Source organism: Coturnix japonica, chromosome 25 (genome assembly GCF_054131305.1).
Source record: "Coturnix japonica strain WE chromosome 25, WE-NBRP24, whole genome shotgun sequence".
Lineage (NCBI taxonomy): Eukaryota > Metazoa > Chordata > Aves > Galliformes > Phasianidae > Coturnix > Coturnix japonica.
In genome coordinates, this window is record NC_140687.1 from 7,908,860 (window position 1) to 7,979,116 (window position 70,257).

The following is a 70,257-nucleotide window of genomic DNA, read 5'->3' on the forward strand; positions in this document are numbered from 1 at the left end:
TTTGCAGAGCTGTGGTCCTCAGCGTGTGCCTCTGTCCCTCAGTCTCATGTACTGCTCTGTGTTCCCAGATGACAGTTTGAATGCTGGAATAAAAACACTTGGATCAGAAGGACCTTCAGGAGCTCCTGCTCATCGGCTCAAATCTCAGATTGTTCGTGTGCCTAAGAAGGAGAATGTGCGGACACTGGTCAGCACTGTGATGCTGCCTGCAAAGCAGGGTAATGATGAGTACCTTTGCTTCCATTTGGTGGCTCCTAAGTGGAATGGAGAAATTACAATTGGGACTTACCCTGAGTGCATTACAGTTGCAATATTATTTTCTGTCAGGGCTGTCAAAGTGGTGTCTTTTGGTTGTATTTGTTTTGGGTGGGAAATGGGCTCACAAGACAGTAATTCTGTTGGTTTCTGTCAAATAAGCACTTTGTTTTTCTTTGTTTTAGGGGAGGTGCCTGTGAGTCAACTGAATACTGCTGATAAACCTGGAAAACGGAAATCCTCTGTAGGTAAGGGCTGCTTGTGAGCTGCTGTTTGGCTGCCTCCACGTAAATGGGAGGGCACTGCTGAAGCAGGAGGGAGGAAAGTGTGTCGTGGGTCTGTGATGACTCCAAGTGGCACACAAGTGTAGCAGCTGAAAGGTGAATTTGAGAACATACACTTGGAGAAACCAAAGTTTGTGGTTGACTTGTAAAAATCTTTCTCCAAAGGAATTATCTTAGGAATGTTGTTGTTTTCTCTCTGTAGCTGATGTCAGTGGCCTTCCGCTGAAGCGCAGCCTCGTAGAAAGGCTGGGGAAGAAGATCGAGGTTGACAGAGCACCAAGGAGAGGTAAATGGTCATCGGTGTTTGCTGCACAGATTCTCTAGGCTTTCTGCTTATTCTTTCTCAGGAGCGTTGTTGTTGGGAACACGTATATTCTGTAATATTATGACAAATCTGGAAACTAGAGCTCTCGTTGTAATTTCTTGTAATCCTTATGCTTCTCCTTTCTTGATGATGACAGAGAAGGGTGCCAAGCCAGCAGGGGAGATCTGGAAGAAGAGACAACTGGAAGAAGAGAAGCAAAAAGGAGAAGAGGTTCTTACTGAGAAGAGATCTAAGGATAAGCGCAAGAAGAAGAGAATTTTCCCTCCACCTGAGCCTGGTAACGTGAAACTGGAAGAGCCACCGCGTAAAATCAAGCGATTGGAAGAAATGCATATTAAAAGCTTGGAAGAAATCAAGCAGGAGAAAGCCCTGCGGATGCAGCAGATCGCAAAGCCAGCAGGTAACGAGGTGTTTCACTGTCTGCTCTGCTGAAGTGCTTCCCCTGTCAAGCAAATGGAGTTTGCTTAGAATTGCCTGGGCTGTTTCTTACCAAATGCAAAGGCAGGAAGTGCCAGGATGTCCATCCATGTGTTTTTCCATTGAATCCGTGGTGTCTGCCTGCTTCATTCTGGAAAATTCATTCACTGTGAGGTTTTGTAATTCAGTTTCTCCTGTACTTTCTTTCTGCCGTGTTTTTGGTGTGGCATGTTCTGTGTGTTGACGCCAAGGTTATCTTCATCTTTGGCGTGTTGCTTGTTTTAATATGTAAATGTGTTTGTAAAGCATGGATTGAGTCCTTAACATGGGGGCCAACCTCTGTCACAAAGGTCAGGGGGGTGAGTTATTCATTGGGGAGGTGAGAGAGGCTTCGTGAAGAGACAGCATGTGAAGGAGGGAAGAGCTTGGATACTGTATGGACTGCGAGATGTCGCCTCTCTCGTGTTCTTTGTTATTGAATGTGAGGAAATAAGCACATGGAGGAAACACTGGCACTCAGGTTTCTTTCTATGCTTGCTGTTGACCAAGTGATTTTCTTTTTCCTTGTTTTAAAGCACCTGGAAGAGAAGAGGAAAAGACTGTGGAATGGAGCAGGGCTGCTCCCAAAGCTGTCTCTGCACCCGCAGAGGTGAGTCCCTTCTGTAGATGGACACAGTGACACAATTTCTTCACATGTTCTCATGTCTCACTGCTCACCATGTGCCACCATTATGTGTGCATTCCTACCTTCCTGCCTTTGGTGAAGAGCTGCAGCCATGTTTCACAATCCTGATACTTACAATGGCTTTCCCAGACAGCTTTGCACTCCTCAAACTCAGAATTGATCTGATTGTATCTGGCAGTGAGGCAGTAACCCTGCTGGCACCAGGTACAACATGTGAGGTTAAGGTGGGAGCGCTGGCTACAAAAAGGTCACGATGGCTTCGTGTTCAATGAAATCAGACTGTGGGTGGATGTTGTGTAGGGGAACAGGAATGACTTTCTGTTGCTCAAATAGAATGTGGTGTGTAAGAGCTCTAGCACTGTACTGATTTAAACGAGCACTGAAGAAGAGGAGCCTCCAGCTAAAAAAGCAGCTTTGGTAAGGAGGGGAAGAAGTGTCAGTGCTGTCCTGGTCAGGCTGATACTGAGATACAACTGCTGCAGAAAGTGTGGAGAACTGAAATGTTCTGCAGGTTTCCTTTCAAAGCAGTCGCTTTGTGCAGGATGCTGGATGAATGGCAGTGTGCGCACAATGCTCTGCAGCCCTGTGATTCCTTTGTGGTATGAAGGAATTTGTCCATTAATGCTGCATTGTTAAAAAGACCTGAGGTGCTCTGCAGCCTTCACGTGGTTGTTAACATCCTTCAGGAGCCCCTTAGCCCCCGTGTTGGGTTCAGGATCAGCAGTGCTGAAGGAGAAGCACTGCAGAGGAAGGATCTCCTGAGCAATCTTTGTCTTTCTTTGACTTTGTCTTCCTTTCTTTGACTTTGTCTTCCTTCTTCCCAGACTGCTGCTCCAGCCCTGCCGGAGGTCAGCCTGCTCACCAAGGCTGTAGAAGATGACACTGAAAAGTTCATCTCGGAAATCTCAGGAGGGGAAATGGAAGCAGAAATTGACTTGGACCTGGAGAAGGATGAGGATGATTTCCTTCGTGAACTTTCTGAGATGACTGACTGTTGAACTGCGTAGTAGTTATTATAGTATGTTAAAAAAAAAAACAAAAAACACAAACAAACAAACAAAAAACCAAAAAAACAACAAAACAACAACAACAACAATAAAACCTTTAATTTAATAAAAACCTTTTCTTTTTGGTTGGATACCGCAGGGTGATACTTTACTAAAGGAGGCTTCACAATAATGAGTCTTAAAGCACAGCTGAACTGGTAAAAGATTGGCAGACTGCATTCCATTGTCCTGAGTTTTCCTGCTGGTCAGAGTTGAGGCCCTGTGCATCCATTCCCTGATCCTGGTTGGCTCCTTTCAGCAGCAAGAGGACAAAGCAGTTCTGTGACAGCCCAGAAGGACGTCCATCTGTGTGCTGCAGTGCCTGGCAATTGATCTCCTGATTCAGTGACGCTCTGAAGGCTTCAACCTCAAGCTCCTTCCTTCCTCCTCCCTTGGCCATACTCAGCGTTGGGTGCAGCTGGAAGCTTCTTCGGTGCTCCCATTTCTCGGGCAGTCCCCATGTCTAGCCTGGAGTTCTGCCAGCTCTTGAGTATTTTTGGTGTATGCTTTTGTCTATGACTTGAATCCTTTAAGGCAACTTAATGACAATGTGGGGGTGGGAGGGAGCAGAATTATTCTTTTGTTTTGGACCAAATGTGCCACCAAGGCGGGGGGTGCTCCCTGCTTTCCAGTTATCAGCAGTGATGCAGCAGCAGTGTGAGAAGCGGGAGCTGCATGCCACTGCTGCGTTATTCCCTCCTTTCCCTTTTGCTGGATTTCCAGTGCTGTTTGCTGGCAGAGCTTGATGCTGTGCTGATGATTTCTGGAAGCCAACACGTGTGCGCTTCGCTTGTCTCAGTTCAGAGTGCAGCCATCCCAGCCCTGCTGTGGGCACAGTGCAGCCCTGGCCCTGCTGGAGGACGCCGTGGTGACTCTGTGCTTCAGCAGGGTATTGAGTGGTTTTCTGCTGATTCTGGGTGGGACTGTGCTCATGTCGTGTCTGCCACTGTTACTGTAAATATTTTATCTTTTCCTTTTGTATTTGCCTTCTATTTAAGATATTGTATGAATGTAGTCAGGCTCCTCTGTTTATGCCGGCGGCTCTCAGCTGTGTTTTTAAATAAACCTGGCACAGGACAGCAGTGCTGTACGTCTGCGTGCAGCTTTTGGAGGGAGCAGGAGGGGGGCCAGGAGTGCTGCTCCAACAACATCCTGGTGCTGCTGCCACCAGGGTTACTGCTGTGCTGCTGTTATGAGCTCCATGGAAGAGATGAGCTCCAGCACGGCCTCCTCACACTTATTTGGTTCTGAAGCCTTCAGTTGCTATTGGCCGTGGCACATTCCATGCAGTGTGAATCTCTCTAACAGACATAACTGTATCAGTGGAATTGTGGGGGCTGGGAGGGAGGACACAGTGCTGCTGAGAGCAGGGCCAGGCAGCCCAGCATGCTCAGCACCACAGCCAGGTGAGGCTGGCAGTTCAGTTACAGGTGTGTGTGCAGCTGGTCACCACTCAGCCTCCCCCATTGCAGCTCCCCGTGTCCCACAGTTCCCCCATCCCCGTTCTCCCGCTGTCCCATTGTCACCCTGCCACACCACTGCTGTGTGCACTAAACCTTTATTGCCCCCCGAAGAGGTCCTCATTGTACACCACCTGCGCCCGCTTGACGCGGTGTGAGCCCTTGGCACTGTTCTTTACGGCTGTTGGGGCACAGGATGGGGGCAGGGACTCAGCACTGCTGGCACCCCCACACCGTCCCTGTGCCCCCCCAGTGCCCCCCAGCTCACCCAGGGATCCCCAGAGCCTGGTCAGCTGATTCCATCTTCTTGTAGGTGACAAAGGCACAGCTGTGGGGGGGTGAGGTCAGCACAGCTTCCACCCCATTCAGCACCACCCCACAACAGATGCACCCATACATCACTGACTCACCCACAGCTTTGCCCACGCCCCCTGCCCCTCTGCCCATCCTGCTCTCGCCTCCCCCGCTCCTCAGGCTCCGGCTCCTGCTCCCAGTCCAAGCGGCTGTCGAGCTCTCCCCTCTCAGGGGGGTCCCCACGTCCCCCACCAGCTTCAGGGTCCCGCAGGTGCTTGCTGGTGCAGACGAAGCTGGTTTGAAAAAATTGCGGGGGTGGAGGGGGGGTGAGCAAAATAAACACAGAGTGAGGGCACAAATATGGGGGAGAGAACAAAATAAAGGGATAGGAACCACAAATAATGAGGTGGGGGCAATAAAGAACAGGGGGGGGGGGGGATGGCACTCACCTCTCATCGGGGTACCATCCCGTTCTCTGCCATCCACGATGTTGTGGGAAGCTGTGGAGGAACTGCTCGAATGTATTCTCTCTAAGACAGGGGAGCAGGTATCTCCTAAATGCATATCCGAGCTGGTAAAATGGGCTCATATGAATGGACACCTTCAGGAGGTGGCACTGATGTTCACTGTAGCCGAATGTCGAGAAATAGTCGACCATATGTAGGACTTTGTTATCTCCAAAAATAAGGAATACAAAATAAATACACTGAAGAATATGCAAGCCGAGCGGCAGATTGCTGCTGCTGTGGTACAAGCTCTATCCAGACCTAGTGCTCAGTCAAGGTCAGAGCTTGACTCCCTGTTACCAGGAGGTTCGTACTCCGTTTGCTCATCAGCCTCACAATTCAGGGCTGCCGCAGAAGCCCCGAATAATCCCCCGTCCTCGACCTCTTCAACGTCTCTGGCAGATCCGGTTTTGGCTGGTGAGGAAGGTGCGGTGGGGGGGGGGGCTGAGGGGTGTGCAGAGCAGCAAGAAGCTCCTGAGAGTGAAAGCGACTCGGATAATGGTGGGAATGAGAAAGCGTTGGAGGAACATAATAAAACATTAACTGAGGAGCTGCAGGACTTAGAACTGCGTACGAAGGAGGCATCAGTCTCTTCGAGCGTTTCACCGATGTCTTTACAGCCCCTGTCTATGCGATTCCCCCCCACACGTAGCGATCCTCCACCTTTGCGTTGGTCTGGAGTCATTAGAGACATGATATTGGAGGGACCGTGTCAAGCTGTGTTTCAGCTCGCTTGCCCGCTGATAGACGATCAGCAGGAAGCTGCTCGGTGGGAAGTGCATCATTGGAAATTGTTACAGCAGGCTGGTAAGACTGTGACTGACTATGGGAAACGATCTGAAGCTTCTAAGCAAATCATTCAATGGATTTTCACTGAGGATACTCATATGACACTAGACACTTCTAATCTTGTGCGGTTGTTACTAACACCACCGGAATACGTTGTTGGTCTCATCTCAAGGCAGAAAATAGCATCCAGCCTTTATAGTAACTGTGTTTGTGTGTTTCTTTCCTAGTGGAATTGCTTTGTAACTTGCGGTGTTATAAATAATATTAGTAATGGTTTGACATAGTGTGTGATTTTCTGTGTTACCAATGCAGTCTCAAGAATTAGAATTTTAGGCATTATCCATAGATCAAATGTGTGTTAAAGAAAGGATTTGATGTAATCAGTGCTGTAATCTATGGGAATAGCTCTTTTAGTATGTTAGTACTGCTCACTCATGATGTTATTAGCCTATTAAATAGCTTTTCTTAATTTGCAAAGACAAAACCTGGAAAGGAATCTCAGGCAAAGGGATGACCCTGTATTGTAGAATGGATACGTCTCTTACACCCAACTAATTGGGATTTTAAAAATATGACCATGCATCACTTGAGACAAAAGTGCATACTAATAGAACTAAATTTGATAGTTTATTCTGTTTTCCAGGCAGCTGTTCCACCTGGGCTCTGTATCACGCACTGGCCATGCGGATATGGTGTACAACTGGAAGAAATCCTTCAGACCCTGAATGCAGGAGAGAATCTGTGATGGGTGAGAGAGGAAAGGTGCACTTTGAAGCAGGGAAGGCCCTGCTGGCACCGCCTGTCGCAGCCACCACCAACACGGTTTGCTGTTTCTCAAGGGTCAATAAGTAATAATGCCCCTAGTGATACTCCAGCACATTTGTCCTCTAAAACTGGTTCTATCTGACATGCAACTTCATAAAGTTCAATTATCAATTATTAGCTCAAAGGCATGGTTATGAGCATCCTAAAAGCATTTGTTGCACAATAGTTAGTGGCCATTAAAAATCAATATATCAGAGTATATGAAAGTTGAAGACTTTTCCTAACTAGTGACATGTGAACACAATGGGACCCTCATGGATTTATTTCCAGGTTGCAGAAACTTAGGTTGCAGAGCAAACGAGTTTGTTCTTTTTAGTAGGTTTAACAGTAATGTTGTTATGCTGTGTTTGACTTGTCTCTTTTTTCACTTCTAGAGGATTGTCAATCGAGGTCTTGATTGAGTTATAATGGTTATGTTATTAATATAAGTAGTGTTGTTATTCTATAGGCAGTAGCTTGCTAATTAATAAAAAAGGGGGGGTTGCCGCGCTCCGACCCCGCAGAGCTCCACTCCATGCGGTACTTGGAAATAGGGATGACGGAATCCGGCCCTGAGCAGCCCTGGTTCTTTGAAGTGGGGTACGTGGATGGCGAAATCTTCGTGCACTACAACAGCTCCGGTCGGAGGTACGTGCCCCGCACGGGGACAAGTACCAGTGCTGCGTGGAGCACGCCAGCCTGCCCCAGCCCAGCCTCTACTCATGAGGTGAGTGAGGGGATGTGGGGCTGGGGGGCTCTGGGCTGCCCCTTCCCCTGCTGACAGCCCTGCCTTCCCCCAGAGCAGTCACAGTCCAGCGTGGTGCCCAACGTGGTGGGGGTGGTTGTCGCCGTTGTGGCCATTGCCATCATGGCTGGCGTTGGATTCATCATCTACAGACGCCATGCAGGTAAAAGTGGAGGGGTGTAGGAGGACAGTGGGGGCTGTGGGGGGATTTGAGGCTCCCTCAGGAGCCCTCAGCCTGGCTGTGATGTGAACCTGTGCTGATGCATCTCTCTGTCTGCAGGGAAGAAGGAGAAAGCCTACAACACGGCGCCCAGTGAGTGATGAGGGCAGCGCTGTCCCCCACCTCTGCCCAGTGCCAGGGCAGCATTGGGGTCCCCGATTTCTCCCAGGGTTCCCCTTCCTGGTGCTCAAAGCTGCTCCATGCCCCACAGCAAGAACAGGGCTGGGGGTCATGGCTGCGAGAGTCCTTCCTTGTTTTCTGGCTCCAAGCTTGCTTCCTGAGGTGTTTCTTGTGAGAAGACTCTCAATGATTTATTGAAGTGGCAAGTAATGGGTGCTACCGTGTGACAATCAATATCACTTTTTGGGTATTTGAATATTTGAAAGCACCTTCCTTCAGAGCTGTTTGCCTCCAGAAGAGTGCTCAGGACTGTTTATGAGCGGAAGATCTGGCCCGGGACTAAATAGCTCCAGCTTGGTGTGGGAAATCTGGGTAATGAAGCCATCGTGCCCTGTGAAAAACAGGATGCGGATGGGTATTCCTGCTCCCTCTTATCTGCTGGCAAGGCTCAGAAGATGGGAACAAAGGAATTTCTGCTAAGATCCGAGAGCCAGAAGCTTCCATTCCAAGGAGTGCTGACTGAACTACTTTGGATTCGAGCTGTCACTCCAAAGTGAGCTGACTTGACCACTTTGGACATATAAATAAGTTGGTGCTACCATTGGAAATTGTCATCGTGGTCACCATTAACAGAACAACGCCTGACGACCCACCACGACTGAAGACCAATGACTGAACTACAAACCTCGATGGATCCATGGTGGTGAATATCTCCCTCTTGCTTCCTACAGAGACTCCTTGCTTCTATTTCATATTTTTACTGCATTCCCTTCCCCATCACCCTACACCATAATAGCGTCCGTCCTCCCCTTCCCCATCTCCCTGATAAAGTCTTGTAATAAACTGGTCGGACCAATGTTTGAACCGTTGTTTCTTAATCCCGCACCAGGTATACGTATATCAAAGAACCTTGCCTCCCTCCTACAAACTGGGCTGAGACAATGGCTCTTCTTACCTTACAGGCCAGGAAGGTGGAACCAGCAACTCAAGCACAGCTGCGGTGTGGGGCTGGGGGTTGGAAGGGGTCCCTGTGCTCCTTGTGCTCCTTGTGGTGCTGCACCAGGGCTGGGCTGGGACTCTGCAGGGAGCTGAGGGTTGGGATGTGAACGTGGCCCTATGGGACACCATCTCTTCTTCTTCACACAGGAAGTAACCAAACCGTCTGAGTGCTGTGCTCCAGCCTGCAAGGGGCCAACTGGCCACACGAGCATTTGGGGTCGGTGATGAACACAGCCCCATCCCCTCTACCTCTCACATCTCCCTCTGCTTCCTATGCTGTTATGCTTTTCCTGTGCTGCTTCTTGTGAAATAAAGTGTTGGGCTGTTCTGTGCTCAGCCTGCCTGCATTCTGCTCTGTGCCGTGCTCAGGGTTGGGGTGGATGAGGGGACCTCTCCTCATCCCTCCTCCCCCCACCCCACACTCTTTGCCCATTGCTCCATTTCACACTGCTGCTCTCCTCCTCCCCTTTGCACTCCCTGTGCTATCTGCAACGCTTTGGCATGAAGACGTGACTGGAAAGTTCATCCAGTATTGGGCTGAGCTGTGCTTCCCCCCCATAACCCACAGTGCTGCCACAGCCACATTCTGAGGGCAGACACCCAGCTTCCATAACCAACCATGCACTGAGGCTGAGCTGCCCACACCCCACATCCCAACCTGCTCCTCTACAAAACATCTCTGCTTTATTCCATACAAATCCCAGAGCATCCCACTCTTCCCATCCTGCAGCGGGGAGCGGAGACAGCCACAGCTCCCCATGTCCCATCGCATCCCACTCCAGCTGCACTGTGGTCCTCAGTGCTGCAGCAGCCGGCTGTAGGATCCACAGCGGGTCCTCAGTTCGGTGGGTGTCCCCATCTCAGCCATGGTGTAATGCTCCGGCACCACAACATGGTCTGCCTTCTCCAGCATCTGGGATTGATGGCTGATGAGCAGCATTGACTGGTCCCCCCTGTTGGGCATTGGGTAAGTTTGTGGCGTGGCATTAAACTGGTACATTCGGTGTTACACACTGTGTGTGAGTCCCGTCTGATCCCATGTGCGGAGGCACGGTACTTTCACACAGCAGCCTTGATTTGTCGCCGGATCGGGAGGCGACAGCCTTCATGTCAGAAATGTGGACAAATGCTTCTGTTGTCTGAACCGTCTCTTGGCCCTCAGCACAATGATGCGCTGCCTTTCCAACCCTTCACAGCACTGCTAGGTACCAAGTGTTGTGCTTTAAGTCTGTTGTACGATGAGTGGCAGCAGAGACTTTCCAAGTGAAATGCTTCATGCTGTAGATAAACAACAACAACAAATACAGCTGGGTTAATGTGGTCGTCTTCCTGTGGCATATTAGTTGAACCAAAAAAGAAAATCCCCATCCCTTCTTGCTGGTGCTCTTGGCCACCCCCAGGAAGGGCTGAAAAGCTCTTCCAGGTCCTTTCCTTTGAGCCTTTGCTGCAGAGGGTCCCCACAGATTCCATTCCAAGATCTCCCTAAGCCTCCCTGTTTCCTACAGCTGTAGGCACTGATCCTAAAACAGCTGGGCTCTGTTTCCAGCCTGTGGGACCCCAGGAGTTCCTCACACCATCTTCTGCAAAGCCAGAGCTGCCCACAGTCCCCCACAGCCACTCTTCCCACTACATACGTCAGGGTGCGGATGCAGCGCGCTGGGTCCCGGATGTTTCACACTTTGATGTACGACGTGGACACGGTGAACACCAACCCCGTGTGGCTGCAGTACTTGATGGAAACAACATTATTTGGGTGACCCTTGAGGGAAGCAATTTCCTGACCCGTCACCAAGTTCCACATCTTACAGCTCCGGTCTGTAGGAAGAAGAATGTGACTGAGAGAGTTGGGCTGGGGAGTTCCTCCGTGGCGTGGAGGCACCGACTCCTTCCCAAGCGCTGCCTCCCACCAACCACAGCTCCTCTCCAGGGCAATGGAGCCAGCCTGCTCCAGCACCTGGACATCAAAACGCAGGGACAGGGGAGCAGCCCAGAAGGAGCCATCCCTGCCATGCACCCCAATTTCCCACGCCAGCCTGGGGAGATCTATGAGAATAGCACATAAAAAGCCAACAGCCCCCACACCTGTTCTGTCCAACATATACCTTTTTAGGCAGTGAAAAGCAGTTCATCAGTGGCAGCCAGGCAGAGCACAGGCTTGGTGTGTCCTTCTGCCACAGAGACACAATGCAGTGGGGCTGTCCGGGCATTCTTGGTGCCACCCACTGGATTAATGATGACCCCTGCATGGGAAAGAAAGAAGGTGGGGTAGGTATGTGGAAAGGCACAGCACTGTAAGGTCCTACAGGCATGGGAAAGCATGAGCTGACTCTCCCCCAAGCATCTTCCACTTCCTGGTAGGGCAATGGGCCCCTCCATCTGAACTCAGGCATATCTGAGCAATCATCTTCATGGAAAACCTTGGCATCTCCCCACTAGCAGCCCCTGCCTAACGGCTCTGCCCAGGTGACACAGACTGTGAGACGTGATGCTCACGGCCTCTGCTCTGAGCCACGAAACTCAGCTCATTGGACCTCAGCTCAGTTGAGGACAAACTGCACTTTCTCCATCCTGAAGCTCTGCCAGGAACGCTTCATTAGACCAATTTCATGGCAGTTCCTTCAAGCTGCCAGCCAGCCCGTGGTTGGCAAAGTTTGGAAACGGAGCTGTACTCCTTTTAAAACCAAAAGGATGACAGAGGGCAGCACTGGCATTTGCACCCAGCACCCTGTCCCCGATGCTGGCTCAGAGGATCCATCCTCACCAAACATTCTTCCAAAGGACGCCCTGCAGGCACCTCATCCCTCCGGCCACAGCATCTGCCAATCACTTCCACATCAGAGTGTTCAGAACACTGAGGTCCAGCAGCCCCACTGCTGCAGTCCTGAGCTATGTGGACACCAGCAGCTCTTTCCTGCTGGCATTCCAAGCGCCGCCTGGGGCTCTGAGCTATGCTAAATCTTTTCCTATGAGTAGGCAAAACAAGGCAGGAGGCTGGAGAAGGGCAGGCCCAGGGCTGCATGAGGTCTGCATTAGTCAGGAGGGTGAAGGTAAGCTCATTAATTCGGGTTTCGAAGTCACACGCGTGCGATCTCCTTCTCAATTAGCAGCTTTGCTCACACATTCAGCAGCTCTCCTCTGACCCCTAGTGTTGCTACTGGTCTCGAAGTGACACCGAGACCAAAGGGAAATCCCGGCTCCCCAGGGTGAGATGCGATCAGAGCAAACAGCTCAAGGCGACAAAGCACACACACGCCTGGAGCCGTGTATCCAGTGGTTGCTGAGAGCAGAGCACCCATCAGCACCAGAGGTGCTCCTAAAGGGCAATGAGAAGGTTGTCCTTGCACTGGGACAAACTCAGGAGCACATTCACCCCGAGGCTGAGCTCTGCACAGCAGTGACTTGGCTTCTGGGGCAGAGAACTCTGCTCACACAGGACCCAGCACTGCAGAGATATAGCCAAGAGTGGGGAACGCCTGCACGTATTTCCCTGGAAGATGCTTGCAAGAAAAACACACTGACAGTGCCCAGTGTTGCTCACCCCAGCATTACAGTCCTGCTGGAGAGCCAGGGATGGGACAGGACATGCTGACAAGAAATGACACAGAGTGTGTGATGAGGACCTCAATCTGCTTATTATGTGGATAATGCGGAGAGGTCTGGCTGACGGAGCTTCTCACTGTGTGAGTAGGTCAGCATTAGAGAAAGCCAGCATGGAGTTCTGTGAGCTTTTGCAGGGGACGAAGAGGCGCAGAAGCTGCTACCCACCTTTGGTGCTCTTAGAAAGTTAACTGAGAGAATTGGAAGGGAGACCATCAGCTGACCAAATGGACACCAATAGGTCAGGTCCTGATCAGACCCGATGGAGGGCCATGGCTCCCAGACCCTATGCCACTCCTTGTCAAGGGCAGGAAACACGTCTGTGTCGGGACCCCAAGTGGGCCCTGCTGGCTGCCGGCACGTTGGGTTAAGCCGGCACCAAACGACGAGCCATCCTGTGCACCGTGAGGATCTGAACATCTCAGCACCAGTTTTGGTCAACAACTCCTTGGTTAATGTCTCCAGTGCAGCCAGTGATTTGACGTCAGCACTGGGCAGCGGCTGCTGGTAACGGCACATGAGACAGCGTTGCTCCCAATGTGCCTGAAGGTCCGAACTGGGAATCCAGCCTTCATGCCGGACTGATAGTTCGTGAGCGGGGGAGACCTTGTTCCTGGATAGTCCCCCAGTGGTGGACATTCAGAACGATTCTGCACAGCCAATATGTTTTTGTCTTCTTATTTGGTTATGGAGTGTGACATTATAATGCACACTGGACAGAACTGGATTGCCACGAAGATTCTGTACAATAGTGTTACATTGAACTTGGAGAAGTTGTAACTCCATTGTGTACTGTGCTGTTATCTTGAACTTGAATGCACCGTTCTCTACAAGTTGACTAAGTGTTGCCATACAGCATTTCACAATTTTTAGGCAGATTGCTGTTGTGTGCTTTCAGGTTTGTAGTCACTGCAGCTGCATCTCTTTGGTATGTTATTATGACAGTTTCATTGTTTTTCGCATATGTTTAATGATTGATTCATTTGCGGAATAGCCTTCAATGCGCAAATCACCTTTGGGGTAACGGGGAGTATGCAGGGGAACCTTTACAGGGGCTGCAGATAATAAAGAGGGGGGAGATGTTGGGTATTGGGCAGGTGGTGCCTGCATGCACCAGCAGTGGAGTCATGGAGGTCATGGGTATCTGATAGGGGTGGTCACCTGTACCACTATATAGGGTTTGTGGCGCGGCATTAAACTGGTACTGTCAGCGTTACACACTGTGTGTTCTGGTTAGCATTTGGGCTGCTGTGCTAACAGATGTGTCTGGGCTTATCTTGTTTTAAAATGGATGGGCTCGTAAGGAGCAGAGGGATGTGAGGTATTTCTAGTCCGCTTCATGCTCCCGATTCCAGAACCCTTCCAATTGTGAGGAAACAGAAGTGCTGAGCTGTGTGCGTGTTCCATGGTGCAGAGTCCAGTGACAGTTGGTGCCCGGCGTCTGTGCAGGGCAGCACCGAGGTTGTTAGAAGCATAGGAATCTGCCAGAGAGGAATCTGATGTGAAGGTACTAAAGGTAAAAGGCAGCATTTCTATCAGTACTGGAGGAGGGTAGGAAACTTTGTCCTTAAGTGCTGTTTTTGTTCCCTTTGTCATGCAGTCAATCCAGCAACTAACTTGAGAACCCGACTTCTCCTCTCTTTAGTTTAGATTTGGGGAAATTCCCTGGGAAAAAAAAAAAAAAAAAAAAAAAAAATTCCTCGAAAATTCACTAGTGTCTGTGTGAGTAAAAGGTTCCAACCTTTATTGACTATCGGAAATGCTTAGCTCAGAAATGTGCAGCACTTTAATGAAAGAGTTCTGAATCACTTGAATTTGATCTTCTGTCTGGCCTGGTTGCAGGTTTTACTGCATTTGGTACCTTAAAAAATACAACAACAAAACAAATCTAAAATATCAAAATATTTGATTTTTACATCAGAAAAGAAAAAAAAAATGAACCAACCCAAACCCTTGTTGTGGCTGAGCAGATCGTGCTGCAGCTCCATGCAGTGCTGAGTTACAGTATACAGGCACATGTGTGTGGATTTGTGTATTGATACGCACTGTCATGCTTTTGCTGTACAGGTAATAAAGACGGAGGATGGTTTTTGTGGATTCTTCAAAGGTGAAGAATCCTTGAAGACCAGAAATTCCAACTTACAGAATTTGACATAGGCAAAGTGAGTGGGAAAATTCTTCCTAACCTGTTATAATTAATTAATTCACGGATTCAGTGTTGGTTCGGTCTACAGGAGAAGTGAACTGCAAAGCTTTGAAGATCACTGTATTTGCTGAGGTTGTCCAGGTGGTTGAGCTTGAAGACATGCAGCGGTCAGACAAATGTGTTGGGGTTACTCACTGCTGTCACTCGTGGTGTTGAAGGAGGGGCTCCATTGGAGGGCTTGCAGCCGTGCAGCCCAGGGACTCCGTGCTGAGTCAGGGTGATGTTACTAGAGTTTGACCAGTGTTGAGGAGGGCAATGTTTTGAAACAGCTGCTCCTGAGAGACTGATTGAATGAAGAGAACAAAGCTGGGAAGACGGGTGGGCATTCCTCATTCTTTTCTGCTTTTTGGTGTTTTGCTTAGGGTTCCTTTTCAAAAGAAGATTTCACTGATCAAGACTGTAGAAGACTTTCAGTCCAAGGAAGCACGAGCCAGCTCTTTGAGAAGCACAGGAAGAGCTGCACAGAGATCCCCGAGACCAGAACTGCTTCTGTGCGCTCGTCCAGCATGTCGATTAAAGGAAATGATTGCTATTTCTACTTCTATTCCACTTGTAAAAAGGTCTGCTTGGGTTTTTTCCTTCATTTTTTCTTTCTTTCAGTTCTGAAGTTAAGAGGAATGGGTAGAATAAGTAGAAGTATTACTGGTCTTCAGCAAACTTCATAACTAATTGCATTGTACAATAGAGCAACTCGCTAAAAATGAGCTCAAAGCATGGCCAGTTCTCAGGCTGTACTATTTCATTTTCCTCTCTTGGTTTCCATTGGGTTACAGGGAGACAACTGTCCCTTCAGGCACTGTGAAGCCGCTTTGGGCAATGAAACCATCTGCACGCTGTGGAAGGAGGGCCGCTGCTTCAGGAATGTCTGCAGGTTCAGGCACATGGAGATCAGTGTGAGTGTTGGCTCCTCAGAGTTTATCACCAAACCCACTTCTCATTTCTATAAGTGGGCTGAATGTGCTTTTGCAGATTAGGTTCATTTGCTTTGAAATGATGATGGTTCCTACGGTTAAGAATAGGGGAGGAAGCAGAGGGAAGAGAGCTCAATGGCATTGGTATATCATAGCAGAATATTCTTGTAGTTGATACCAACAGTGTTCTATCAACAGATACTAAAGAACCACATCATTCAGACAAGCATTCTGCAAGGTGTGTTAGTTTAACCCCTTCTAAACTGGTGTCCTCACCCACAGAATGCTAGGAAAGCTCAGTGAGCCTGGTGCTTCCAGCCTGCGCACTCTTCAGAGTGGTGTTTGAGTGCTGCTTTGTGGCAGTCTGCTCACTGGCACCATCTGGAGCTCAGTCTCCCTTTGCAGATCTTAGGTCCACGTTATCATCAGCTCTTCTTCCTTTCTGTCTTCAGAAAAAACGCAGCATGATTTCCTGCCACTGGGAGAACCAGCCAGCAGGCTGCCAGAAATCCAACTGTGCCTTCCATCACACCAAGGGACGTTACCTCAATGGGGTTTTCTTTCCACCAAGCCAAAGTGAGTTTGTCTTTTTTAGGTACGAAAGATTAACTCTATTACTCACAGGTGGGTATAGTGTCATAAAGAACGCCAGGTAACGTTCACTTGTGAGCTGATAGATAGGTTCAGAGCTGAACTTTGTGCGCTTCTGATACCTCAGTTTTATCTTGCATGCTCAGCTTCTCTCTGCTCCTGTGGCCTTTGCCTTGCAGGTTGTTCTCCTGCATTTAAGCTTTTACTGGGTGTCAGGGAGATGAATGTTGTGTAGGGGGGGATTTCTTTGTTCACAGAGAAGCCATTTGGATGGGCAAGTGGAGACTCAGCATTTATCTGTGTGGGTTTTCAGCCTTGCCTGCCATCTTTGTGCAGTGGATAATCTGATTGAATTCCTACCGCATAACTGAAGAGACTGATTTTTTCTTTGCTTGTACAGACCAGCTTTCTAAGGAGGGAGAAGAAACAAAAACACCTGTCCAGCAACCAGCTGAAGAAAACCATCATGGATTGCAGATAATTTCCACTACAAAATCTGATGCTGATACAAAACAAGGTATTCCAGGATTAATCAGAAGCACTTGCCAATTAACTCCAAAGCAATTCATTGTACAAACACAACAGAACATAGGGTTGCTGAATGGAATCAGCTATTTCCATGATCTTGTTCCTACCTTGTAACTTCATGTGCCTTTCAGATTAGGAAGGTAAACTCCTTTGTTTACATCATTAGAGCAAGACGAGGCCACAGCATGGAGTTTAAGTGCCTGTATGTGCATCTTTTCAACCAGTGGTGAAAGCCACATTTGCTGATAGAGGAATCTAATGTCATATGGATGGGATAAAGTAAGGGATAAAGCCTACTTTTAATATCCAGAAGGATGAAAGGAGGGCAGCAGACAGACATCAGGTCCATGGTGCTCTTAGCTGTGGGGAGAGCTGACAGGGTTTGTTCTGCATGCTTCTGAGCAGGAGGCAGTTTGCAGAGCTGTGGTCCTCAGCGTGTGCCTCTGTCCCTTGCAGCGACTCGGCACGGACTCAGATGTGAACGATCCAAATCGTTTATTACAAGTTCTCACATCCCTTATATACCTTCACAAGTTGTTATTTTCTAACTTTCCCATCCGCCCTTACAACTTTCCCAAACATCTTACATGTCAACAAAGCATTCTACAAAACACTTTTCAACTGTCCATGCAGGCACATAACCAATCAGAGCTGTGAGACTCTTCTTCTCCTTGCAGAGGTGTCCTTGGTTCTCATGCTGTTTATCTTGCTCCACAGCTGCTGCTCTGAACAGCTTTTCTTGTATTCCCACAGTCCCTCAGTCTCATTTACTGCTCTGTGTTCCCAGATGACAGTTTGAATGCTGGAATAAAATCACTTGGATCAGAAGGACCTTCAGGAGCTCCTGCTCATCGGCTCAAATCTCAGATTGTTCGTGTGCCTAAGAAGGAGAATATGCGGACACTGGTCAGCACTGTGATGCTGCCTGCAAAGCAGGGTAATGATGAGAACCTTTGCTTCCATTTGGTGGCTCCTAAGTGGAATGGAGAAATTACAATTGGGACTTACCCTGAGTGCATTACAGTTGCAATATTATTTTGTGTCAGGGCTGTCAAAGTGGTGTCTTATGGTTGTATTTGTTTTGGGTGGGAAATGGGATGACAAGACAGTAATTCTGTTGGTTTCTGTCAAATAAGCACTTTGTTTTTCTTTGTTTTAGGGGAGGTGCCTGTGAGTCAACCGAATACTGCTGATAAACCTGGAAAACGGAAATCCTCTGTAGGTAAGGGCTGCTTGTGAGCTGCTGTTTGGCTGCCTCCACGTAAATGGGAGGGCACTGCTGAAGCAGGAGGGAGGAAAGTGTGTCGTGGGTCTGTGATGACTCCAAGTGGCACACAAGTGTAGCAGCTGAAAGGTGAATTTGAGAACATACACTTGGAGAAACCAAAGTTTGTGGTTGACTTGTAAAAATCTTTCTCCAAAGGAATTATCTTAGGAATGTTGTTGTTTTCTCTCTGTAGCTGATGTCAGTGGCCTTCCGCTGAAGCGCAGCCTCGTAGAAAGGCTGGGGAAGAAGATCGAGGTTGACAGAGCACCAAGGAGAGGTAAATGGTCATTGGTGTTTGCTGCACAGATTCTCTAGGCTTTCTGCTTATTCTTTCTCAGGAGCGTTGTTGTTGGGAACACGTATATTCTGTAATATTATGACAAATCTGGAAACTAGAGCTCTCGTTGTAATTTCTTGTAATCCTTATGCTTCTCCTTTCTTGATGATGACAGAGAAGGGTGCCAAGCCAGCAGGGGAGATCTGGAAGAAGAGACAACTGGAAGAAGAGAAGCAAAAAGGAGAAGAGGTTCTTACTGAGAAGAGATCTAAGGATAAGCGCAAGAAGAAGAGAATTTTCCCTCCACCTGAGCCTGGTAACGTGAAACTGGAAGAGCCACCGCGTAAAATCAAGCGATTGGAAGAAATGCATATTAAAAGCTTGGAAGAAATCAAGCAGGAGAAAGCCCTGCGGATGCAGCAGATCGCAAAGCCAGCAGGTAACGAGGTGTTTCACTGTCTGCTCTGCTGAAGTGCTTCCCCTGTCAAGCAAATGGAGTTTGCTTAGAATTGCCTGGGCTGTTTCTTACCAAATGCAAAGGCAGGAAGTGCCAGGATGTCCATCCATGTGTTTTTCCATTGAATCCGTGGTGTCTGCCTGCTTCATTCTGGAAAATTCATTCACTGTGAGGTTTTGTAATTCAGTTTCTCCTGTACTTTCTTTCTGCCGTGTTTTTGGTGTGGCATGTTCTGTGTGTTGACGCCAAGGTTATCTTCATCTTTGGCGTGTTGCTTGTTTTAATATGTAAATGTGTTTGTAAAGCATGGATTGAGTTTTTAACATGGGGGCCAACATCTGTCAGAAAGGTCAGGGGGGTGAGTTATTCATTGGGCAGGTGAGAGAGGCTTTGTGAAGAGACAGCATGTGAAGGAGGGAAGAGCTTGGATACTGTATGGACTGCGAGATGTCGCCTCTCTCGTGTTCTTTGTTATTGAATGTGAGGAAATAAGCACATGGAGGAAACACTGGCACTCAGGTTTCTTTCTATGCTTGCTGTTGACCAAGTGATTTTCTTTTTCCTTGTTTTAAAGCACCTGGAAGAGAAGAGGAAAAGACTGTGGAATGGAGCAGGGCTGCTCCCAAAGCTGTCTCTGCACCCGCAGAGGTGAGTCCCTTCTGTAGATGGACACAGTGACACAATTTCTTCACATGTTCTCATGTCTCACTGCTCACCATGTGCCACCATCATGAGTGCATTCCTACCTTCCTGCCTTTGGTGAAGAGCTGCAGCCATGTTTCACAATCCTGGTACTTTCAATGGCATTCCCAGACAGCTTTGCACTCCTCAAACTCAGAATTGATCTGATTGTATCTGGCAGTGAGGCAGTAACCCTGCTGGCACCAGGTGCAACTTGTGAGGTTAACGTGGGAGCACTGGATACAAAAAGGTCACGATGGCTTCGTGTTCAATGAAATCAGACTGTGGGTGGATGTTGTGTAGGGGAACAGGAATGACTTTCTGTTGCTCAAATAGAATGTGGTATGTAACAGCTCTAGCACTGTGCTGATTTAAACGAGCACTGAAGAAGAGGAGCCTCCAGCTAAAAAAGCAGCTTTGGTAAGGAGGGGAAGAAGTGTCAGTGCTGTCCTGGTCAGGCTGATACTGAGATACAACTCCTGTAGAAAGTGTGGAGAACTGAAATGTTCTGCAGGTTTCCTTTCAAAATAGTCACTGTGTGCAGGATGCTGGATGAATGACAGTGTGTGCACAATGCTCTGCAGCCCTGTGATTCCTCTGTAGTGTGAAGGAATTTGTCCATTAATGCTGCATTGTTAAAAAGACCTGAGGTGCTCTGCAGCCTTCACGTGGTTGTTAACATCCTTCAGGAGCCCCTTAGCCCCCGTGTTGGGTTCAGGATCAGCAGTGCTGAAGGAGAAGCACTGCAGAGGAAGGATCTCCTGAGCAATCTTTGTCTTTCTTTGACTTTGTCTTCCTTTCTTTGACTTTGTCTTCCTTCTTCCCAGACTGCTGCTCCAGCCCTGCCGGAGGTCAGCCTGCTCACCAAGGCTGTAGAAGATGACACTGAAAAGTTCATCTCGGAAATCTCAGGAGGGGAAATGGAAGCAGAAATTGACTTGGACCTGGAGAAGGATGAGGATGATTTCCTTCGTGAACTTTCTGAGATGACTGACTGTTGAACTGCGTAGTAGTTATTATAGTATGTTAAAAAAAAAAACAAAAAACACAAACAAACAAACAAAAAACCAAAAAAAACAAAAAAACAACAACAACAAAAAAAACCCCTTTAATTTAATAAAAACCTTTTCTTTTTGGTTGGATACCGCAGGGTGATACTTTACTAAAGGAGGCTTCACAATAATGAGTCTTAAAGCACAGCTGAACTGGTAAAAGATTGGCAGACTGCATTCCATTGTCCTGAGTTTTCCTGCTGGTCAGAGTTGAGGCCCTGTGCATCCATTCCCTGATCCTGGTTGGCTCCTTTCAGCAGCAAGAGGACAAAGCAGTTCTGTGACAGCCCAGAAGGACGTCCATCTGTGTGCTGCAGTGCCTGGCAATTGATCTCCTGATTCAGTGACGCTCTGAAGGCTTCAACCTCAAGCTCCTTCCTTCCTCCTCCCTTGGCCATGCTCAGCGTTGGGTGCAGCTGGAAGCTTCTTCGGTGCTCCCATTTCTCGGGCAGTCCCCATGTCTAGCCTGGAGTTCTGCCAGCTCTTGAGTTTTTTTGGTGTATGCTTTTGTTTATGACTTGAATCCTTTAAGGCAACTTAATGACAATGTGGGGGTGGGAGGGAGCAGAATTATTCTGGTGTTTTGGACCAAATGTGCCACCAAGGCGGGGGGTGCTCCCTGCTTTCCAGTTATCAGCAGTGATGCAGCAGCAGTGTGAGAAGTGGGAGCTGCATGCCACTGCTGCGTTATTCCCTCCTTTCCCTTTTGCTGGATTTCCAGTGCTGTTTGCTGGCAGAGCTTGATGCTGTGCTGATGATTTCTGGAAGCCAACACGTGTGCGCTTCGCTTGTCTCAGTTCAGAGTGCAGCCATCCCAGCCCTGCTGTGGGCACAGTGCAGCCCTGGCCCTGCTGGAGGACGCCGTGGTGACTCTGTGCTTCAGCAGGGTATTGAGTGGTTTTCTGCTGACTCTGGGTGGGACTGTGCCCATGTCGTGTCTGCCACTGTTACTGTAAATATTTTATCTTTTCCTTTTGTATTTGCCTTCTATTTAAGATATTGTATGAACGTAGTCAGGCTCCTCTGTTTATGCCGGCGGCTCTCAGCTGTGTTTTTAAATAAACCTGGCACAGGACAGCAGTGCTGTACGTCTGCCTGCAGCTCTTGGAGGGAGCAGGAGGGGAGCCAGGAGTGCTGCTCCAGCAACATCCTGGTGCTGCTGCCACCAGGGTTACTGCTGTGCTGCTGTTATGAGCTCCATGGAAGAGATGAGCTCCAGCACGGCCTCCTCACACTTATTTGGCTCTGAAGCCTTCAGTTGCTATTGGCCGTGGCACATTCCATGCAGTGTGAATCTCTCTAACAGACATAACTGAATCAGTGGAATTGTGGGGGCTGGGAGGGAGGACACAGTGCTGCTGAGAGCAGGGCCAGGCAGCCCAGCATGCTCAGCACCACAGCCAGGTGAGGCTGGCAGTTCAGTTACAGGTGTGTGTGCAGCTGGTCACCACTCAGCCTCCCCCATTGCAGCTCCCCGTGTCCCACAGTTCCCCCATCCCCGTTCTCCCGCTGTCCCATTGTCACCCTGCCACACCACTGCTGTGTGCACTAAACCTTTATTGCCCCCCGAAGAGGTCCTCATTGTACACCACCTGCGCCCGCTTGTCGCGGTGTGAGCCCTTGGCACTGTTCTTTACGGCTGTTGGGGCACAGGATGGGGGCAGGGACTCAGCACTGCTGGCACCCCCACACCGTCCCTGTGCCCCCCCAGTGCCCCCCAGCTCACCCAGGGATCCCCAGAGCCTGGTCAGCTGATTCCATCTTCTTGTAGGTGACAAAGGCACAGCTGTGGGGGGGTGAGGTCAGCACAGCTTCCACCCCATTCAGCACCACCCCACAACAGATGCACCCATACATCACTGACTCACCCACAGCTTTGCCCACGCCCCCTCCTGTGGGAATACAAGAAAAGCTGTTCAGAGCAGCAGCTGTGGAGCAAGATAAACAGCATGGGAACCAAGGACACCTCTGCAAGGAGAAGAAGAGTCTCACAGCTCTGATTGGTTATGTGCCTGCATGGACAGTTGAAAAGTGTTCTATAGAATGCTTTGTTGACATGTAAGATGTTTGGGAAAGTTGTAAGGGCGGATGGGAAAGTTAGAAAATAACAACTTGTGAAGGTATATAAGGGATGTGAGAACTTGTAATAAACGATTTGGATCGTTCACATCTGAGTCCGTGCCGAGTCGCTGCAAATGGCGCCCACAACGTGGAGCAAATCAACCCGCGGCTGAGCGAGCCCGGTCCGGCAGCGTCGCCCGACTGAACTTCGGAGAGACTGTTTCGCGCGCACCCGCACCGTTCTGCAGGACAGAAGGTGAGCAGTCGGGAACTATGGGGAGCTCACTAACGAGGGAGCAACGAGTACATCTCGAAGTATTGCGTTCAGTGTTACTGTATCAGGATGAGACTGTGTCTACTTCAGCATTAGCTACTCTTCTTAAATGGATAAGCAAAAACGTCCCTGAATTTCCAAAAACTGAGTTCTCTCTCGATGGAGAACTTTGGGACAAAATCGGCTCAAAACTCTACGAGGCTTCTCTCGCTAAAGACAGAACGGCTGCTAAGCTGTTGCCCGTTTGGAGCCGGATAATGGAAGGGATTAAGCAATCACGACGGGAAAGAATTTATTCCGACCATTCCCTGCCGCCCTCCGTCCCAACCCCGCCGCTGCCTCTCGCTGCGGGAAGCGGCCCGTGCCCGGATCCGACCGGCGGCTCCGACCCCCCCGCGATTCGGGGAGACGAAAAGCCGCAACCGCCCCCCCTCGCGCTCCCGCCGTTCGCTCCTCCCCAGACGTTCGCCGCGTTGCCGCCCTCTATGGCGCCCCCGCCCTTCGCCCCGCCTACGACGTTCGTCGCGCCGCTTCCGCCCCCCGCTCCGCCCACGACGCTCGCCGCGCCCCCGCCCTTCGCCCCGCCTACGACGTTCGTCGCTCCGCCCCCCGCTCCGCCTACGACGCTCGCCGCGCCTCCGCCCTCCGCTCCGCCCATGACGTTCTCTGCGCCGCTGCCCTCCGCCCCCCCCACGTCGTGCGCTGCAGCGTCTGTGCAGCCGGAGTGTAACGTGATTAAAGACACGGACGGATCGAAACCAGGGGATCGTTGTGACCCAGGTCCAATATATCCGGAATGCGAATCAGGCGCATTTCTTCCTGATGATAATTTGAATGGAGCAGAAACGACAAATTTCCCTACAGCGTACTGTGGTGTCTTAGAGCAGTGCAGAAAAGAAGCAATATTAAGGGGTGATGGTGACACATTGCAAGCCTTTCCTGTGTTGTATCAGCCGAATCAGGTCCCCCGTTGGGAAACCCTGCCTTATGAGGCAGTGAAAGAGCTAAGGAAGTCAGTGAGAACATACGGAGTTCAGTCTACCTTTACATATAATCTTATGGTTGCAATTGGTGATAGTTATGTTATGACCTCTCATGACTGGAAAAGTGTGTTACGAATGATCCTCTCTCCCATGCAATACACCGTGTTCATGACTGAATACCGGGATCAGGCTGCTGTCCAGGCCTTGAATAATTTGAACAATCTAAATCACATTGGCCTAGAGGAACTCATGGGGGAGGGGGTCCGGGCAACACCTCAGGCACAGGCACAGCTGGACAGGCAATGCCTGGAACAAGTTAAGACTTTGGTGTTGCGTGCTGTCCGTCGGGTTCCTGATATTAATTCACCCGATGCTTCATTTACTTCAATTAGGCAAGAGGCTACTGAGCCTTACATTAAATTTCTTGACCGTTTACAAAATTCATTAGAGAGACAAGTAGAAAATGAAGCTGCCCGAAATGTCTTGCTTAAGCAATTAGCAGTAGAAAACGCAAATGCAGACTGTCGAAAGGTTTTAAAGTCCCTAAGGAATGCAGATCCATCAATTACTGACTTGATTAAAGCCTGTCAAGATGTAGGCACAGAAAGTCATAAAATGGCCCTGCTAGCAGATTCATTGGCCACCCAACTTGATGCAGGGACAGCTCAAAAAGTAAAGTGTTACAATTGTGGAGAACCAGGTCATGTCCAACGGGACTGTAAAAAGCCCAAGCGAGTAAATAAAAATGCTTCTGCTGTTCCAACTCGACCCTGTCCACGGTGCAGGAAGGGGCTACACTGGGCTAGAGACTGCCGATCCAAACTTCCTGTTGCTGCACAGCCCTGCGATCTGCCGGGAAACGGCAAGAGGAGCGCGAGACCGCGCGCTATGACAGCAAATACGGTCCCGACTCAGCCAGACGCTGTCTGGCCAGCTCACTCAGACCAGCCACCGTTGGCAGCGCAGGAGTGGATTTGTCCACTGCCCAGTCAGTGACGCTGACTGATAGCACCGTGACTCTCATTCCAACAGGGGTAATGGGTCCCCTTGGGGACGGGCGTAGCGCCCTCTTGTTAGGACGTTCTTCTGTTACAAGGATGGGACTTTTTGTTTTACCTGGAGTTATAGATGCTGACCATACCGGGGAAATTAAGATAATGGCATGGACACCCTCACCCCCCTGTTTTATTCCAAAAGGCCAAAAAATAGCACAATTAGTCCCTTTTCATTCTATGACCAAACCTGGTATTAGAGATCGAACAGGTGGATTTGGGAGCACAGATAAACCTGTTGTGCTATGGACCACACAACTGTCAAAAGACAAACCATTATTATCATGCTTAGTAAATGGCAGGCAGTTGTTAGGACTAGTGGATACTGGAGCTGATGTTACCATCATTAAGTCCAGTGATTGGCCCTCTGAGTGGCCACTAAGAGACCCTAATTCTGCTATTGTGGGGGTTGGGGGCCTACAGCAGCCAAAACAAAGTGCCCGAATTTTATCTTTTGATGGGCCTGATGGTCGCATTGCTCACGCTGCTCCTTACATTTTACCAATTCCCTGTACTTTGTGGGGTCGTGATCTCTTAAGTCAGTGGGGTATGATTTTGCAGACAAATTTTCAGTAAGGGCCATTGATCGGCAGCAACCTATACCCTTAGCTTGGAAAACAGAACAACCTATTTGGGTAGATCAGTGGCCCTTAAAAAGAGAAAAGTTGCTGCACTTACATGAGTTAGTTCAAGAACAGCTAGCTGCTGGTCACATAGTGCCTACTACCAGCCCTTGGAATAGTCCGGTTTTTGTTATCCTCAAGAAGAGTGGAAAATGGAGACTTTTACAGGACTTGCGTGCTGTCAATGCAGTAATTGAGCCTATGGGAGCGTTGCAGCCTGGCCTTCCTTCACCCTCAATGTTACCTTCGGATTGGCCTATAGCAGTCATTGATTTGAAAGACTGTTTTTTTACCATTCAGCTTCATCCAAAAGATGCACCACGATTTGCTTTCTCAGTGCCCTCTATCAACCTACAAAGCCCTGTTCAGCGGTATCATTGGACAGTGTTACCACAAGGAATGCTTAATAGTCCAACGATATGTCAATTGACTGTAGCAAATGCATTACAACCAGTACGAAAGGCTAGACCTCATGTCCTTATTTATCATTACATGGATGATATTTTAATAGCAGCAGAACAAGAAGAGGGTCTAAAGGACGCTTTACTGCTCGTCCGGGAGGCAGTCCAATCTATTGGCTTACAAATAGCAGAAGAAAAAGTGCAACTTAGTTCTCCATGGAAATATTTAGGATGGAAAATTGCATCTCACACTATTCAGCCACAAATCCTCAAAATAGTACCTCACGTATGGACATTAAACGATCTGCAAAAGTTATTAGGAACCATCAATTGGTTGCGGCCACTTTTGGGAATTACTACTCAAGAGCTGCATCCTTTATTCAAACTACTGAAAGGAGACCCAGATCTAACTTCTAAAAGACAATTAACACCAGAAGCACAACAATGCTTAGACTCTGTAATAACATCAGTGCAAAATCGATACAGCCATCGTGTTTGTTTATCACTTCCAGTACATCTCATAATAATATCCAACTTCTATCAGCCATATAGCTTGTTATGTCAATGGGATACCTCAAGAAAGGATCCTCTCATTATTCTCGAATGGGTATTTTTACCTCATACATTTTCAAAAACTATTACATCACGAGTGGAAATGTTTGCTATGCTAATACAGCGAGGTCGTCATCGTCTACAAATTCTACGAGCTCTTGACCCTGAGTGCATATACGTACCTGCTACTAAAAAAGATTTAGATTGGATGCTTGCGCAGTCACTTCCTTTTCAGACTGCTATGGCAGACTATACCGGACAATTGTCCACTCATCCTCCCAAACATCAGTTACTACATAATTTGGCTGATATCCCCATTGCTACTAATACTTTACTTTCACATGTTCCAATACCTAATGCTGTTACTGTATTTACAGATGGCTCTGGCAAGACACACCAAGCAGTGGTTCTCTGGCGTGTGACTGCTACACAATGGCAGTCAGACGTACATGTTGTTGATGGATCACCTCAAGTTGTAGAACTCGCTGCAGTAGCTCGAGCTTTCCAAATTTTTTCAGACCAAAAGCTTAATATAATAACTGACTCTTTGTATGTTGCAGGTATCATTCAGCGGATTGAAGGGTCCTTTCTTAAGGAAGTTAATAATCCGGTTTTGTTTGTACAGCTCAAACGAGTCTTGCATTATGTTTCTCACCGTACTCTTCCTTATTTTATTATGCACATTCGATCGCATACTACATTGCCTGGTCCTTTAACTGAGGGCAACCGTAAGGCTGATCAAGCCACAGTCGCTTTTGCTACTCCTCAATTATTTGAGCAAGCACGACTCTCCCATCAATTTTTCCATCAGAACAGGAGAGCCTTACAAAAACAATTCCAACTGACAGTAGATCAAGCCCGTAACATTATTTTAACATGCCCAGACTGCCAGGCAATTGCCCCTTTGCCTCAAACTGGGACAAATCCACGTGGAACAGCCCCTCTTCAACTCTGGCAGACAGATGTCACTCACGTTCCTGAATTCGGCCGTCTAAAATACGTACATGTAACGATAGATACTCATTCTTCTTACATATTTGCCACTGCACATACAGGTGAACGCAGTCGTGACGCCCGTAAACACTGGTTATCTGCTTATGCTGCTATGGGAATCCCTCATACGATAAAAACAGATAATGGGCCCGCTTATACTTCTAAGGCCACTCAAACTTTCCTTCAAGAATGGGGAGTTAGACATATTACAGGCATCCCTCATTCTCCCACTGGACAAGCTATCATTGAGCGTACTCATCAAACACTGAAATCTGTTCTTAATAAACAAAAAAGGGGGAATACGGGAGACACACCACAAGAAAGATTATGTAAGGCTTTGTTTGTGCTGAATTTTTTGAATCGTGATCATACAAATACAACTCGTGTGGATTGTCATTTTGGGGGCTCCCCAGTGCTCAAGGAACGGCCAATGGTTAACATTCGAAATATGGCCACAGGGCACTGGGAAGGTCCCTTACCATTGATAACCTGGGGTCGTGGATATGCTTGTGTTTCTACAAGGACTGGCCCTACATGGGTTCCGGCAAGATATGTTCGGCCTCATCTCAAGGCAGAAAATAACACCCAGCCTTAATAATGATTGTGATTATACGCCTCTTACTTCATTGATATTGCTTTGTAATTTGTTGTATTGCAAATAATAATTTTAGTAATGGTAAGACATAGTAGGTAACTCTTCCACATTACTGGTATAAATTTAAGAATTAGAATTATTAAGCATTATTTAGATTATTGTGTGTCTTTCCTATTTTGGCAGTAGATAGAATATAAGTTAAATAGGATTTGATGTTACCAATGCTGGAAATTATGGGACTAACTCTTCTAGTGTATTAGTAATGTTCAGTTATGATTTTATTAGCCTATCAACTAGCCTCTTCTTAGTTTGTAAAAATAAGACCCTGGAAAAGAATCCTGGACAAACGGATGATTCTTAAACATAACAGTTATTATCTCTTTTTCATCTCACTAATTGGGATTTTCAAAATATGACCATGCATCAATTGAAACAAAGGTGCTTGCAAAAAAAGCTAACCTCGGCAATTTATTCTGTTTTGTAAGCAGGTGTTCCACTTGGGCTCTGTACCACGCACTGGCCATGCGGATGCAGTGTACAAATGGAAAATACCATTCAGACCCTGAGTAGGAAAAGAGCAAGAGAGAATCCGTGGTGGATGAGAAAGGGAAAGTGCACCTTGAAGCAGGGGACGCCCTGCTGGCGCTGCCTATCGCATCCACCGCCAACATAATCCTTCTCTCTCCTTTTCTGCAGTTTTCTGCCTCTCCAGGGACAATAAGTAATAATGTGCTAGCTTAGGGAGTATTTGCTTCATGCTGACGGGATGGTTTAAAATGGATAACACGAAATTGAAGTCTTTTCTAACCTATTTCAAATTTACACAGAATTGGATTCTCAGGGGTTCTTTTCCAGGTTGTAGGAACTTAGGCCGCAGGCAAAATGCGTCTGATATTTTAGTGGATTTAACCATATATTTTGTCATTTGCCTTATCTCCTTTTTCATTTTCAGAATATTGTCAATCGAGGCCTTGATTGAGTTATAATGATTATGTTATTAATATAATTAGTGTTATTATATTATAGTATGGTAGTAGCTTGTCAATAAACAAAAAAGGGGGAATTGTGGGAATACAAGAAAAGCTGTTCAGAGCAGCAGCTGTGGAGCAAGATAAACAGCATGAGAACCAAGGACACCTCTGCAAGGAGAAGAAGAGTCTCACAGCTCTGATTGGTTATGTGCCTGCATGGACAGTTGAAAAGTGTTTTGTAGAATGCTTTGTTGACATGTAAGATGTTTGGGAAAGTTGTAAGGGCGGATGGGAAAGTTAGAAAATAACAACTTGTGAAGGTATATAAGGGATGTGAGAACTTGTAATAAACGATTTGGATCGTTCACATCTGAGTCCGTGCCGAGTCGCTGCACAAAACCACCTCCCTTCCCACTACAGCACTTATCTGGCAGAACTGGTTGGATTGCTTCTGTTCTCTTAGCTCTTGGGGCTGTTGTTTTGCCACTCATAGAACTGCTTCCCATGAGTTTATGTTGTATTTGCACTGGAGGGGTTGAGAAGCAGCTGAAACTGTCAGCTTCATTCTTGTCCTGCATCCCACTGAATGTGAGCTGTGTATGAACTCAATAAGCAAATACGATTTTTGGTATTGCATTAAGGATATTCCTGTGCTGTGCTCTGGTGGTATGTAACTGTTCAGGCTTTGACATTATTAATGGAAGCATGCCTGACTTCAGCATGTGCAAGGCTTAATCATGAGCATCTAACCCATCTTTTAACAATGAGGCAGAGTTCAAGTAGATTTGCAGGTGATCAGTTGTGCCAGACAAAACTGAATTCCTTCTTTGATAGAACGACCAATTCCTTTTTTCCTCCAGACAAAGAGAAGAGATGTAGTCCCATATGTCATACTTCACTTGTGCTCTTGAGGCTGTGCCAGACAGTAAACAGCTAATTCATGTAAAAGAGATGATCGTTGCGAGAGTTGGTGTTTACTGAAGGAAACAACTGCTTGTGGTTCTTTTTTTTATTTAGGGCAACCACCTCAAAAGCCATAAGCAACAACAAAAATTCCTGCAGGAGTGATTGGAACGAGAAATGTTGGCAATAAGGGGATTTTCCAAGGGCTCAAATTGAGGGCTAGTCTTGCACTGTTTGCAGTAATGACCTTGGCACCAAAAACTCATTGGGATTTTCTTATGAGAATTTGTGGTGTGTTGTCAGTAGGTGACAACTGAGGAAACGCATGTGCAGCAGAACACATGCGTTTGGGACATGGTACAGATACAGAAAAACCAGTGAGACTGGGCATGTCAAGGCCAATAACAACCCTCCTGGGAGACAGTAGAAATCCTTATCGTTGCAGCATGAATAACTGGAGAGAAGTGAACATGAGAGTGGAAGATGTATAGGGAAAGATATTCTGTGGAGAATAAGCTGCAATTAAGGCATTGTACAATGTTCTTCAAGCTGGAATATTACTTGCAGTTCTGGCTACTATATTCAAGAAACATTGATTGAAGCTGCTTGGAATTCAATGAAGGGAATATTATGGGAATAAAGAGCCTGTTATGAAAGGACAGTAGAGAAGTTTTTCAGTCTGTGGATAAGAACTAATGGCTGGATAAAATAAATGTAAATGAATGGAAAAGCTCTTGCCTCTTAAGGTGGGATCCTGGAAGAGACTCTGTGGTCATTTGTCAGTGTGTTTTCCCCCAACTCTTTCTGTACAGGGAGTGATATTGTTTAAACCTACCTTTATAAATGAATCAGTTGGGTATCTTACATGAGTTATTGCCTTTGTTTATAAACAGTATTGGACAGTATTGATTTATGTAATTGAAAATGAAAAATCATTGTTATGAAGATTTTGTTTGGGACCTGAGCAAGGTCAGTTGAGCTCCCAACACGCTGTGGAAGAAAACTTGTTTTTATTCTTGTGAATTATTTTTTTAATCTCTAATGTTGTTCTGGAAACACTGTTACATCCCTAAAAGGCAGCAGCATATTTAAATTATCCCAGTAATGAATAATAATATACAGTAAGGAATAATAATAGTTTCATTATAAGTGTTAAAATTTTCACTGATAGTTTAAAAAAAGGAAATGCTATTTGTCAGATGTCAAAAACAGGATAATTTACCAAATGCAGAAATTTAGGATTTAGTGAAATTAATTCAGGTGTAAGAATATTGGTGGCCTGTATTTGACTCCTGCATAGTTTGCAAGGTTCTTGCACATAAAACCTAGTTTTGTGGTATTTTTGCTTCTAATTCTACCCTCTTGTTAGCAATTTGTGGGTCAGGCTGGGTCACATCACACTTCATTTCAGTTTTCAGTTCCTTCTTACTTCATCTACTTCTATTCCTCCATCATACAGGTAGTTAGGGCAGTCGATATATGAATCATTGTGGAGATGACTGTTCCTGTAACATTTGAAAGAAAAAATTGTTTTTTGATCAGGCGTTCCCAGTAAAAGATAAATAATTCTATGTGAACCAAAAAACTCTGAGTAACTAGTGAAATAAGTTGACCTTTTTCCAGTTTTGCAGGTAGGAAGACAAACCTGATGAGCTGAATGAGTTTTCTGTTTAGCTGCTGTGTCTGAAATAAAACTAGTTCATAGACTGCATGCAATTTCAGTTATTCATTGGTGGGGTATTTCTTGTTTTGCTTGTAGTTGCCTTGTGGTCACCGGTGTAAAGAGATTTGCCATTCAGGTGATTGTCCTCTGAACTGCAGCCAGAAGGTTAAACTCAAGTGTCCTTGTAAGCGACTGAAAAAGGTAAGTTTTGAAGTTGCAGTTCTGAGAGTGACACATTTTCTTTGTATGTTCCTAGGCTTGTGTACATGGATTGTCTCTGGTCAAGACTGGAATAGAATCAGTTACTTGAGCAGAGCAGCAACAGCAGCTGAAAGTCTGGGTGGAACAATCAAAATATTCACTAAGGAACATAAAATTCATTGTAGAAAATGTTAGCTCCCAGATTTGCAATACCTTTCTCTTCAAGCACACTTCAATTTTTGTAGTTCCATTAGGAAAATAATCAGATGATCTGGAGTGATTTAAGAAGTCAAAGCACATTTTCCTCATTAGGAACTGAGAAGTTTATAATTACATAAATTGGAACAGTCACAGATGTTTTGAATTCCTAATTGATGGTTGTCTGAGGCCCTTAAAGCAAACAGAGGCATCAGCATCCTTAGCTTTCAGCAGAGATAAAGGACAAAGCTTATAGCTATCAAGTATGATGAGGGGAAAACCAGAGGCTGCTGTGACCTCTTGACAAGTGTTAACTTAATGAAAAATTCACTATCTGGCTTGAACAAAGCATGCTTAAATTATTTTCAAGACCCGGTTAACTTCTGAGCTTTCCACACAGATGCAGTTTCCCCAGAGTTCTTAGCTTCTCCAAGAAATGTCTTCAGAAATCTCAGATCTTGCAGGGCGCATGTTCAAGAGAAAGGATGGTAATGCCCAGAGTACGTGCTTCAAATTGAGCAGTCTCTGCTTATAAATAACTAGCTTTTCTTTATTTGTAAGTTGAAATGTTGACTTCTGCTGAGGATAAATTATTTTGTTGTGACTAAGTGCTCTTACTAATTTCAGTTTATCTTACTCTACTGTGTTCAGTAAAATCAATAATATCATTGGTTGCGTGTATACTTCTGCTTCTTGTTCCTTAAGATATAGGTTTACAGTTGGACTTGATGATCTTTGAGGTCTTGTTTCTTACGCCAGACTTAATTGAATAAGGAAGATGGGTATTTCCATGATAGCTCTGTTACATCTAGTTGTTGCTGTCCCTAATTTTCATACTGTTTTTGGAAAACTGAAATGTGTCATCATCTTCTGCTGAGTTCTGACACTGTATAGCTATTTCAGACCAGTTCAGATTTTATTGTCCCAGAGTGCTGGGATGTCTTCAGTGATTATGTGGATGTCCAACTGAAATGTGGTAGCAAGAAGCAATGAAATTAATGTTTAGGATGCTCACTTTTCACTTTTACAGTGGCCTGAAATGGAACATTCCAGATCTGCTATTCTGAAAGTTTTATGGTCCTTAAATATGATGACGGTTACTTTTTTTCCCCCCCTCAATCTTGTAAATTTGATTTTAATAAGGTGGAAAGGTTGTTATGAGTTAATTATATAATTAATAAAAATTAATTCTTATATGATGACAGCCCACTTATTTAAATAGCCACGAAGTGATCCTTCTGATTCCTAGTGAAATGGTGTTTCCCTTCAGAAAGAGAAGAAAACACTATCCCCACCTTAAATATCATCTCACTGTTTCCAGGTCAAGCCCCAAATCCATGCTCTCTTTTGTACAGAGAGCTACAGTGTAGAGGGTAAATGATGGTAGAACCAATAAGCCACTGATAATTGGACTGTGTATTAGTTGCAGCTAATCTGACTGCAGAAATATGACTCGTTTCTGTAGTGTGAAAGATTATGTCTTTTAACGTTTGCTTTATGCATCTGCCCTTGTCTGAGATTGTAATTAGGATATCTTTGATTCCAGAAGGTCCTTATGCATATTTGCTTGGAGCTGCATTCTTACAGCAGATAGTGTACTTCTTTCTTAGCTTGGATAGGATAGTGTACCTGTATATTTAGTCTTTTGTGCCTGCAGCCTGTGATCTTGAAGATAAGGAGAAACAGAATTGAGTACCTTATATTTGCAGTTGAATTCTCCTCTACCAGTCTTCTGTCTGTGTATACAACTGGTGAGGTTGGGAGTTGACAGGACACGTATTCCAAGCTGCTCTGTAAATATGCCTCATCTGAACCATCACAATTAATATCAAATGTAGGAGCTCATAATTTGAGTGCAAAACAGGAGGATTTTTTCTTCCTTTTCTGGTGTTGAAGTTAAATGTTGCATCATGAGGCTATGCATGTAAACATGCAAGGTCGTATAAACCACTTGAATTTGTAACCCACAACTTGTAGTGGACCATATTCTTAACCATCTAGGCAGGTGGTTTATCTTAGCGTGCTGGAATTGCTCTGAAGAAGTTAGTTTTTGGATTTTGCTGTATGCTATGAAAATTGTTCTGCATATTGTCAGAAAGCATGAAAACCAGAATAGCTTCTGGCTATGTTACTGTGCTTTCCTGACAAAATTCTTCATAGGCTAGTAGTATAGATTATAAGATTATAACTTTCTCTCTGTGCTGGTATTCTGTTTTGGTTTTGTTGGTGGTTTTTTTTGGTTTTTTTTTCCTGTTGTTGTTGTTGTTTGTTTGTTTGTTTGTTTGTTTTGGCCTTCAATGTAAGGGGGAGGAAGGAGAAGGAAGCAGGGGAGATCTTCCCATGACCAGACCTTGCCCTGTAGTTTCAGCCAGTTTAGAGAATTGATACGAAGTTTCAGAAGAGTTACTTATTAGCTACTTTGCATGGTATCTTTTGTAACAGTTCACAAGGTTATATTGCTTTGTCTTAAATAAATAAGTGAAAAAAAAAGACAAGAAAAATTAAACTGAACCACTTGATTTATTCTTGATTCAGTTTAGCTTATCAGAAAGAAGGAAAATAGAAAAGGATGCTTGAATACAGTTACAGTTTCAAATAATATTTATTTATTAGCTTCATTCTGTAAATATACCGAATAAAATTGTTTTACAATTTTCCCAACAAAATGAACGTTATAATTAAATTTTTATATAGGGAAATGAATTACAACCAATTCAATTTATACTTAACAGGAAGTACAGTGCAGCAAGATACAAGAAGGCCAAGTTTCACTGGAGTGTGATGCGTTATGCAAGGAAATGAAACGGAAGGCGTCTGAGGTGGTGTATCCATTTTAGTTATGTTATCTTCATTGCCTTGAGAAAAGTTGGAAAAAACAGGCAGATCGTTATTTTTTCAAGACAGTAATAGCAAGAAATGCAGTGTAACTCAGCGTACAGTTTAATTGCACATTTAATTTTTGGACTATTGAATCTGGCTTATTGCTGAGAATTGCACTACTTGTAGATAGTGTCAACTCACTTGATGAAACACTGTTTTAAGGTAATGCTCTATTACCTCTTTATTTTTAATGTACATTGGAACTGGAGATTTCCTCTTCAGCCAAGAAGTGCTAATCAATGATAATAAAATCATTACTGCTAGTGAGAGCTATAGAAGCACTTCATTTAGGCCTTACTTTTACTTTAAAGGTTAGCAAAGTGTTATCTTGTGTGTTCCTGTCACACAGTATTAGGTGACTGCCACAATTACAGAGAGCTTTCAGCAACTGCATGTGCTTTTCAGCCCATTGTAAACATGGATGCTCTCCAATAATTTTGTTTGAAGTAAAGAAACTGCTGCATAATCTCACCTAAAGAGACAGAATATCCACATTGTTTTTCTAGGCCTTTTATGGAAACATGAGGAAGTGGTGCATGAGCTGGTTAACTTTTATCAACTTAGTAGTATATGTAATATACTGATATATATAATTTAAATATTCAACCCAAAACCTCGTTCTGTAAAAGCTACATCTGTCTGTTTCTGCTCAGAATTTCAGGATTGTCAGGCAAGTTCTAAGACGTACTCTGTAAATCAAATTCTACACCTTTGCAATCAGCTTGAACACCAAGACTCTTGGAATATACTTCTAGAAAAACCAGCAGTAACAAATCATTCTAGTGAAGTATGGAAGTGAGTTTATTGGGCATGGAGTGCATTGAAGGGGGGTGAATTCATAGAAGTCTGCATCAACAAAGGAGCACATTTCAGTGGGGTGCAGCATCAGCTGCAGTTTCACTTCAGCAGATAATATTTCCTATTTTTTATCTGTACCATTGAATTCAACTGGGAAAATAATCTAATGCATCAAGCAAATGACTACAGGTTCCTGTGAGCATAGGAAGTTCCGCACAAACGTGTGCAGGAATCTTACACAAATATGACAACAGCAGCGTACAAAAGAAGCTACATTCTGTGTTCACTGGCCGATTTCTCTTTTGGAACTGATGTTCTGCCATTAGATGGCAGTGAAATACCAGCAGGGATAGGGCTGCAGTTTTTGCAAACCAAACTTTCCTATTTCAGGTATTCATGACTAAAAAGACCTTTGTGTGTTTTTCTGATGAGACACTCTGACATTATCTAGGTGAAATGAAATTGTTAGTGATATTTCATATATGGTTTAACAATTTAAAAAAAAAATAATCTGAAAATCCACAAATGTAACTGCTTGCACAGAGCACGCTCTTTGAGCTGCGGTGTTCTTAAGCACGAGCTGGTGTGCCTTCTGCTTAGTCTTCAACAGCTCTTAAGTTTGTAGGAACAAATTCCATCTGTGCATACCTTACTTAGTTAATTACCATTTTTACTGTGCCAAATGTGATACATAAATATATATATGTACATATATAGACTGATTATTGAGATCAAGATGGTTTTTAACTTCAAGTTGTCAATTGTATCATTACATCTTAGGGCATTCTATTACTCTGAGATCTAATTTTACTAAGGTAGTGTTAAGTGGCTGCAGAGTTGGAGGTCCAAGAAACATGTACAAGCAGCAGATACGCATACACTGACCCAGCACACTGGTACTGCCGTCACTGTAGTGATGCCTGACTGAGGGAATTTCAGAGATAGAGCTGGTGTCTTAATGTTTGATGGCTTTGCTGCATCTATATGCCTTTTTGTGTAATGAAAAATACTATTTGGCACTTTCACTGTCTTCAGGATTGTGTGTCCTGTCAATCACCTGCTTTTTACCTGATGAATCCAAGTTAAACATCTCTTAGCAGCTTCCCCTGGGAAACCGACTTTAAGGGCAGGGGTATAGAACAGAGCTGGCAGCTCTTTAAGGACACCCTTCTGAAAGCACAGCGGCTCTCCATCCCCCTGCAGAAGAAGTCAAGCAGGGAAGGCAGGCAGCTATCATGGATGTGCAAGGACCTGCAGCTTAAACTTGAGGGAAAAGAGGGAAATGTTCAGAAAGTGGAAGCAGTGTTGTATAGCCTGGGAGGAATACAGAGCTGTTGTCCATGTGTGAAGAGACAGGATTAGGAAAGTCAAGGCACAGATGGAGCTGAACTTGGCAAGGGGAGTGAAAGATAACAAGAAGGGCTTCTGCAGGTACATAGGCTGTTTGGTGGATTAGGAATTGGTTGGCTGGATGCAGCCAAAAGGTTATGATCAACGGTTCTGTGTCTGGGTGGAGGCTGGTCGCAAGTGGTGTCCCTTAGGGGTTGGTCTTGAGACAGGTGCTCTTCAACATCTTCATCAATGACAGACAGTGGCATCGAGTGCACCCTCAGCAAGTTTGCAGATGTCACCAAACTGAGTGGTGCTGTCGATACATTGGAAGGAAGGGAAGCCATCCAGAGGGACCTGGACAGGCTGGAGAAGTGGGCCCATGGAAACCTAATGAGGTTCAATAAGGCCAAGTACAGGGTGCTGCACTCGGGTTGGGACGATCCCAGATATTTGTACAAACTGGGGGAAGATCTCTTTGAGAGATGACCTGTGGAGAGGGACTTGGGGGTCCTGGTGAACGAGAAGCTGGACATGAGCCAGCAGTGTGTGCTTGCAGCACAGAAGGCCAACTGTGTTCTGGGCTGCATTTAAAAAGGGGTGGCCAGGAAGGAGAGCGAGATGCCCTCTACTTGGCTCTTGTGAGGCCCCATCTGGAGTACTGCATCCAGGCCTGGGGCCACCAGCACAAGAAGGGGGGGGTTAGGATAGATATTAGAAGGAAGTTTTTTACACAGAGGGTGCTGATGTGCTGGAACAGGTTGCCCAGAGAGGTTGTGGTTGTTCCATTCCTGGAGGCATTCAAGGCCAGGCTGGATGTGGCTCTGGGCAGCCTGGTCTGGTGGTTGGCGACACTGCATACAGCAGTGGGGTTGAAACTCCATGGTTATTGTGGTCCTTTTCAACCCAGGCCATTCTGTGATTCAGGACCCAGTCCATGCCATTGTTCTTTATGTATGTTAGGCGTTGCATTCTTTAGTTATTGTAGGATGAAAATAATGCAGGAACTGTGATTCAGATGCATTGTATGTTTATGTTTTAATATTTTCTGTGCCATTCTTTTTCCTTTAAGTTTCTGGCATTTAATTTGCTGTCTTGAATGCTATGTAACAGTTCTGTAGAGTGATCAGTTGCAGTTCCAGGTTTTATTTTTCATAAAACTTTCTGATGGTGAAGCAAATGTAATTGCATTGACAGTTTCCATTACAACAAGAGCAGTAGAACAATATGAGTATGCATTATCCAATATGTCATTTGGTACAAAAGTGGAGATTTCCTTTTGCTCTAGCAGTCAGGGCATATTTAACTACTTGGAATGAAGCGTGTGAGTGTAAATTACATACATATATAAGGATTTACCCATCAGTGTACAGTGTGCTGAATTGAGGACTGAGTTACTGAAAGCTTAGAGTGACTTTATTAAGGAATTTTTCCCTGGTATTAATGAATATATATATTTATATTTTCCCCAGGTTTTATATTTGTCATTTGAATTTTCCAGTTAGTCAGAAGTTTAGTTTTATAACATGGTAGCGTCTCTAATGTTCCGTGTTTTTCAAACATGAATTGATAGAGGTTTTTCACAGAATGTTTTAGAATCTGAGTAAGCTCACAGCTCACTTGGTGAAGGTTTTGCTCGCTTTTCTGAGAACTGTTCTATAAATTATGGCTCTGTAAGATAATAGTTTTACCTGCTTTTACAACAGTTACTTATCACTTTGTATGTCTGGACAGATAAAAGAGGCAGAAGCCAAAGCTGTTATTGAAGAGGAGAAACGAAGACAACAGGTATCAAACTTAATTCTTCTTCCCCCCCAACCTCGTTGTGTTAATAAATCACTTGACGCACGTGCAGCCCAATCTGTATACTTTGTATAGTGTTTCTCCCAGTTACTGCTTTCAGCTGTTATGTTGTCCTTAGGTATGTGCCATGGGTGATCTACAGTGGTTAAAAGCAAGTATATTTTCTCTTAACAGTTCTCACATCTGTGGGCAAAATGGTAATCATTTGATGTCGCATTAGAATAACTGTATAATGTATACATATATTTAAATACAAAATACTTCTGATTTTTATCCATCATTTTATAATTCCATAAATTCACAGAATTACTAAGTAGCCTCTGTAAGGTTGAATTACTGAGTGAACCTTCTTACTTACTCCCCTTCGTGAGAGTGAAGAAACCTAAATTGGTCTCTGTCCTTCAAGTTCTGGTGGGAGTGGGAAATTTTTTTGTAATTGCTGGCTCTGGTGAATGTGTGTTGTCAGCACTGTAATCCAAGAAGCTTCTGTGCCAGCTGCCTGGAAATACTATCACTAATCTTGTTTCAGAAATTAACCGTAAGCTTGGTTGCTGGTGACAGCAAACTCAGGTTTATTATCTGGGCGCTGCAGCCTCAATGCACTCCTTCCAACAGGCTTGTATGCCTGAGACAGAGCACAGACCCCCCCCGGTTGTACACCCCCCATCGGACCCCCCCCCACATTAGATCCCCCCCCATTGTATCCCCCCCCCCATTGAATCCCCCGCCCTCTATTGGATCCCCCCGTTGTACACCCCCCCCCCCCCCCCACTGAACCCCCCCCATCGGACCCCCACACCATTAGATCCCCCCCATTGGACCCCCCCGGTCTATCCCCCCCCTATTGGACCCCGCCGTTCGATCCCCCCCCCTCGGACCCCCCCGGTCCCGGTCTGTCCCCACTCACCGCTTCCTCCTACGGGGCTGCCAACACCTCCGCACTTTACGGCGACGCTGTCGCAAAAGCGCCGCACCCCGCTGCGCTTTACGGCGCGCCGCGAACTGCAACTCCCAGTGTCCCCCGCGCTGCGCCGCGATACGTCTCTCCGGGGACTGCAACTCCCAGCGTCCCCCGCGCGGCGCAGGCGCAGAGCGCGCGGTGTGAAAAAGGCGGGAAGGCGTTGGGCGGGAGCTGAGGTGAAGCAAAATGGCGGCGGGGCCGGGAAGGGCCTTGGGGCGGGATGGGCGCCATTGGGCCTCGTTATAGCGGGATAACGGTGTTATTCTGGGACGTGGAGTGAGAGAGACCGGGCGGCCAGGGGGGATTTGAGGGGAAATAGTGAGGAAATAATGCTCAATGGGCGTGTGTTCCCCTCAGGTGAGCGGCGCCATGGGCAAAAGGAGGAGCAGCCAGGTGACAGGTAATGACTTAAAATGGCCTCAAAATGGCCAAGAAATGGGCTTAAAATGGTCTCAAAATGTCCTCCAATGGGCCTCCAAGCGGTCTCAAAATGGCCACCAAATGGCCTCCAAGCAGCCGCAAAATGGCCTCAAAATGGCCACCAAATGGTCACAAAATGGTTTCTAAAGGGCCTCAAAATGGCCACAAAATGGCGTCCAAGCAGCTGCTGTTCCTCTTGCAGGTGTTGACCCCCATGATGGCCCCAATGTCAAAGTCAGGGCAGGACTGAGGGGAGACAACAAGGGGGGGGACGACTATAGTGGGGACAACAATATGGTGGACAGCAAGGGGGGGGACATCAATGGAGGGGGCACAAATGGAGGGGACACTAATAGAGGGGACAGCAATATGGGGGACAGCAATATGGTGGACAGCAATATGGAGGACACTAATGGGGGGGACACTAATATGGGGGACAGCAAGGGGGGGGACATCAATGGAGGGTATACTAATAGAGGGGACACCAATGAGGGGGGAAACAATGGAGGGGACACCAATATGGCGGACAGCAAGGGGGGGGACATGATTGGATGGGGCACCAATGGGGAGGACAACAATAGAGGGGACACCAAGGGGGGGGACACCAATATGGCAAACGCCAATATGGCGGACACCAATATGGTGGACACCAATGGAGGGGACAAAAATGGAGGGGACAGGGACACCAAGGGGAGGGACAGCAAGGGAGGGGACACCAGTATGGTGGACACCAATATGGCAGACACTAATGGAGTGGATACCAAGGGGGAGGACATCAATAGAGGGGACACCAAGGGGGGGGATACTAATATGGGGGGCACCGAGGAAGAGGAAACCAATGGAGGGGGCAGCAATATGAGGGACACCAATGAGGGGGACATCAATGGAGGGGACATCAAGGAGAGGGACAGAAATGGGGGGGACACCAATAGAGGGGGCAGCAATGAGGGGTATGTAAGTGGAGGGGACACTAATATGGGGGACACCAAGGGGGGAGACAGCAATATGGGGGACAGCAATGGGGGAGACATAAATGGGGGGGACACCAATATGGAGGACATCAGTATGGGGGCCATGATTGGAGGCGACGCTCTGGACAATGGCGGAGGGATGGACTCAGTGCATGGAGATGGAACAGAGAGGTAATGGGGGGAAATGGGAGGGTGGGGGGCAGAGGGGGGGCTGGAGGTGGAAATGGGGGCAGAAATGGGGCTTGGGGGTAGGAATGGGGCCTGGGGCCAGCAATGGGTCCTGGTGCCCCCCAGCTGATGGGGTTTGGGGTCTGTTTGGTTCCCAGCCGCTCTGATAACGGAGGCCCAGCAGCTGCCCCACAGCTCAGCGTGATGGAGGAGCTCAGCCCCACAGCGGCCCCATTGGCACAGGTAGGACAGGGCCTCTGCCCCCCCAGCGTCACCCCACAGCTCCCCATGGCTATGGGGCAGGGAACACACAGGTTATGGGGGGGGTTGTTCCAGGATGGGATGGATGGCTGCGAGCAGCAGGAGGACCAGAACAGCCCTGATATGGGGGACCTACAGCCCCATAGCACCCCACAGCCCCATAGTGACACCGATGGGGGCACAGAATGCATTGAGGCCACCAAAGAGCCATTGGAGGGGGAGTGGGCAGCCAAAGCGGAGCCCACTTGTGGGGCAGAGCATGAGGAGCGCTATGGGGCTGGCACTGTGGGGCTGCCCCACGTCTCAGCACCGGAGCACAGTGGGGTGCCAGGGGGTACACTGAGCTGCTGCAGGTAATGCCAGAGTACTATGAGAACCCATAGGGAACAGCCCCATAGCGCCCCACTTCACCCCATAGAGCTCCAGTTCACCCCAGTTTACCCCCCATTCCACTCTAGATTGTCCCAATTTACCCCAGTTCACCCCAAATCACTCCAACTTACCCCAGTTAACCCCAGTTCTCCGCCATTCACCCCCAAATCACCCAAATTCATCCCAGTCCCCCCCTAAGTCACCCTCAGATCCCCCAATCCTCCCCAATTTCCCCCCATTCACCCCCATTCACCCCAGTTCATCCCAGTTCCCCCCAGTTCATCCCCTGTTGCCCCAGTTGCCCCCATTTCACCCCATTTCCCCCCCAGCCACCCACCCCCTCCCAGCCTGCAGCCCCTCTGTGCCCTGTGGACGCCGATGGGGACCCGGCCTCACCCAGCTGCACCCCCAGGTCGGACCCCCCTCCCCCCACCAGAACCCAGAGCTCATTTTGGGCTTAAAAAGCCCCGGATTGGTGCCATTTTCACCCCCTTTGACCCCCAGGAAGGAGGTGGCACCACGTGAGGATGCGTCAGCGGTGCTGGGGGGGCTGATCCTCGAGCTCTCCAACCTCAAGTGAGTGCTGGGGATGGGGTTAGGGTTAGGGTCCCATTGGCACTTATGGGGTCTCACTGTCCCCTATGGGGTCTCACTGTCCCCTGTGTGGTCTCACTGTCCCCTGTGGGGTCTCACTATCCCCTATGGGCTCTTATTATCCCCTATGGGGTCTCATTGGTCTCTATGGGGTCTCATTGTCCCTGCAGCCGCCGTGTGATGAGCGCCCATCGTGCCCTATAGGGGTCTCACTATCCCCTATGGGGTCTCACTGTCCCTTATGGGGACTCTCATTGCCCCCTATGGGGTCTCATTGGTCTCTATGGGGTCTCATTATCCCCTATGGGTTCCCATTATCCTACAGCCGCCGTGTGATGAGCGCCCATCGTGCCCTGGTGTCGCTGCTGCGGCTGCGTCGTGAGCGGAGCCGGGGGGTGAACAACAGCAGGAGGAGGAGGAGGAAGATGGAGGGGTACGAGCCAGGATGAAGCTGCAGCTGTGAGTGGGGCTTTATTGGGGGAAAAAAGCCCATAATGGTGCAATAAACACACGAGTGTGAGCAGGGCTGGAACAACACAACTACACAATAACACAACAACACAACAGGGAACAGCTGCTGAGCTCTGCTCCTGGTGCAGAGTGGGGGTGTAAAGCTGATGGTGCACAAGTGATGGTGCAAAGTGGTGGTGCACAACTGAAGGTGCAAAGGGATGCTGCAAAGTGATGGTGCACAAGTGATGGTGTACAAATGATGGTACAAAGTAGTGGTGCAAAGTGATGGTGCAAAGGTATGGTGCACAAGTGATGATGCACAACTGAAGGTGTAAAGTGGTGATGTAAAGTGATGGTGTAAAGATGATGGTGCACGAGCGGTGGTGCAAAGCTGATGGTGTACAAATGATGGTGCACAAGTGATAGTGCACTAATGATGGTGCACAGTTGGTGCCCAGCTGCTGCCTTCTGTCCCACGTTGCGCTCAGCACAGCCTGGGGATGACACAGAGTGCGTTATTAGTAATAGTAATTAGTAATTACGGCTTTAATTAACATCATCACCACCACAACTGCCCCGACACACACAGTACAATATGTGGGGGCCAACCCCATAACCCCTATAGCCCATAACCCCTTATAACCCCCATAACCCCACAACCCCAAACCCCAATAACCCCATACCCCTATAACCCCATAAATAACCCCATAACCCCATAAATAACCCCATAACCCCATAAATAACCCCATAACCCCATAACCCACAAGCCCATCACCTAATAGCCCCTATAACCCCATACCCCATTACCTGCTATCAGTCACCGCCGTCCCCGTGTCCCCGTGCTCTCGGTGCATACACAGAGCGATATGACGCCGGGGTGAGCGGGCAGAACCTCCTGGTGTGCGCGTTGTCCCGCGTGGCGCCGCACTGCGGACACACGTAGCGCCGCAGGATGGGGCACAGCACGCGGCCACGCGCGTCCTTCAGAGCGTGGCTGCTCCACACCGCGCGGGACTCCCCGTTACGGCGGCAGAACGGGCAGAACGGGGACGGGAAACGGGGGCGGGCTGATAAGGGGGGGCGGGCCGACAGGGGGCGCTGTGGTGGTGCGATAGTGGGTCGTGATAGTGAGAAGGAGGGCCTTGGTGGTGATAGGGGGGGACATGGTGATAAGGGGGGATGGGGGGATGGGGGGGGTCCTGCTGATAAGGGAGGTCCTGCTGATGCTGTGCTGAGCCGTGGTGACACCGACACACCTGGGGACACACACAGACATGATGGAACATGGCAAATGGCGACCAGGGATGGGGACACCCCCCCCAATATGGTGACCCCAGTGGCAATGACCCCAGTTGACCCCCATTATGTTGACCCCCCCATTATGGCGACCCCCCCCCCCCATGACAGTGACCCCAGTAATGGTGACCCCAGGTGACCCCCCCCAATACGGTGACACCCCCATGATGGCGACCCCAGTGACACTGACCCCAGGTGACCCCCCGGTCACATTGCCCCCTCCTGCCGTTGGCCCCCCCCCCCATTCCCATACCTGCCGTCCCGGTTTGGTCCGCTCGGTTCTGTCCCGTCCCGGCTCGGTCCGTTCCGTTCTGTCCTGTCCCAGTTTGGTCCGTTCCGTTCGGTCCGGTCCTATGGTTCCGTTCCCGCAGCAGAGCCCTCAGCAGGGCCGGCAGCCCCATGGAGTCGCACCACGGCTCCCATATAGGGCCGTGATCCCTCATAGGGCCCTGATCCCATATAGGGCTGTGCTCCCTTATAGGGCCGTGCTCCCCTATAGGGCCATGCTCCCTTATGGGGCCGTGCTCCTCTATAGGGCCCTGATCCCATATAGGGCTGTGATCCCTTATAGGGCCATGCTTCCATAGCCGTCCATGCTCCCCTATAGGGCCGTGCTCCCGTTGCCGTCCGTGCTCCATTCCCCCCCCAGCCCTGTCCCCCACCTCCTTTATCCCCCGACCCCCCCTTTATCGCCCCCCATTGGACCCTCCTCGTCTGCCCTGTGGGGCGGCGGCGTCTGGGGCTGCTGCCGTGTGGGGTCGGTGGTGCTGCTGTGGGGTGGGGCTGGCACCGGGGGAGCGTTGGGTGGGGGGCACCTCATGGGGGCACGGGGGGGGCCCGGCGGGGGCTGATGGGCCCCTTTGGGGTCCCATTGTAAGAAGTTTGTAAACGTTTGTTCATTGTGTGGGGTGTCACAGTTTGTAAACGTTTGTTCATTGTGTGGGGTGTCACAGTTTGTCAATGTTTGGGGGGATGTTGCTGGGGGTGGGGGCTGTGCGGGACCGGGGTCGAGCGGGCTGCCGGGTTTTGTAACCGCCCCTCGGCTCCCGCTTTCTCGCTTTTTTTTTCGCGGCTCCTGCCCTCCCCGCTCCTGGTTACGCCGCTCCGCCCCCACCGGCTCCGGATTGGACGAGCTCGGGACGGGGAACGAAGGCACCTGGCGACGGGGAAACTGCTCCTCAAACCCTTCACCGACGAACCTAAAATAAGGGCACAAGCAAACCGGTTAACCCCTAGTAATCTTTGTGCACGAAGGCCGAACGAAGACCCACGGGGTGGGTAAGTATAGGCCGGTGAAGCCGTTCGGTTGGGTTGGGTTCCCCGGGGCACAACGACTGAGACGTCCAATTGCGGGCGAAGCGAGTGCGGACCCGTCGGTAGTGCGGTTCCCACATCCCGCGAGAGACCGGGCCACGAAAAGGGGGAAGCGTGTGTGTGTGTGAGCGTGTGTGTGTGTGCGTGTGTGTGTGCGTGTGTGTGCGTGTGTGTGTGCGTGTGTGTGTGTGCGTGTGTGTGTGTGTGAGCGTGTGTGTGTGCGTGTGTGTGTGTGTGTGCGTGTGTGTGCGTGTGTGTGAGCGTGTGTGTGTGTGCGTGTGTGTGTGCGTGTGCGTGTGTGCGTGTGCGTGTGTGTGTGAGCGTGTGTGTGTGAGCGTGTGTGCGTGTGTGTGTGTGTGTGTGCGTGTGTGTGTGTGAGCGTGTGTGTGCGTGTGTGTGCGTGTGTGTGAGCGTGTGTGTGTGCGTGTGTGTGTGTGTGCGTGTGTGCGTGTGTGTGTGTGTGAGCGTGTGTGTGCGTGCGTGTGTGTGAGCGTGTGTGTGTGAGCGTGTGTGCGTGTGTGTGAGCGTGTGTGTGTGTGAGTGCGTGCGTGTGTGTGCGTGCGTGCAGGTGTGTGTGTGTGTGCGTGTGCGTGTGTGGGTCTGTGTGCATGTGCGTGTGTGTGGGCGTGTGCGTGTGTGTGCGTGTGTGTGTGTGCGTGTATATGTGTGTGTGTGCGTGTGTGTGTGCATGTGCGTGTGTGTGAGCGTGTGTGCGTGTGCATGTGCGTGTGTGTGCGTGAGTGCGTGCGTGTGTGTGCGTGCATGTGTGTGTGTGCGTGTGCGTGTGCGTGCGTGCATGTGTATGCGTGCGTGCATGTGTGTTCGTGAGTGTGTGTGTGTGTGTGAGTGTGCGTGCGTGTGTGTGCGTGTGTGTGTGTGCGTGTGTGCGTGTTCGTGTGTGTGTTCATGTGCGCGTGTGTGTGCGTGCATGTGTGTGTGCGCGTGTGCGTGTGTGCGCGTGTGTGCATATGTGCGTGTGTGTGTGCGTGTGCATGTGTGTGTGCATGTGCGTGTGTGTGCGCGTGTGTGCGTGTGTGCGTGTGCGTGTGTGCGCGCGCGTGTGTGTGTGCGTGTGTGTGTGTGTGCGTGCGTAGGTATGTGCGTGTGTGTGTGCGTGAGTGTGTGTGTGTGTGTGTGTGTGTGTGTGTGTGTGTGTGTGTGTGAAGGTGCTGCAGGAAGATGGGACAGAAGAAGAGTAAGCCTTCTGGTCCCATGGGTGGGGGAACTAGTGGTGAGGTTATAGGTATACCCTGTATTCCCCAGACAGTCCATTGGGACTCATGATTAAGAATTGGAATGATTCCCCTTCTAGGCGGGGAAAAAGTAAAGTTAAAATGATTCATTATTGTGTAGAAGTATGGGGCAATAAGGCCATAAAAGGGGAGAGTGTATGTTGGCCCCTTTTTGGCTCCTCTAAGGACTGGGTATGTCAGGCCCTTATCCTCTGTGTAAATGCTAAGGAGTCTTTTAGTTCAGAGGAAAGTGAGTCTGCCCACCTCTGGATAGCCTCAGAGCCGAGGAGGCATTTATATCACCTAAAAGAAAAAGGAGGGCGGGAGGAGAAGGGATTTAGAAGTCCCAGTGTCACCACCGCCCTACATAACCCCACCTGAACCCACGGCCCCGTCTGCCAGGGGGCCGGGAGCACAGACCCGACCTTCCCCTCTCTCCTTTACCCGCACTCTCCCCGCGGCGCCGGTCCGCCGCCGGTCCGGTCCGCTTCCGGGTCCAGGCCGTCCTGATGGGTCGCCGGGCGGCTTGGGTCCCGTGCGGGCGGGGCGGTCCGAGCTGCTTTTATTCTCCCGAGCACAGCGGCCACCAGGCGCCGTGTTACGAAGGGAAACCCCAAAATCAGTAGCTATGAGGGTGTTACGGAGGTTCCACGTTACATTGGGGTACTCAGGCCTTAGTGGATCAGTTTGCCAATAATTCTATGTGTACAGGGGTATATAACATAGCAAAGGGGATTGTTAATGGACATATGACTTGCTGGAGGGTGAATGCAAAGAATATGAGAAAAAGAATCCCAGGAGGGCGAGAATTGGCTTATCGACCCTTCGCAAGGATCCAGTTGGACTTTACTGAACTCCCTAAAACTGGGAGATATAAATATTTATTAGTGATTGTAGACCATCTTACAAACTATGTTGAGGCATTCCCTACGGCAAGGGCTACAGCACAAACAGTAGTGAAGGTACTATTAGAAAATATAATTCCTCAATATGGAATTAGAGAAGCAATAGATTCTGACAGGGGAGCTCATTTTGTGTCAAAGGTTACACGTGACACAATGAAAATTCTAAGGATTAAATGGGAATATCATACTCCTTGGCACCCTCAGAGCTCTGGTAAAGTAGAACGAATGAATGGGGAAATTAAAAAACAACTTAGAAAATTAATGATAGGAACTAAGACATCTTGGATAAAATGCTTGCTGTTAGCTCTGTTAAATATATGTGTGAAGCCCAGAACTGATCTGGGAATTTCACCTTTTGAAATGCTGTATGGTATGCCCTATAATCTTGAAATACCTCTTGGTCACCCCCATTTACAAGATGATCAATTAAAATCTTATACAATTAATGAGTGGGTGCAAGGAACTACAAGAAGGATCTGATTGCACAGCAGTCCCCATTGGAGATAGCAATCCATAGGATACAGCCGGGGGATGGGGTCCTAATAAAAACTTGGAAAGAAGCTACACTAACACCACAAGGGGAAGGTCCCTATGTTGTTTTATTTACTGCAGAAACAGCTATTCGAACCGCAGAGAGAGGATGGACTCATGCCAGCCGTGTTAAAGGACCCATCGGTGACGAGAAGTGGGAGGTAGCTCCCGGGAGTGACGACCTGAAACTCACAATGCGACAAGCCCAATGGGTATTCCAGGTAAAGGCTTCCCCTGAAGAACACTACTGCTGCTGAGAAGAACTAAAAAAACCCCTGATAGCTGGTTGCAACCCAGTTGACGAGTGAGGCAGAGGAGTGAATTGTGGGGAAAGATGGGCCTTAGGGGTATCCATTGGTACTTGGGGATTCTCACAGTGATCACATTTTGTATAGCAGCACAACGCCACCCACACCAAGCTTCCTTACATCCCTGTGTGACCTGGTACCTATACAGCCCAGTCTAAACCAAAAGGGTTACTATTTTTGCCTAAGCTCAAACCTAGGGAGGGGATACTGTAACCACCCAGGCTCATATTACTGTGCCTATTAGGGATGTGCAACTATTGCCTCAAATTTGGCACCTGGGGCTGGGCAGGATAAATATCTACAAGTAGGGCATGGACCCTATGGGTGCATACCTCCTAACCGAAACCCACAGTTGGGAAGATGGGCTGTGTGGGGATTAAAGACAGAGAGAGAGAGAGAAACATCTGCCAGCAACAATGGATAAATGTAACGAATCCAGATAACCCAGTGTGGCTGTTAGGGAAAATATGGGGTGTAAGTGACTTGCGGAATCAAACTCTATAACACATAGATGGGTTATAAAGCAGGTATGTTTATTCCAGTGCTGGGTGCAAGGGGGATAGCTCCACCAAACTTGCACATGGACTTGTAAAATCGTGACACAGATATAGGTACATCTCATACATAGTCAATGATTTCTCGGAATTCTGATACATATTCAATAGTTGTTTAGCATGCAGACTCCCTCTTGTTCTTATCAGGGGGATGCAACTCCTCTTCTGGTATTTACAACATCTATTCTCCTCCTTGCCTGATGACTTCCGTGAGGTCTCACTCCTTATCTGCATCCTTCCTGCTCTCCCAGGCCCCTTGTTTCCCTGTGCGGAAGGGAGAGAATAGTGTTGTGAAGGAATCCCTGGCTTTAATTGCATCCTGCGACCTTGTGGCTGAAGGGATGCTCAGTAGCAGTTGCTTTGTCCTGTGTTCATTTGCAGATTTGACTAGAGGAGTTGATCCAGCTTCCTCTCTGAGATCTGGAACTGAAACTCTGTCGGATCGCGCAGGTACGTCATAGCTTTGAAATTCTTTAGAGAGCTTTTGCTGCCCGTTTCAGTGCCATTTCATGGCACAGTCCCCTGTACGCTCTGCTACTCAGTTGATGCTGTAGTGTGTGACTGAAACTTTTCATGGGTCTTTGGTTGCAGAAGTGCCCCCAGTGTGGGCCCTGCCCGGTCATCGGTTTCCTCCTGTGCTGGAGCCCAGCTGGAATCCCAGCAGTGAGTACTCTGTCTTCACTGACTTGGCTGACTCGCCGCTGATCTTCAAAACTTCATGCACGTGATATTTAACTTCATACATTCTGTTAAGGTCCGGAAAGAGAAGAGGATGAATACAAACGAGGAAAATACTCTCAGGGCTCATCCCGTCTCCTGAAGCGACTGCTGAAGGAAATGGAGAAGGCAGAGCGTGGTGGGTATACTTCAGTCTGTTCACTGTGGGACCTGGGAAGCTGAGGTGTGATATGCAGGTGTGGGCAGGCTGTAGCCTGCACAGCAGGAAGGAATGGGTCAGAGCCGTGCTGCAGCCGTGTTCCATGTATCACCTTGCAGGTGCTGTCAAGCACCAGAGCTGGTCTGCTGCCAGATGGTCTGCATCCAGCCAAGACCCAGAGGCAGCTGCTCCCCCAGCACAACCATTACTTGTCAGAGCTGCTTTGTGCAGTCGTTGGCACCCAGATGGCAGCAAGTGGCAAGCGCTGTGCTTCTGTTCATCCAAAGCCCTCCGTGCAGCTGAGCAAGTTCAAGGCAGGAGAAGCATCCCGAGCAGGGTTGGCTGCCTTTGCTAATGCTGGAAATGAGGTGGAGATGCTAATTCTGAAGGCTTGGACTGTGTGTTAGAGCTTGGATTTCAGCCTGCAGCTACCTGGCTGTGATGGGCTGGTGACAGCACAGAATGTGAGGGCCTTGCACAGGAGCTGATTCCTCAAGAGGTGTGAGGGAGTCAGCATTGTCCAATAGCTGGGAGGGCCCAAATGCCTTTGGGTAACAGAGGGGCTCACAGTGTACTTGGGGGTGGGGGGCCTGGACTTTACCTGAGCTCGGGATTGGAGAAGCTCAGTTTTTGATGAGGGCACGTGACATCCCACTCCTACTGCCCTGCTTTCTTTCTAAAGGAACGGACCAACAAAGTGAGCGGGATGCACTCCAGGAAGGTGGATATCCCACACTGCCGGTCCCGGATGCACTCCAGGAAGGTGGATATCCCACACTGCCCATCCCGGACAGAGGAATGCAGGCAGCACCAACCAGCATGCCAGGTAATTTCTGTCCCATGATCATACGGTGTCACAAACCAGAGTCACTGCGTGCCTGCAGGCTCTTGCTGCCAGCTCTTGCACACCAGGTCAGCAGCCAGACCTGAGCGTGTGAGCATAGAGCACATGTAAAAGAAGCAGGAGTGTTTCTCCCCTGGGCTGGCTCTGGCTGTGCCCTGTGCTGGCTGAAGCCTGACCTTCAGCCTGGGGGGCGTCCCACAGGAGAGCTCAGGACACGCATGCCGGGAAAAGCATGAGGGATTCTGCTCTGTAGCTCTCCCCACAGACCAAGCCCAGACCCCAGAGTACAGCCCCAGCTCTCGGCCCAGAGGAGGACACGGGTAGTGCCTGTGCAGCCTCTTCGTACCCAACGAGAGGTGGAAGCAATCCTTCTTGTCCTCCGGTGCTTCGGCACCAGAGACGGAGGCACCCACTGACAAAATGACCTCTTGGGTCCATGAAGCACACTGAGAGATTATCTGTAGCGCAGCTGAAGGTAACGTGGGACATTGTCTCATTTCTTCCAGGGATGAACACAGGCAAAAGCACAGAAGCTGCTGCTCACAGATCTGTGCGGAAGCGCCGCATTCCGGTGACGGTCTCAGCGATGCTGCTGCCTGCGCTGGTGCTGGCCGTTGGTACTGTGATATGGGTGCTCAAAAACTACCTGTGAGTTGGCCTTTCCCCAGAACACCTTATTGCTGCATTTGGCAATGAAGCATTTGTGGTGCCAGGATCCTGGACGGCCAAATCAGCCGCTGGCAGTACACTGCCAGGACTCAGGTTGCAAAGTCTTTCAAGTTTCCCCTTATTTCCTGTCAGTGAGTAGTGCTTTGTGAAACTCATTCTCACAGAGCGCGCAAGAGGGAAAAGAGAGCAGCAGAAGCAGCAGATGGAGCTGGGGAAGGCAACGAGACAGACTCTGACCCAGTCAAACAAGAATCTCCATAATAGCTCCAGTCCGTTCCATTCTGCCATTGAAGAGGCCAGAAGTCTTCAAGGTCATCTGGAAGACCTGGAGCTTGAACTCAAAGCCATGAAAGAGATCCTTGGGAACAGTCCTGAGTGCTGCCTTCTGTCAGAGGATGGCCCTGAATGTGAGAGCAGAGCTTTTGTCCTTCATCCTGCATTCTCCAGGACAGGTATCACCAGCAGTTTGAAGATTCTTAGCTCGACACAGCTACATTCCTGTTGAGGGTCCTAATGAGGACCCAGAAAACGAGCTTCCTCTGACTGCCGGACAATGCGTAATGTCTTTGGAGATGTGGGTGAGAATGGCTGGTTTCAGGGAGAGCTGACAGATGGCACAAGAGGACTGGTCCCTTCCAATTTGGTTGCGGAGCTTTCAGATGATGAACTGGATACACCTGGAGATCCTGTCAGAATTCCTGCATTGCTCCATCTGCAAGACTACCATTGTTCCACTCAATGGAACAACTCGATGTTGAGCAGAATGTGGTTGAGCTCCTTCGGGAACTCTCTGAGGCGACTGACAGCAGAACTGCATAGCTTTATTGTATATGAAAAACAACCAAACAACTGTCCCCTCCCTCTCCCTTCCCCTCGCACCCCCCTACCCCCCCCCCAAAAAAAAGACAAAAAAACCCCAAAAAAACCCTAAAAAAACAACAAAAAACAACCCACCCTCAATAAAACAAAAAACCAAAACCAATTAAAATCTCAACGCTGTTCTTTTTCTGGGATACACTGAGGTGACACTTCTTCTAGCTTAGACTTTGCAATGAGTTTGTGTCACGGAGTTCTCTCTAGAGCTCACTCGGTGACAGCGGGAACAAACCCAGGGAGAGAAGGAACAAAGAACCTCCCCTCTCTAACAGCGCGGTGCGGGGGCAATAAAGAACTGGGGGGGGGGTTGGCACTCACCTCTCATCGGGGTACCATCCCGTTCTCTGCAAGCCACGATGTTGTGGGAAGCTGTGGAGGAACTGCTCAAATGTATTCTCTCTAAGAGAGGGGAGCAGGTATCTCCTAAATGCATATCCGAGCTGGTAAAATGGGCTCATATGAATGGACATCTTCAGGAGGTGGCACTGATGTTCACTGTAGCCGAATGGCGAGAAATAGTCGACCATATGTGGGACTTTGTTATCTCCAAAAATAAGGAATACAAAATAAATACATTGAAGAATATGCAAGCCGGGTGGGAGATTGCTGCTGCTGTGGTACAAGCTCTATCCGGACCTAGTGCTCAGTCAAGGTCAGAGCTTGACTCCCTGTTACCAGGAGGTTCGTACTCTGTTTGCTCATCAGCCTCACAAGTCAGGGCTGCCGCAGAAGCCCCGAATAATCCCCCGTCCTCCACCTCTTCAACGTCTCTGGCAGATCCGGTTTTGGCTGGTGAGGAAGGTGCGGTGGGGGGGGGCTGAGGGGTGTGCAGAGCAGCAAGAAGCTCCTGAGAGTGAAAGCGACTCGGATAATGGTGGGAATGAGAAAGCGTTGGAGGAACATAATAAAACATTAACTGAGGAGCTGCAGGACTTAGAACTGCGTACGAAGGAGGCATCAGTCTCTTTGAGCGTTTCACCGATGTCTTTACAGCCCCTGTCTATGCGATTCCCCCCCACACGTAGCGATCCTCCACCTTTGCGTTGGTCTGGAGTCATTAGAGACATGATATTGGAGGGACCGTGTCAAGCTGTGTTTCAGCTCGCTTGCCCGCTGATAGACGATCAGCAGGGAGCTGCTCGGTGGGAAGTGCATCATTGGAAATTGTTACAGCAGGCTGGTAAGACTGTGACTGACTATGGGATACGATCTGAAGCTTCTAAGCAAATCATTCAATGGATTTTCACTGAGGATACTCATATGACACTAGACACTTCTAATCTTGTGCGGTTGTTACTAACACCACCAGAATACGTTGTTGGTCTCATCTCAAGGCAGAAAATAGCATCCAGCCTTTATAGTAACTGTGTTTGTGTGTTTCTTTCCTAGTGGAATTGCTTTGTAACTTGCGGTGTTATAAATAATATTAGTAATGGTTTGACATAGTGTGTGATTTTCAGTGTTACCAATGCAGTCTCAAGAATTAGAATTTTAGGCATTATCCATAGATCAAATGTGTGTTAAAGAAAGGATTTGATGTAATCAGTGCTGTAATCTATGGGAATAGCTCTTTTAGTATGTTAGTACTGCTCACTCATGATGTTATTAGCCTATTAATTAGCTTTTCTTAATTTGCAAAGACAAAACCTGGAAAGGAATCCCAGGCAAAGGGATGACCCTGTATTGTAGAATGGATACGTCTCTTACACCCAACTAATTGGGATTTTAAAAATATGACCATGCATCACTTGAGACAAAAGTGCATACTAATAGAACTAAATTTGATAGTTTATTCTGTTTTCCAGGCAGCTGTTCCACCTGGGCTCTGTATCACGCACTGGCCATGCGGATATGGTGTACAACTGGAAGAAATCCTTCAGACCCTGAATGCAGGAGAGAATCTGTGATGGGTGAGAGAGGAAAGGTGCACTTTGAAGCAGGGAAGGCCCTGCTGGCACCGCCTGTCGCAGCCACCACCAACACGGTTTGCTGTTTCTCAAGGGTCAATAAGTAATAATGCCCCTAGTGATACTCCAGCACATTTGTCCTCTAAAACTGGTTCTATCTGACATGCAACTTCATAAAGTTCAATTATCAATTATTAGCTCAAAGGCATGGTTATGAGCATCCTAAAAGCATTTGTTGCACAATAGTTAGTGGCCATTAAAAATCAATATATCAGAGTATATGAAAGTTGAAGACTTTTCCTAACTAGTGACATGTGAACACAATGGGACCCTCATGGATTTATTTCCAGGTTGCAGAAACTTAGGTTGCAGAGCAAACGAGTTTGTTCTTTTTAGTAGGTTTAACAGTAATGTTGTTATGCTGTGTTTGACTTGTCTCTTTTTTCACTTCTAGAGGATTGTCAATCGAGGTCTTGATTGAGTTATAATGGTTATGTTATTAATATAAGTAGTGTTGTTATTCTATAGGCAGTAGCTTGCTAATTAATAAAAAAGGGGGGGTCGCCGCGCTCCGACCCCGCAGAGCTCCACTCCATGCGGTACTTTGAAATAGGGATGACGGAATCCGGCCCCGAGCAGCCCTGGTTCTTTGAAGTGGGGTACGTGGATGGCGAAATCTTCGTGCACTACAACAGCTCTGGTCGGAGGTACGTGCCCCGCACGGGGACAAGTACCAGTGCTGCGTGGAGCACGCCAGCCTGCCCCAGCCCAGCCTCTACTCATGAGGTGAGTGAGGGGATGTGGGGCTGGGGGGCTCTGGGCTGCCCCTTCCCCTGCTGACAGCCCTGCCTTCCCCCAGAGCGGTCACAGTCCAGCGTGGTGCCCAACGTGGTGGGGGTGGTTGTCGCCGTTGTGGCCATTGCCATCATGGCTGGCGTTGGATTCATCATCTACAGACGCCATGCAGGTAAAAGTGGAGGGGTGTAGGAGGACAGTGGGGGCTGTGGGGGGATTTGAGGCTCCCTCAGGAGCCCTCAGCCTGGCTGTGATGTGAACCTGTGCTGATGCATCTCTCTGTCTGCAGGGAAGAAGGAGAAAGGCTACAACACGGCGCCCAGTGAGTGATGAGGGCAGCGCTGTCCCCCACCTCTGCCCAGTGCCAGGGCAGCATTGGGGTCCCCGCTTTCTCCCAGGGTTCCCCTTCCTGGTGCTCAAAGCTGCTCCATGCCCCACAGCAAGAACAGGGCTGGGGGTCATGGCTGTGAGAGTCCTTCCTTGTTTTCTGGCTCCAAGCTTGCTTCCTGAGGTGTTTCTTGTGAGAAGACTCTCAATGATTTATTGAAGTGGCAAGTAATGGGTGCTACCGTGTGACAATCAATATCACTTTTTGGGTATTTGAATATTTGAAAGCACCTTCCTTCAGAGCTGTTTGCCTCCAGAAGAGTGCTCAGGACTGTTTATGAGCGGAAGATCTGGCCCGGGACTAAATAGCTCCAGCTTGGTGTGGGAAATCTGGGTAATGAAGCCATCGTGCCCTGTGAAAAACAGGATGCGGATGGGTATCCCTGCTCCCTCTTATCTGCTGGCAAGGCTCAGAAGATGGGAACAAAGGAATTTCTGCTAAGATCCCAGAGCCAGAAGCTTCCATTCCAAGGAGTGCTGACTCAACTACTTTGGATTCGAGCTGTCACTCCAAAGTGAGCTGACTTGACCACTTTGGACATATAAATAAGTTGGTGCTACCATTGGAAATTGTCATCGTGGTCACCATTAACAGAACAACGCCTGACGACCCACCACGACTGAAGACCAATGACTGAACTACAAACCTCGATGGATCCATGGTGGTGAATATCTCCCTCTTGCTTCCTACAGAGACTCCTTCCTTCTATTTCATATTTTTACTGCATTCCCTTCCCCATCACCCTACACCATAATAGCGTCCGTCCTCCCCTTCCCCATCTCCCTGATAAAGTCTTGTAATAAACTGGTCGGACCAATGTTTGAACCGTTGTTTCTTACTCCCGCACCAGGTATACGTATATCAAAGAACCTTGCCTCCCTCCTACAAACTGGGCTGAGACAATGGCTCTTCTTACCTTACAGGCCAGGAAGGTGGAACAAGCAACTCGAGCACAGCTGCGGTGTGGGGCTGGGGGTTGGTAGGGGTCCCTGTGCTCCTTGTGCTCCTTGTGGTGCTGCACCAGGGCTGGGCTGGGACTCTGCAGGGAGCTGAGGTTTGGGATGTGAACGTGGCCCTATGGGACACCATCTCTTCTTCTTCACACAGGAAGTAACCAAACCGTCTGAGTGCTGTGCTTCAGCCTGCAAGGGGCCAACTGGCCACACAAGCATTTGGGGTCGGTGATGAACACAGCCCCATCCCCTCTACCTCTCACATCTCCCTCTGCTTCCTATGCTGTTATGCTTTTCCTGTGCTGCTTCTTGTGAAATAAAGTGTTGGGCTGTTCTGTGCTCAGCCTGCCTGCATTCTGCTCTGTGCCGTGCTCAGGGTTGGGGTGGATGAGGGGACCTCTCCTCATCCCTCCTCCCCCCACCCCACACTCTTTGCCCATTGCTCCATTTCACACTGCTGCTCTCCTCCTCCCCTTTGCACTCCCTGTGCTATCTGCAACGCTTTGGCATGAAGACGTGACTGGAAAGTTCATCCAGTATTGGGCTGAGCTGTGCTTCCCCCCCATAACCCACAGTGCTGCCACAGCCACATTCTGAGGGCAGACACCCAGCTTCCATAACCAACCATGCACTGAGGCTGAGCTGCCCACACCCCACATCCCAACCTGCTCCTCTACAAAACATCTCCGCTTTATTCCATACAAATCCCAGAGCATCCCACTCTTCCCATCCTGCAGCGGGGAGCGGAGACAGCCACAGCTCCCCATGTCCCATCGCATCCCACTCCAGCTGCCCTGTGGTCCTCAGTGCTGCAGCAGCCGGCTGTAGGATCCACAGTGGGTCCTCAGTTCGGTGGGTGTCCCCATCTCAGCCATGGTGTAATGCTCTGGCACCACAACATGGTCTGCCTTCTCCAGCATCCGGGGTTGATGGCTGATGAGCAGCATTGACTAGTCCCCCCTGTTGGGCATTGGGTAGGTTTGTGGCGTGGCATTAAGCTGGTACATTCGGTGTTACACACTGTGTGTGAGTCCCGTCTGATCCCATGTGCGGAGGCACGGTACTTTCACACAGCAGCCTTGATTTGTCGCCGGATCGGGAGGCGACAGCCTTCATGTCAGAAATGTGGACAAATGCTTCTGTTGTCTGAACCGTCTCTTGGCCCTCAGCACAATGATGCGCTGCCTTTCCAACCCTTCACAGCACTGCTAGGTGCCAAGTGCTGTGCTTTAAGTCTGTTGTACGATGAGTGGCAGCAGAGACTTTCCAAGTGAAATGCTTCATGCTGTAGATAAACAACAACAACAAATACAGCTGGGTTAATGTGGTTGTCTTCCTGTGGCATATTAGTTGAACCAAAAAAGAAAATCCCCATCCCTTCTTGCTGGTGCTCTTGGCCACCCCCAGGAAGGGCTGAAAACCACTTCCAGGTCCTTTCCTTAGAGCCTTTGATGCAGAGGGTCCCCACAGATTCCATTCCAAGATCTCCCTAAGCCTTCCTGTTTCCTACAGCTGTAGGCACTGATCCTAAAACAGCAGGGCTCTGTTTCCAGCCTGTTGGACCCCAGGAGTTCCTCACACCATCTTCTGCAAAGCCAGAGCTGCCCACAGTCCCCCACAGCCACTCTTCCCACTACATACGTCAGGGTGCGGATGCAGCGCGCTGAGTCCCGGATATCCCACACTTTGATGTACAACGTGGACACGGTGAACACCAACCCCGTGTGGCTGCAGTACTTGATGGAAACAACATTATTTGGGTGACCCTTGAGGGAAGCAATTTCCTGACCCGTCACCAAGTTCCACATCTTACAGCTCCGGTCTGTAGGAAGAAGAACGTGACTGAGAGAGTTGGGCTGGGGAGTTCCTCCGTGGCGTGGAGGCACCGACTCCTTCCCAAGCGCTGCCTCCCACCACCCACAGCTCCTCTCCAGGGCAATGGAGCCAGCCTGCTCCAGCACCTGGACATCAGAAGGCAGGGACAGGGGAGCAGCCCAGAAGGAGCCATCCCTGCCATGCACCCCAATTCCCCACGCCAGCCTGGGGAGATCTATGAGAATAGCACATAAAAAGCCAACAGCCCCCACACCTGTTTTGTCCAACCTATACCTTTTTAGGCAGTGAAAAGCAGTTCATCAGTGGCATCCAGGCAGAGCACAGGCTTGGTGTGTCCTTCTGCCACAGAGACGCACTGCAGTGGGGCTGTCCTGGAATTCTGCTGCCACCCACTGGATTAATGATGCCCCCTGCATTCGAAAGAAAGAAGGTGGGGTAGGTATGTGGAAAGGCACAGCACTGTAATGTCCTACAGGCATGGGAAAGCACGAGCTGCCTCACCCCCAAGCATCTTCCACTTCCTGGTAGGGCAATGGGCCCCTCCATCTGAACTCAGGCATATCTGAGCAATCATCTTCATGGAAAACCTTGGCATCTCCCCACTAGCAGCCCCTGCCTAACGGCTCTGCCCAGGTGACACAGACTGTGAGACGTGATGCTCACGGCCTCTGCTCTGAGCCACGAAACTCAGCTCATTGGACCTCAGCTCAGTTGAGGACAAACTGCACTTTCTCCATCCTGAAGCTCTGCCAGGAACGCTTCATTAGACCAATTTCATGGCAGTTCCTTCAAGCTGCCAGCCAGCCCGTGGTTGGCAAAGTTTGGAAACGGAGCTGTACTCCTTTTAAAACCAACAGGATGACAGGGGGCAGCACTGGCATTTGCACCCAGCACCCTGTCCCCGATGCTGGCTCAGAGGATCCATCCTCACCAAACCTTCTTCCAAGGGATGCCCTGCAGGCACCTCATCCCTCCGGCCACAGCATCTGCCAATCACTTCCACATCAGAGTGTTCAGAACACTGAGGTCCAGCAGCCCCACTGCTGCAGTCCTGAGCTATGTGGACACCAGCAGCTCTTTCCTGCTGGCATTCCAAGCGCCGCCTGGGGCTCTGAGCTATGCTAAATCTTTTCCTATGAGTAGGCAAAACAAGGCAGGAGGCTGGAGAAGGGCAGGCCCAGGGCTGCATGAGGTCTGCATTAGTCAGGAGGGTGAAGGTAAGCTCATTAATAATTCGGGTTTCAAAGTCACACGCGTGCGATCTCCTTCTCAATTAGCAGCTTTGCTCACACATTCAGCAGCTCTCCTCTGACCCCTAGTGTTGCTACTGGTCTCGAAGTGACACCGAGACCAAAGGGAAATCCCGGCTCCCCAGGGTGAGATGCGATCAGAGCAAACAGCTCAAGGCGGCAAAGCACACACGCGTCTGGCGCCGTGTATCCAGTGGTTGCTGAGAGCAGAGCACCCATCAGCACCAGAGGTGCTCCTAAAGGGCAATGAGAAGGTTGTCCTTGCACTGGGACAAACTCAGGAGCACATTCACCCCGAGGCTGAGCTCTGCACAGCAGTGACTTGGCTTCTGGGGCAGAGAGCTCGGCTCACACAGGACCCAGCACTGCAGAGATACAGCCAAGAGTGGGGAACGCCTGCACGTATTTCCCTGGAAGATGCTTGCAAGAAAAACACACTGACAGTGCCCAGTGTTGCTCACCCCAGCATTACAGTCCTGCTGGAGAGCCAGGGATGGGACAGGACATGCTGACAAGAAATGACACAGAGTGTGTGATGAGGACCTCAATCTGCTTATTATGTGGATAATGCGGAGAGGTCTGGCTGACGGAGCTTCTCACTGTGTGAGTAGGTCAGCATTAGAGAAAGCCAGCATGGAGTTCTGTGAGCTTTTGCAGGGGACGAAGAGGCGCAGAAGCTGCTACCCACCTTTGGTGCTCTTAGAAAGTTAACTGAGAGAATTGGAAGGGAGACCATCAGCTGACCAAATGGACACCAATAGGTCAGGTCCTGATCAGACCCGACGGAGGGCCATGGCTCCCAGACCCTATGCCACTCCTTGTCAAGGGCAGGAAACACGTCTGTGTCAGGACCCCAAGTGGGCCCTGCTGGCTGCCGGCACGTTGGGTTAAGCCGGCACCAAACGACGAGCCATCCTGTGCACCATGAGGATCTGAACATCTCAGCACCAGTTTTGGTCAACAACTCCTTGGTTAATGTCTCCAGTGCAGCCAGTGATTTGACGTCAGCACTGGTCAGCGGCTGCTGGTAACGGTACATGAGACAGCGTTGCTCCCAATGTGCCTGAAGGTCCGAACTGGGAATCCAGCCTTCATGCCGGACTGATAGTTCGTGAGTGGGGGAGACCTTGTTCCTGGATAGTCCCCCAGTGGTGGACATTCAGAACGATTCTGCACAGCCAATATGTTTTTGTCTTCTTATTTGGTTATGGAGTGTGACATTATAATGCACACTGGACAGAACTGGATTGCCACGAAGATTCTGTACAATAGTGTTACATTGAACTTGGAGAAGTTGTAACTCCATTGTGTACTGTGCTGTTATCTTGAACTTGAATGCACCGTTCTCTACAAGTTGACTAAGTGTTGCCATACAGCATTTCACAATTTTTAGGCAGATTGCTGTTGTGTGCTTTCAGGTTTGTAGTCACTGCAGCTGCATCTCTTTGGTATGTTATTATGACAGTTTCATTGTTTTTCGCATATGTTTAATGATTGATTCATTTGCGGAATAGCCTTAAATGTGCAAATCACCTTTGGGGTAACAGGGAGTATGCAGGGGAACCTTTACAGGGGCTGCAGATAATAAAGAGGGGGGAGATGTTGGGTATTGGGCAGGTGGTGCCTGCATGCACCAGCAGTGGAGTCATGGAGGTCATGGGTATCTGATAGGGGTGGTCACCTGTACCACTATATAGGGTTTGTGGTGCGGCATTAAACTGGTACTTTCAGCGTTACACACTGTGTGTTCTGGTTAGCATTTGGGCTGCTGTGCTAACAGATGTGTCTGGGGTTATCTTGTTTTAAAATGGAAGGGCTCGTAAGGAGCAGAGGGATGTGAGGTATTTCTAGTCCGCTTCATGCTCCCGATTCCAGAACCCTTCCAATTGTGAGGAAACAGAAGTGCTGAGCTGTGTGCGTGTTCCATGGTGCAGAGTCCAGTGACAGTTGGTGCCCGGCGTCTGTGCAGGGCAGCACTGAGGTTGTTAGAAGCATAGGAATCTGCCAGAGAGGAATCTGATGTGAAGGTACTAAAGGTAAAAGGCAGCATTTCTATCAGTACTGGAGGAGGGAAGGAAACTTTGTCCTTAAGTGCTGTTTTTGTTCCCTTTGTCATGCAGTCAATCCAGCAACTAACTTGAGAACCCGACTTCTCCTCTCTTTAGTTTAGATTTGGGGAAATTCCCTGAAAAAAAAAAAAAAAAAAAAAAAAATTCCTCGAAAATTCACTAGTGTCTGTGTGAGTAAAAGGTTCCAACCTTTATTGACTATCGGAAATGCTTAGCTCAGAAATGTGCAGCACTTTAATGAAAGAGTTCTGAATCACTTGAATTTGATCTTCTGTCTGGCCTGGTTGCAGGTTTTACTGCATTTGGTACCTTAAAAAATACAACAACAAAACAAATCTAAAATATCAAAATATTTGATTTTTACATCAGAAAAGAAAAAAAAAATGAACCAACCCAAACCCTTGTTGTGGCTGAGCAGAACGTGCTGCAGCTCCATGCAGTGCTGAGTTACAGTATACAGGCACATGTGTGTGGATTTGTGTATTGATACGCACTGGCATGCTTTTGCTGTACAGGTAATAAAGACGGAGGATGGTTTTTGTGGATTCTTCAAAGGTGAAGAATCCTTGAAGACCAGAAATTCCAACTTACAGAATTTGACATAGGCAAAGTGAGGAGGAATATTCTTCCTAACCTGTTATAATTAATTAATTCACGGATTCAGTGTTGGTTCGGTCTATAGGAGAAGTGAACTGCAAAGCTTTGAAGATCACTGTATTTGCTGAGGTTGTCCAGGTGGTTGAGCTTGAAGACCTGCAGCGGTCAGACAAATGTGTTGGGGTTACTCACTGCTGTCACTCGTGGTGTTGAAGGAGGGGCTCCATTGGAGGGCTTGCAGCCGTGCAGCCCAGGGACTCTGTGCTGAGTCAGGGTGATGTTACTAGAGTTTGACCAGTGTTGAGGAGGGCAATGTTTTGAAACAACTGCTCCTGAGAGACTGATTGAATGAAGAGAACAAAGCTGGGAAGACGGGTGGGCATTCCTCATCCTTTTCTGGTTTTTGGTGTTTTGCTTAGGGTTCCTTTTCAAAAGAAGATTTCACTGATCAAGACTGTAGAAGACTTTCAGTCCAAGGAAGCACGAGCCAGCTCTTTGAGAAGCACAGGAAGAGCTGCACAGAGATCCCCGAGACCAGAACCGCTTCTGTGCGCTCGTCCAGCATGTCGATTAAAGGAAATGATTGCTATTTCTACTTCTATTCCACTTGTAAAAAGGTCTGCTTGGGTTTTTTCCTTCATTTTTTCTTTCTTTCAGTTCTGAAGTTAAGAGGAATGGGTAGAATAAGTAGAAGTATTACTGGTCTTCAGCAAACTTCATAACTAATTGCATTGTACAATAGAGCAACTCGCTAAAAATGAGCTCAAAGCATGGCCAGTTCTCAGGCTGTACTATTTCATTTTCCTCTCTTGGTTTCCATTGGGTTACAGGGAGACAACTGTCCCTTCAGGCACTGTGAAGCCGCTTTGGGCAATGAAACCATCTGCACGCTGTGGAAGGAGGGCCGCTGCTTCAGGAATGTCTGCAGGTTCAGGCACATGGAGATCACTGTGAGTGTTGGCTCCTCAGAGTTTATCACCAAACCCACTTCTCATTTCTTTAGGTGGGCAGAATGTGCTTTTGCAGATTAGGTTCATTTGCTTTGAAATGATGATGGTTCCTACGGTTAAGAATAGGGGAGGAAGCAGAGGGAAGAGAGCTCAATGGCATTGGTATATCATAGCAGAATATTCTTGTAGTTGATACCAACAGTGTTCTATCAACAGATGCTAAAGAACCACATCAATCAGACAAGCATTCTGCAAGGTGTGTTAGTTTAACCCCTTCTAAACTGGTGTCCTCACCCACAGAATGCTAGGAAAGCTCAGTGAGCCTGGTGCTCCCAGCCTGCGCACTCTTCAGAGTGGTGTTTGAGTGCTGCTTTGTGGCAGTCTGCTCACTGGCACCATCTGGAGCTCAGTCTCCCTTTGCAGATCTTAGGTCCACGTTATCATCAGCTCTTCTTCCTTTCTGTCTTCAGAAAAAACGCAGCATGATTTCCTGCTACTGGGAGAACCAGCCAGGAGGCTGCCAGAAATCCAACTGTGCCTTCCATCACACCAAGGGACGTTACCTCAATGGGGTTTTCTTTCCACCAAGCCAAAGTGAGTTTGTCTTTTTTAGGTACGAAAGATTAACTCTATTACTCACAGGTGGGTATAGTGTCATAAAGAACGCCAAGTAACGTTCACTTGTGAGCTGATAGATAGGTTCAGAGCTGAACTTTGTGTGCTTCTGATACCTCAGTTTTATCTTGCATGCTCAGCTTCTCTCTGCTCCTGTGGCCTTTGCCTTGCAGGTTGTTCTCCTGCATTTAAGCTTTTACTGGGTGTCAGGGAGATGAATGTTGTGTAGGGGGGGATTTCTTTGTTCACAGAGAAGCCATTTGGATGGGCAAGTGGAGACTCAGCATTTATCTGTGTGGGTTTTCAGCCTTGCCTGCCATCTTTGTGCAGTGGATAATCTGATTGAATTCCTACCGCATAACTGAAGAGACTGATTTTTTCTTTGCTTGTACAGACCAGCTTTCTAAGGAGGGAGAAGAAACAAAAACACCTGTCCAGCAATCAGCTGAAGAAAACCATCATGGATTGCAGATAATTTCCACTACAAAATCTGATGCTGATACAAAACAAGGTATTCCAGGATTAATCAGAAGCACTTGCCAATTAACTCCAAAGCAATTCATTGTACAAACACAACAGAACATAGGGTTGCTGAATGGAATCAGCTATTTCCATGATCTTGTTCCTACCTTGTAACTTCATGTGCCTTTCAGATTAGGAAGGTAAACTCCTTTGTTTACATCATTAGAGCAAGACGAGGCCACAGCATGGAGTTTAAGTGCCTGTATGTGCATCTTTTCAACCAGTGGTGAAAGCCACATTTGCTGATAGAGGAATCTAATGTCATATGGATGGGATAAAGTAAGGGATAAAGCCTACTTTTAATATCCAGAAGGATGAAAGGAGGGCAGCAGACAGACATCAGGTCCATGGTGCTCTTAGCTGTGGGGAGAGCTGACAGGGTTTGTTCTGCATGCTTCTGAGCAGGAGGCAGTTTGCAGAGCTGTGGTCCTCAGCGTGTGCCTCTGTCCCTCAGTCTCATGTCCTGCTCTGTGTTCCCAGATGACAGTTTGAATGCTGGAATAAAAACACTTGGATCAGAAGGACCTTCAGGAGCTCCTGCTCATCGGCTCAAATCTCAGATTGTTCGTGTGCCTAAGAAGGAGAATGTGCGGACACTGGTCAGCACTGTGATGCTGCCTGCAAAGCAGGGTAATGATGAGTACCTTTGCTTCCATTTGGTGGCTCCTAAGTGGAATGGAGAAATTACAATTGGGACTTACCCTGAGTGCATTACAGTTGCAATATTATTTTGTGTCAGGGCTGTCAAAGTGGTGTCTTTTGGTTGTATTTGTTTTGGGTGGGAAATGGGCTCACAAGACAGTAATTCTGTTGGTTTCTGTCAAATAAGCACTTTGTTTTTCTTTGTTTTAGGGGAGGTGCCTGTGAGTCAACTGAATACTGCTGATAAACCTGGAAAACGGAAATCCTCTGTAGGTAAGGGCTGCTTGTGAGCTGCTGTTTGGCTGCCTCCACGTAAATGGGAGGGCACTGCTGAAGCAGGAGGGAGGAAAGTGTGTCGTGGGTCTGTGATGACTCCAAGTGGCACACAAGTGTAGCAGCTGAAAGGTGAATTTGAGAACATACACTTGGAGAAACCAAAGTTTGTGGTTGACTTGTAAAAATCTTTCTCCAAAGGAATTATCTTAGGAATGTTGTTGTTTTCTCTCTGTAGCTGATGTCAGTGGCCTTCCGCTGAAGCGCAGCCTCGTAGAAAGGCTGGGGAAGAAGATCGAGGTTGACAGAGCACCAAGGAGAGGTAAATGGTCATCGGTGTTTGCTGCACAGATTCTCTAGGCTTTCTGCTTATTCTTTCTCAGGAGCGTTGTTGTTGGGAACACGTATATTCTGTAATATTATGACAAATCTGGAAACTAGAGCTCTCGTTGTAATTTCTTGTAATCCTTATGCTTCTCCTTTCTTGATGATGACAGAGAAGGGTGCCAAGCCAGCAGGGGAGATCTGGAAGAAGAGACAACTGGAAGAAGAGAAGCAAAAAGGAGAAGAGGTTCTTACTGAGAAGAGATCTAAGGATAAGCGCAAGAAGAAGAGAATTTTCCCTCCACCTGAGCCTGGTAACGTGAAACTGGAAGAGCCACCGCGTAAAATCAAGCGATTGGAAGAAATGCATATTAAAAGCTTGGAAGAAATCAAGCAGGAGAAAGCCCTGCGGATGCAGCAGATCGCAAAGCCAGCAGGTAACGAGGTGTTTCACTGTCTGCTCTGCTGAAGTGCTTCCCCTGTCAAGCAAATGGAGTTTGCTTAGAATTGCCTGGGCTGTTTCTTACCAAATGCAAAGGCAGGAAGTGCCAGGATGTCCATCCATGTGTTTTTCCATTGAATCCGTGGTGTCTGCCTGCTTCATTCTGGAAAATTCATTCACTGTGAGGTTTTGTAATTCAGTTTCTCCTGTACTTTCTTTCTGCCGTGTTTTTGGTGTGGCATGTTCTGTGTGTTGACGCCAAGGTTATCTTCATCTTTGGCGTGTTGCTTGTTTTAATATGTAAATGTGTTTGTAAAGCATGGATTGAGTCCTTAACATGGGGGCCAACCTCTGTCACAAAGGTCAGGGGGGTGAGTTATTCATTGGGGAGGTGAGAGAGGCTTCGTGAAGAGAGAGCATGTGAAGGAGGGAAGAGCTTGGATACTGTATGGACTGCGAGATGTCGCCTCTCTCGTGTTCTTTGTTATTGAATGTGAGGAAATAAGCACATGGAGGAAACACTGGCACTCAGGTTTCTTTGTATGCTTGCTGTTGACCAAGTGATTTTCTTTTTCCTTGTTTTAAAGCACCTGGAAGAGAAGAGGAAAAGACTGTGGAATGGAGCAGGGCTGCTCCCAAAGCTGTCTCTGCACCCGCAGAGGTGAGTCCCTTCTGTAGATGGACACAGTGACACAATTTCTTCACATGTTCTCATGTCTCACTGCTCACCATGTGCCACCATTATGTGTGCATTCCTACCTTCCTGCCTTTGGTGAAGAGCTGCAGCCATGTTTCACAATCCTGATACTTACAATGGCTTTCCCAGACAGCTTTGCACTCCTCAAACTCAGAATTGATCTGATTGTATCTGGCAGTGAGGCAGTAACCCTGCTGGCACCAGGTACAACATGTGAGGTTAAGGTGGGAGCGCTGGCTACAAAAAGGTCACGATGGCTTCGTGTTCAATGAAATCAGACTGTGGGTGGATGTTGTGTAGGGGAACAGGAATGACTTTCTGTTGCTCAAATAGAATGTGGTGTGTAAGAGTTCTAGCACTGTACTGATTTAAACGAGCACTGAAGAAGAGGAGCCTCCAGCTAAAAAAGCAGCTTTGGTAAGGAGGGGAAGAAGTGTCAGTGCTGTCCTGGTCAGGCTGATACTGAGATACAACTGCTGCAGAAAGTGTGGAGAACTGAAATGTTCTGCAGGTTTCCTTTCAAAGCAGTCGCTTTGTGCAGGATGCTGGATGAATGGCAGTGTGCGCACAATGCTCTGCAGCCCTGTGATTCCTTTGTGGTATGAAGGAATTTGTCCATTAATGCTGCATTGTTAAAAAGACCTGAGGTGCTCTGCAGCCTTCACGTGGTTGTTAACATCCTTCAGGAGCCCCTTAGCCCCCGTGTTGGGTTCAGGATCAGCAGTGCTGAAGGAGAAGCACTGCAGAGGAAGGATCTCCTGAGCAATCTTTGTCTTTCTTTGACTTTGTCTTCCTTTCTTTGACTTTGTCTTCCTTCTTCCCAGACTGCTGCTCCAGCCCTGCCGGAGGTCAGCCTGCTCACCAAGGCTGTAGAAGATGACACTGAAAAGTTCATCTCGGAAATCTCAGGAGGGGAAATGGAAGCAGAAATTGACTTGGACCTGGAGAAGGATGAGGATGATTTCCTTCGTGAACTTTCTGAGATGACTGACTGTTGAACTGCGTAGTAATTATTATAGTATGTTAAAAAAAAAAACAAAAAACACAAACAAACAAACAAAAAACCAAAAAAACAACAAAACAACAACAACAACAATAAAACCTTTAATTTAATAAAAACCTTTTCTTTTTGGTTGGATACCGCAGGGTGATACTTTACTAAAGGAGGCTTCACAATAATGAGTCTTAAAGCACAGCTGAACTGGTAAAAGATTGGCAGACTGCATTCCATTGTCCTGAGTTTTCCTGCTGGTCAGAGTTGAGGCCCTGTGCATCCATTCCCTGATCCTGGTTGGCTCCTTTCAGCAGCAAGAGGACAAAGCAGTTCTGTGACAGCCCAGAAGGACGTCCATCTGTGTGCTGCAGTGCCTGGCAATTGATCTCCTGATTCAGTGACGCTCTGAAGGCTTCAACCTCAAGCTCCTTCCTTCCTCCTCCCTTGGCCATACTCAGCGTTGGGTGCAGCTGGAAGCTTCTTCGGTGCTCCCATTTCTCGGGCAGTCCCCATGTCTAGCCTGGAGTTCTGCCAGCTCTTGAGTATTTTTGGTGTATGCTTTTGTCTATGACTTGAATCCTTTAAGGCAACTTAATGACAATGTGGGGGTGGGAGGGAGCAGAATTATTCTTTTGTTTTGGACCAAATGTGCCACCAAGGCGGGGGGTGCTCCCTGCCTTCCAGTTATCAGCAGTGATGCAGCAGCAGTGTGAGAAGCGGGAGCTGCATGCCACTGCTGCGTTATTCCCTCCTTTCCCTTTTGCTGGATTTCCAGTGCTGTTTGCTGGCAGAGCTTGATGCTGTGCTGATGATTTCTGGAAGCCAACACGTGTGCGCTTCGCTTGTCTCAGTTCAGAGTGCAGCCATCCCAGCCCTGCTGTGGGCACAGTGCAGCCCTGGCCCTGCTGGAGGACGCCGTGGTGACTCTGTGCTTCAGCAGGGTATTGAGTGGTTTTCTGCTGATTCTGGGTGGGACTGTGCTCATGTCGTGTCTGCCACTGTTACTGTAAATATTTTATCTTTTCCTTTTGTATTTGCCTTCTATTTAAGATATTGTATGAATGTAGTCAGGCTCCTCTGTTTATGCCGGCGGCTCTCAGCTGTGTTTTTAAATAAACCTGGCACAGGACAGCAGTGCTGTACGTCTGCGTGCAGCTTTTGGAGGGAGCAGGAGGGGGGCCAGGAGTGCTGCTCCAACAACATCCTGGTGCTGCTGCCACCAGGGTTACTGCTGTGCTGCTGTTATGAGCTCCATGGAAGAGATGAGCTCCAGCACGGCCTCCTCACACTTATTTGGTTCTGAAGCCTTCAGTTGCTATTGGCCGTGGCACATTCCATGCAGTGTGAATCTCTCTAACAGACATAACTGTATCAGTGGAATTGTGGGGGCTGGGAGGGAGGACACAGTGCTGCTGAGAGCAGGGCCAGGCAGCCCAGCATGCTCAGCACCACAGCCAGGTGAGGCTGGCAGTTCAGTTACAGGTGTGTGTGCAGCTGGTCACCACTCAGCCTCCCCCATTGCAGCTCCCCGTGTCCCACAGTTCCCCCATCCCCGTTCTCCCGCTGTCCCATTGTCACCCTGCCACACCACTGCTGTGTGCACTAAACCTTTATTGCCCCCCGAAGAGGTCCTCATTGTACACCACCTGCGCCCGCTTGACGCGGTGTGAGCCCTTGGCACTGTTCTTTACGGCTGTTGGGGCACAGGATGGGGGCAGGGACTCAGCACTGCTGGCACCCCCACACCATCCCTGTGCCCCCCCAGTGCCCCCCAGCTCACCCAGGGATCCCCAGAGCCTGGTCAGCTGATTCCATCTTCTTGTAGGTGACAAAGGCACAGCTGTGGGGGGGTGAGGTCAGCACAGCTTCCACCCCATTCAGCACCACCCCACAACAGATGCACCCATACATCACTGACTCACCCACAGCTTTGCCCACGCCCCCTGCCCCTCTGCCCATCCTGCTCTCGCCTCCCCCGCTCCTCAGGCTCCGGCTCCTGCTCCCAGTCCAAGCGGCTGTCGAGCTCTCCCCTCTCAGGGGGGTCCCCACGTCCCCCACCAGCTTCAGGGTCCCGCAGGTGCTTGCTGGTGCAGACGAAGCTGGTTTGAAAAAATTGCGGGGGTGGAGGGGGGGTGAGCAAAATAAACACAGAGTGAGGGCACAAATATGGGGGAGAGAACAAAATAAAGGGATAGGAACCACAAATAATGAGGTGGGGGCAATAAAGAACAGGGGGGGGGGGGGATGGCACTCACCTCTCATCGGGGTACCATCCCGTTCTCTGCCATCCACGATGTTGTGGGAAGCTGTGGAGGAACTGCTCGAATGTATTCTCTCTAAGACAGGGGAGCAGGTATCTCCTAAATGCATATCCGAGCTGGTAAAATGGGCTCATATGAATGGACACCTTCAGGAGGTGGCACTGATGTTCACTGTAGCCGAATGTCGAGAAATAGTCGACCATATGTAGGACTTTGTTATCTCCAAAAATAAGGAATACAAAATAAATACACTGAAGAATATGCAAGCCGAGCGGCAGATTGCTGCTGCTGTGGTACAAGCTCTATCCAGACCTAGTGCTCAGTCAAGGTCAGAGCTTGA

General features: G+C 48.4%; 3 protein-coding genes across 9 annotated transcripts; all 3 read left to right on the forward strand.

Annotated features, from left to right (window-relative positions):
• The first annotated feature begins 22,414 nt into the window (after positions 1–22,414).
• On the forward strand, positions 22,415–34,805 carry LOC146756908 (uncharacterized). Its single transcript, XM_085523873.1, has 3 exons — positions 22,415–23,631; positions 31,684–31,788; positions 34,719–34,805. The coding sequence occupies exons 1-2, from the start codon at positions 22,851–22,853 to the stop codon at positions 31,704–31,706; spliced, it is 804 nt and encodes a 267-aa protein (XP_085379999.1). The 5' UTR covers positions 22,415–22,850; the 3' UTR covers positions 31,707–31,788; positions 34,719–34,805.
• A 2,111-nt stretch (positions 34,806–36,916) lies between these two features.
• LOC146756909 (uncharacterized) lies at positions 36,917–43,063 on the forward strand. Of its 7 annotated transcripts, none has more exons than XR_014937191.1 (7): positions 36,917–38,781; positions 40,115–40,157; positions 41,475–41,559; positions 41,653–41,930; positions 42,279–42,361; positions 42,454–42,525; positions 42,714–42,743. XR_014937191.1 is itself a non-coding variant. In XM_085523875.1 (6 exons), the coding sequence occupies exons 1-5, from the start codon at positions 40,087–40,089 to the stop codon at positions 42,501–42,503; spliced, it is 567 nt and encodes a 188-aa protein (XP_085380001.1). In that variant the 5' UTR covers positions 39,940–40,086; the 3' UTR covers positions 42,504–42,525; positions 42,714–42,743. The 7 variants fall into 7 exon arrangements, 5 of the variants coding, with proteins under 5 accessions (XP_085380001.1, XP_085380004.1, XP_085380003.1 ...); XR_014937190.1 differs by lacking the exon at positions 36,917–38,781 and adding an exon at positions 39,707–39,933; XM_085523875.1 differs by lacking the exon at positions 36,917–38,781 and having other exon boundaries at positions 39,940–40,157.
• Positions 43,064–45,413: 2,350 nt separating this feature from the next.
• Positions 45,414–52,514, forward strand: LOC146756910 (uncharacterized). The gene is made up of 8 exons (XM_085523879.1): positions 45,414–45,570; positions 48,356–48,495; positions 49,518–49,586; positions 49,728–49,799; positions 49,891–49,992; positions 50,696–50,839; positions 51,364–51,505; positions 51,691–52,514. The coding sequence occupies exons 2-8, from the start codon at positions 48,483–48,485 to the stop codon at positions 51,785–51,787; spliced, it is 639 nt and encodes a 212-aa protein (XP_085380005.1). The 5' UTR covers positions 45,414–45,570; positions 48,356–48,482; the 3' UTR covers positions 51,788–52,514.
• Positions 52,515–70,257: the final 17,743 nt, after the last annotated feature.

Bases quoted from the DNA above. Each gene is read 5' to 3' on its own strand.
- LOC146756910 (XM_085523879.1), top strand. The intron at 49,993-50,695 runs GTGGGTATACTT...TTCTTTCTAAAG, and splicing joins AATGGAGAAGGCAGAGCGTG to GAACGGACCAACAAAGTGAG. The intron at 50,840-51,363 runs GTAATTTCTGTC...CATTTCTTCCAG, and splicing joins AGCACCAACCAGCATGCCAG to GGATGAACACAGGCAAAAGC.
- LOC146756908 (XM_085523873.1), top strand. From the start codon at position 22,851: ATGGGGAGCTCACTAACGAGGGAGCAACGAGTACATCTCGAAGTATTG. The intron at 23,632-31,683 runs GTCCAATATATC...TTTTGCTTGTAG, and splicing joins AGGGGATCGTTGTGACCCAG to TTGCCTTGTGGTCACCGGTG.
- LOC146756909 (XM_085523874.1), top strand. From the start codon at position 41,183: ATGGGGGACAGCAATGGGGGAGACATAAATGGGGGGGACACCAATATG. The intron at 41,931-42,278 runs GTAATGCCAGAG...TTTCCCCCCCAG, and splicing joins GGTACACTGAGCTGCTGCAG to CCACCCACCCCCTCCCAGCC. The intron at 42,362-42,453 runs GTCGGACCCCCC...TTTGACCCCCAG, and splicing joins TCACCCAGCTGCACCCCCAG to GAAGGAGGTGGCACCACGTG.